The sequence below is a fragment of the Periplaneta americana genome, chromosome 15 (genome assembly GCF_040183065.1).
Source record: "Periplaneta americana isolate PAMFEO1 chromosome 15, P.americana_PAMFEO1_priV1, whole genome shotgun sequence".
In the NCBI taxonomy this organism is placed as follows: Eukaryota; Metazoa; Arthropoda; class Insecta; order Blattodea; family Blattidae; genus Periplaneta; species Periplaneta americana.
Window position 1 is genome coordinate 167,442,620 of NC_091131.1, and position 60,958 is coordinate 167,503,577.

Consider the following 60,958-nt stretch of genomic DNA (forward strand, 5'->3'; position numbering starts at 1 on the left):
GAAAAACTATTATATCTAGTTCTCCGCAATAAGGAGATACATATTGCGTTGCGCTTCACTTCTTTGTCGTGTCCCCTTTCAAGTGGAATGTGCAATGCACGCCTTCGTATCAACCAAGTTCTTTAAGTGATCATGTCTCTATCGATGAAGCCTGCGAAATAGGACACATTTTGTGCAGTGAATTGAAACTATCTTTTAAAGTTAGCCTGCACATTTTACTTCGTATAGATCAGGCCTGGGCGTTAACAGCTCAATTGAGGTAGGCTACTGCAGACCACCCCTTGACTCTCCATTCCAGACACAGATATATATCGGACTGTTACAAGCAGACCTGAAGGCAAGTATTGCTGAGTGACGGATTGTTTAAGGGACGCATCATAGCTTTCGACTCTCCCTGGTCGTCTAAAATCCACCACTGATGCAGTGTTTTACTATGTGTTTGTTTCTAAAGTAGTGAAGTGAAAAGAACATGGGCGTGGGTATCTGCTTTTCTTTTGCCTTCCCCTGGTATAGGCAGTCACGAGTTCTTGCCATGTGCTCATTTTTAATAGACGACCAGGGATGTAACACTAATTGATAACCTGAGAACACAAATTTTCAAATAATTTCTCATTCTGGACAAACTGGAACAAACAGTAGTTCAGTGATGATTGAATTTCAAATGGAAAGTTTTCTGTACGTAATTACACTATATTAGGACTGTAGCTCAACAAATTCGACAGATAACTGGAAGAATTGTCTGCGATAACATACAAGCGATTGCAATAAGTAAACCCCCCCCCCAAAAAAAAACAAAACAAAAATTCTCCATAATTATCAGGATAACGAGAGTCGTAGGCAGTTGGACAGGAAATAAGATAAGAGGTCACTATTGTAGAGGAATTTCACAGCGACATATGTACGGTTCAGAGCCATAGTGGGCCAAGCGCCATTTGTGAAAAACGGAGAAAACAAGAGATAAAATTAAGTGATTACCATAATTCAATGAAACATATAGCAAGTAAGATAAAGTATGCACATTAAATCTAAATTATATGTCAATCTTCATTAAATTATGCTATTCACTTAACGTTAACCCTTGGCTCCTCCGTTTTTAATAAATAGCGCTTGGCCCTCTAGAGCTCTGAACCCTCCATATATAATGGGAGGGGAACGTTGATAAACTTTAGAATAAATTGTCCATGAAGCTACATTAGCTACATTAGTTCGTGAACTAGCTGACAGCATTAAGCAAGTAAGTATACGTAGTATACAGTAAAGGTAATAATGTTATCCAACTGAGAGTATGTAATTTATTTTGACTTCAAACTAGATTGTATACAAGCGGTGCGCATATTCGAAAAGTGCGCCGCAAAGCTGTGCAACATGAAGTGTTGTTACCTAAAATAGCGGTAAGCCTCGGTTATTGGCCCCACAATGCGTCTAGAATAAACTTACATACATATGAAAATAACTGTTTCGGTATCGGTACTACATTCCGAATTTTAAAGCGATTACGGACCGCATATTAATTTATGGAGCGTATGGAAATTGGGTCCAAAATCAGGAATAGGTTGAGTTTCGTTGTCGGAAACTGAGAAGTGTGACAAGACTCGCTACACACATTGGGTAACTTTTTGGGGTTACGCATGTGAGATGAGAGGAGAATGCAGCACGCTTCATTCCCACAGTCGTAACTCAATAACCAATAAAAGCTGAAGAGTTACGCACGCGTTTGACAAACTCAAACGATTCGTTCCGGATTAATATACGAAATTAAAATGTAAAACTACTGCACGGAAAATCTTATTATTTAGTAAAATTGTTTAAAAAAAGAACAAAATTTTGGACTTCATTTCAAAATGTTGAATTGCAGCCAATACGAACCCAAGAATTCTCGAAATGAGACAGACTTTTACCAGGTCAAGGGAAAAGTCGAAGAGGTATTGGGGAATAGTCCGTGAACAAGACCATTTTTGGTTTCTATATAGGTAGTAATGCCATAGATTCCACGGTATTTGCAACAGAAATATGCTTTATACTTTCAAGAGCTCTATGTAGCCTAGTATGCAATCGATATTATTATTAGATATGTAGAATTCCATTCCGAGGTTCAGGTAAATAAGTATTTCCTATGAACCTCCTCACTTGTTTTATTATCTTGATACGCCCAAAGAAACTCGCGATTGTATATTTCGCATTACTTCGGGAAAAAGAGCAAATAAAAGTTTCTCCCTGCTATCAGCATAACAAAATGAGAGTTGACGTATTTGAAGATAGTTCGTGATCTCGGCCTAAATGCGTGTTTTAAACATTTAGTAATATTATGAACTGCAAGGTATGGAGAATTAATCATGTCTTTCTGTTATCGTGCTATATCATATCTCCTCGCTCACCATACCATCCTCATTTCAGGAGAAAACTCTGTAGTGAATACGAACCAGAAAATATTCAGAATTAGAAAGAGACTTGTATCAAGGCAATAGAAATAAAATATGCAAAATATTTCCCTTAATTACATTTTTAACCTACAGTTTTTCTATTAGGGGAGTTAGGCCTAAAATGACATACTTGGGTAAAATGACATACTATGTGTTTTGTGAAAACATTGTAAGCTGAGTTTGAATTTACAGCTCTACAGTGCACAGAAGCTGGAAACAGTGATTACATCCAAGTTTTAGCAAGCAAAGGCGCTTTTTGGTGAAGCAGGTGCAACTAAAGGAAAAAAGTGCAAGACGATATAATATTGTTGACGTATGTTATGTATTTTTTGTCCTTTTAAGCTTCAGATATTAGTGAAATAATGTTCATGACTGAAAACATGAATATTTCCCTCTATAAAAAGCATTACAATATCCAAATTCATAAAGAGGTTACGTCATACTAACATTACTTCTTATTCTTCTTCATTCCGGATAAAATGACATACCAACTACTTGGCTAAAATGACGTACTAGTGCATGTTTCTGACTGGAAATGAGAAGCCATATATTATGGGAGATAGCGATTTGGAAAATTGGTGTCAAATTTGTTTACAATGGCTGAATAGTGATTACTTCTGTGAAATTATGTAATATATAGTGGGATCTCTCTCATTGCTCGACTGAATTTTTTGTAAAGCTAACTGATTTTAAAATAGGTGAGGTGCGGATTTCTTTAAAATATATAAAACCGTAAAGTTTCTAAAATAAATATATTTTCAATATTTATATGCACTGAATTTTGTCACTCTCATTTATCCTCTTATGAATGAGCTAGGCTGGCGAGTCTGAAGTTTACTTGCACCTACTTCACCAAAAAGCGCTTTTGTGGAAAACATTGTAAGATGAGTTTGGATTTACAGCTCTATAGTGCACAGAGTTTGGCAACAATGATTACACGTCATGTTAGCCTTCCCTCGTCACTGTACCCACCGACTCCAGCCACTTGATGTCTCTTTCTTCGGGCCTTTGAAAACATATGATCAGGCCGTTACAAAGTGGCTGAGGAACCATCCTGGATTGGTGATTACACAGTTTCAAATTGCGGACTTATTTTCTGAAGTCTATGGAAATCTGCAACCATCACCAATGTATTGGATGGATTTTCTTGAACAAGAATTTGTCAACTCTATACGGACATATTTCCTGATCACTTAGTTAGTCCTGCAGCGCCCACAGACAGACCTCTAACGAATGCAGTCCCTGCAGACGGGCCAAAGGGTGCAACACAGAAGAGCAGTTCAACAACAAGGAATGCAAAAGAACATATGATAGAGCCATCACCAACAACTGCTCCAGCAGTGGAAACGTCACAAACGAGGCCTTCATCTCATGTGACACACCAATATATCTCCCCGATTCCTTCTGGCACTAGGTCTGTGGCGAGAGGAAAGAGAACACATGAAGTGTCCCAAATCGAGCATCTCTTTTAATGACCAATTAAAATTAAAGGAAGCTGAAAGAGGACCTGTAGAAGAAAGGTGTTCAGCAAGTAGAGGAAAAACACAGTTTCAGTTTGATCTAAGCAATGGGGACCAAGATGAAGAGAGTGACTTCGATGGTGATGTTGAGAACGATGCACCTTGTCTGTACTGCAATGAATTTTACAGGCAATATAAATCAGAAGAAACATGGCTACAGTGCAAGAAATGTTTCTCATGGGCACACAATGAATGTGCAGGTGTATCTAAGAGAACATTTTTTTAACTATGTAAAAATTAACTTAAGTGTGTCATTTTACCCTAGTAACTGGGGTAAAATGACATAGTTTGTCAATTTTCAAACATTCCTTTCAGTTAAAGATTGTCAGTATTTTCCACTTTCTGTTGATCTTAATATATGTGTTATGTTGTAGTATTAGTCATATATAATTGACCGAAACAAATTTGGTAAGAATACATATTTTTTTCAAGATTTCCTTAAGGTATGTCATTTTAGGCCTAATTCCCCTATTATAGAATGTAGATGCAGCCTTTAGGAAAAAAGTCACTTTTCCGCATGATTCCCGTCCGTTTCAATTGATTGATGCCACATAGACTATATCCATAATATACAACACATTTACATTTAATTTAATTTAATTTAAAGTTTACGGAATGAAGTTCAGTCTTTAACCACGTATTTAACGAATTTAAAATCCTTGAATCAAAATTTAAACCTGATTCCATTGTTTGAACTTCAAGTACTGAGGTTCTGTAAGAAGGAAGAGCTACTGCGTAACAATAGACACCATCATCCTCATATAGCAATTGCCAACCTGCTAAGAAACACAGGATGGAAAGTACATGAGGAGATTGATTGCGTGTCTGAAGATGATTCTCATAGAAGGGTGGATATAATTGCTATCAATAGAAGAACCCAGAAAGCGATGGTCTTAGACCCTACGATTTGCTTTGAACGAGACACAAATCAAGCACTGCAGATAAATGATGACAAGCGAGCTAAATATGTACCTTGTCTTCCATACCTCAGTGTAAAATATGGCATTCCGCTTTACAATTGGGATGTTGCAGGCTTACTATTTGGAGCGAGGAGTTGTTTACCAAAATTTACATGTAATATCCCTAAATCCTTTAAAATTCCCTTTTATGAGGTTCAGAAGATTGTGATGGAAATTCTGAAGACCTCTCTTCAAATTCTACACTATAATTTATATGTTATCACGTAAATTTTAGTTTTACTGTACAAATCGAGTAATTATTTTAGTCGTTTCATTTCACTTTATCTTTTTATGTTTGTTAATTCCGGATCCCAGTGATCAACATCACTTGAGAACAGATAATTTTATATAAAATTTAGTAGTAAATTCCATTCCACTCAACTAGAAAATATAGTTTTGTAAATTGAATATAATCTCCCATTATGAAATTTCTCTACATGTAGCCTATATAAAAGACCGAACAAAGCGATTGCAGAATCTGATGTAACTTATCTTGCAGTATCAATAATTGAATAACGAATAAAAACAGAATAAAATTTTCACGCGTTGAATTATCGTACAAAATTGTCCGGCCTATCCAATACATTGACATACAATGTACTTTTTCTTGTGGGACCATTTCAAAGCCCTCGTTTATAACACACCGATCGAATAAAAATATGACCTGGTAGCAATAATCATAAAAATCACCGTTAGGAACATGCCGGGAAGCTTCGAACGAGTTCGACAGTCGATGGCACGAAGTTGTAATAACTGCCTGTACTGAGGCGGGTGGAAGATTTGTGTGATGAATAAGGTTGCTGGCATCTGAGTAGTGATATGCTTCAAGTGAATATTCTTTGTACGTATCTATTAATTAAAAGTTCACAATGAAATAATGAATGTCTTGTGCTGTTATTCTGCAATGTTAGCACTCACATCAAGTTCTATATCTACCAGACGAAACGTTTCCGGATAGCCTACGGGTTCCTACATGAAAGTTGCTCACAATGATCTCCTCTATCTTCTGTAAAATCGTGTAACAAAGTCACAGTACCACTCTGTTTATATGTACGGTATAAGTATACAAATCATATTTAATAAATAACTGTTCACTACATAGGATAAACTGTCTGTAATATTGTGATATGAGTAATATTGTAATAGTTCTTTTTGATAATATATTACAATTTTACTGAACGAGAGGGAGATCGGTTGTTTTGTGTCAACGTATTAATGAAGTGTTCTAGGACAAGTTGCTGCACAAAACCGGTTCTTCTCTCGCTCAGTAAGTTGTAATAAATTCTCAAAAAGAAATATCACAATATTACTCGTATCACAGAATTACCAACCTTTACCCTATATTTTTCTCTTGGCCAGGTGTAATTTTGGTGCCCCATTCCTTTACTGTGTACCATGGCGTCGTTTCTACTTGTGTTTGCGCTTTGTCTCGTCGTTCAATCGGCCGTGGCCGAAGACTGCAAGACTGGAAAATCTCTAATCGAAGACGTCGATGTATACAAGGTAAGAAATTGGTTATCGTTTTAAAGTGAAAGCTCTCTCGGATAGCATTGTTGACACCCCATTGAACTGAAATTTCTGACTTCAATAAATATTGTTAATAATGAATATTCCAATTTTTTCTGAGTGCTTTTTATTACCAAGAAGTAAGTGTCCTTATTAACCAGTGTAACACAGAGGAAGATGCCTGGCTGTTTCATACAGCACTGACAAGAGTCCCAATAAAGTGTTGATTCGGCTCTGTGGAGATTCATGTTTCATCAGTTGTTTTAGCAAATCAAAAGAAGGAACCATTACGTTTTGATTACCATCACCGAAATTAATTAAGCGAATTTACGAGCATAGGATGCATGTAGAGGTGACGTAGATTGTCGGGAGAGAGTTCCTCTGTATAGGAAAATGTGTGGACCGCCCAACCCAAACTAAATCCAGACTTTCTTTTTAGGAAAAGTAGAAGCAAAGTAGCTATAGGAATGAACTCTGTAACGTCTAACCCACCTCGCAGCTGTGGATGTACTCTATAATGGCGCCTTCCAGCCAGCACTCTCAAGCGAATGTTTACCCCAGCCAATCAGAAGCGAAGTGAATCAGCTGATTCAAACGTATTACGGAAGTGACTATTTAGATGAAGGATCGATGGACCGGAGAGAAATTCTCTTCTGCACCGGGATTCGAACCCGGGTTTTCAGCTCTACGTGCTGAAGATCTACCCACTAAGCCACACCGGATTGCAATTCCGATGCCGGATTGAAGACTCTCAGTTTAAGCTCCACCTCTTAGTTTCCCTTTAGTGCGCAACCCTCTCCGCTCCACCGGTCCTTCATCATGATGAAACGCAGAATTCCGGCATGGAAATATCATATGTACTTCGATACATCAGTATAGTAGAATTATTTAGATTAAATCGATTTATAGATCTTTTATATGTATACAGGGTGGAAGTGAAACCCTTCAGATTTTCAGAGCGAATAGATCATGTTGTATGTAACAAAAATTGAAATACCATATTGGTGGAAAGTCCTTAGTTTTCTCTGAAAAAAAATGTTTTTCCCACCCCCCTCCAAATACTTAACACCCTGTTAAACGGTAACTACGGCAGAATCGTGACTTTAATCCATATCGATATAAAATCTAATAAAGAATAATTTACCACCTGGCATATTTCAAACGCGTGAAGGGTTTTCGTGTAAATTTAATTTAAAAACCACCAATTTCAAGCCACTGAACGTTGCGAACAGATTGCAACGTCGTAGCGAGACAGGAAGAGACAGACCTGAGTTCGTTCTCCTCTTACAACTTTACTACTAGAAGAAAGATTACTGTGTTAACGGCGTTGTTGCCGGGCTCCTGGAACTTCCTACTGAATTTTCTAATTAACCGTGCATTTAATTACAAAACGTAATATAGGTTTCCTATTTCTTTAAGTGTACCCTATCGTCCCTTTCAAGTTGCAAGGTTATTCCAATTCCATCCTGTATATATAGGCCTTTCTACGAGATGTATAGATTAATTCTTTCAATTAAAGCTTTATACGATTTTATTGTCATCCTTCAAACAGTTAAAATATGTTTCCTGTAGCTCACTCTTATTCAGATAAACGCTTTATTATTTTTTTAACTCTAGACACAAGACCAAGGCTTCAGCTTCCTTTACGAAAAGTCATGATAATAATCCTCACCCATGAACATAAACTGAGGACGGTTTTGTCTAATCGAGATCTGTAATCTTTATATAGGTACAGAATTCTTGGAAGGTTGTCTACGTCAACAATAAAGATCTGCTGGCAAAATTCTCCTGCTGGATAAGCGACTACAGCACCTCGCCCGACGGGGGGCTTAAACTTCAGGTCAGCATCATTGACAACAGGTAAGACAAAACAAAGCCTAACAGGGAATTTGAGGGCATCTATTATGTGATTCCTTATATTTAGTGTAAAGGGAATTAGGATTGATAAGTAACTTACAATTTGCTGTAAGATTTGATTGTATGTAATAAAGGAAAGAAATGAGCTATGTGATCAACAGTCAATCTTCCAATAATAATAATAATAATAATAATAATAATAATAATAATAATAATAATAATAATAATAATAATAATAATAATAATAATAATAATAATAATAATATTAAAATAGAAAACAATATTTACAACAACAATAATGCAAATATTAAATTAATTAAACTGATATTGTAACGTTAATTAACGGATACAAATAAATAAAACAATCTTAAACAAAGAATTCTTGTCTAGTCGATGATATAATATTATCGGTATTATAAGAATAATGAAAATGTTACTATGTAAATTGAATAAAATTTTTAGAAGAATAAATAAATCATAAGTCATTGCAAGAACAAACTGAATCTATACATTGAAAGGATCGAATTCGCCTTCATGTATCTTGGCGTTTTAATGCATCTGGAGACTGGTGAAAGAAATGTTGAATTTCAATTATAGAAAAGTTTGTGAGCTCTCGTATCATCGTCTGAATACGTAAGATAATATTCTTTAAGAAGAAGTCACAGGGTACACCTTTTAAACCTTGCAAAGAATGGATAATCGAACTCATGACGTCTTGTAGGCTTCGATAATTACAGTATTCGCATTTTCTCTCATAGCTATGTCCGGAATTAATGATAATGAGCAGAAATCTGAATGATCATAAGGATATAATTTTTCTTTGTATGTATTCTATTTTAGCCGAATCAGTAGTTGTAATAGAGTTCAAAACTACAGATGCATAATATTCGAGTTTCAATCGCACTGTTATAGGCTATAGTAGATTCTTAAAAGAGAATCAGCCGTGGAAAAAGAATAAGTTAGTGACCGCATTATTTCGACCGTTCAGATTGCATGATTGTAAATTAATGTAATGAACATGATTACGAAAATACAGTTTACTGTCAATGAATATTCCCAGATATTTTACACAATCAGTTCTGTTTATTACAACAATATTTAGATAATAATTAAATTTCAGTGAAGAAGTTTTCGTGGAAAAGTTTATCACATTAGATTTGGAGACGTTAATTTTCATATCATTAACTTCTGACCATTCTGCAACTGAGTTAATGTCACATAGAAGAGACTGACTTATTTGTAATAAATAGGGAACGGAATTTGGAGTAGTAAAAGCTAGTATTGGCATCTACACAGTCATTTGTTTACAACCCTTTATACCAAGTCCTCCCCTCCATGACATACTCGCAGATCTCTGCACGTCAACAACAGGTGAACGGGAAAGTTGTCGCATAAGAACTTCAACGTGCAGGTTTGCAGTTTAGAGTAGTGAAGTGCAGGTACAATGCCGAAAGTGAAACCAACTAACAATACAGAATTGAAAGACTATATTTGTAAAACCTCCAGATCAAGTATCAAAATTCAGGAAACAATTCCCTAAATTGTCGCTTCCCCCATGTCCAGTTCCTACGAGATGGGGGTCATGATTAGAAGCTTGCAATTATTACGCACATCACCTCCAATCTGTGAAGAAAGTGGTCCAGTCTTTCAATACCGATGACGCGGCTGCGATTCAAATACGCCAGGAACTGCTAAATGATGAAACAATCGAGAAAGAAGTCACGGATATTAAGTCAAATTTTGGATATTTACCGGATGCCATTATTCAATTAGGAAAGTCAGGAGTAGAACTAGTTGAGCAAATAAATATTATGAGGACTATTGTAAATAAACTGAGTGCAGTAGAAGGTAAAATAGGAAAACGTGTTGGTGAAAAAATGAACAAAGTTTTGATTAAAAATGATGGATACGATATTCTTAGTCGGATTTCAGATGTACTAACAAAGACGTGTCCCAATGACGTCATTCAACATGTGAATTTAATTGACGTATCTTGTTTCAAGTACTCTCTAATTGTCTCTGCAGATGGAGAGCGGAGTTTTTCCATGTTACAAAATTTCCTTCCTTGCAACGGAGCAAAGTTGTATTTTCAAAATTTGAAAATAATATTTACAATTTATTATAACAAGGCATAGCATTAATTGAAAATGCCATTTCGTTTGGATCTACATATTCAGAGGCGAGTTCCATACAGAAGACAACTGTCTATCAACAGCAATATGTCCACTGACACGCGAAGATGCAGAGGTTCATATTTAATTATGTATATTTGTAATGTTGTTTATTGGTGTCTTGTGCGTTGCGAAGAAAAGCACATGTAGTTCAAAAAGAAATGCAGATTATGTATGTAGGTCACTATATGTCATTAAACTATTCCATTTGTTTATTCTGAAATATATTTACAGGCGTTGCGTGTAAGTTTGTATGAAGTGGACTGTACGCTTCCATGCGCCGTGACGCAGCTCGCTTAACAGTCACTGAGCTACGAATATCTATACTATGTTTCACCATTCTTTATAATACTCCAAATCCCTTTCCCTGGTAATAAGTTTCCCATTTCATTCTAAGCGTGATAAGATATCTAAACAGACAATATAGTGAACGGTGGATAGGTAGAGGAGGACCTATACCTAGATTACCGGATTTAAATTCTTTGAATATTTGTGTATGGAGTTATGCAAAATGTCTAGTTTACACAACACACATCACCACAGCTGAAGAATTGCAGTAAGCCTATCGGATTGTGGATGCCTTCCAGCAAATGAAGACTGACCCAGGACTGCTCGAGTGCCATGGGTCTTTGCAGAGAAGTGAAGTTCATGGTCAGAATTTTGAACATCTTCTGTAAAATTCTTTAGTTAACATGTTCATACCGTACCGTACCTTGTTTATCCGCAATCTTTACTGTTGTTCAAACAAAAATGTTTCTTTTGTGTATGTTTAATCACATTTGAAGCCAAAATTATGAATTTTACTGTCCCGTGACTGATAAATGAAATAAAATTATCACTGATTCTGTTGGAATTAGTATTTAGTATATTCAGCGGGCCTCCACCAGCACAAAATGACATTATCTCGCGTATGGTTAATTTGCAGACTCATGTTAAATGGGACTATTTTGCTTCTCTTCATTTTTAATTTTCATCCCTATATCTTTTACCATCACTTTTGAAACACTCTGTACAAAATGAGACAAATTGACCGGAAAATCTAAATTTTCGTGTCAATAACAGCGATCGAGCGAAGTATAAAACTACATTTAAATTTATTTTCCAAATTAAGAGCTAAATAAAACAAAGTAAGTATTGTATGTGACCAAAGTTGTTAATGGTTTAATATAATTAATTTAGACACTTCTAGATTATACTGGGAAATGGTTTTTTTATAATAAAAATGATTTTTCTTTTTCAGTTTCACAGATGTTATCTTTCTTAAACCAACTAATTATTTCAATGCATATGTCAAATCCATAACGTAAATAAAGAAAAGAGCTACAGTATAAGGCAATATCCGACAACTGGTAACGTCTCATATCTTCGCACACACAATGTGGAGTGATTTGGGTATAGGAATGGACTCGTTAACATTGTTGTTTTGGGATATGACAAACATTTCCATGATAACGTCAGTGTAATTTCTGTTGCACAAAATCTTTCCGTTTTTTCTATTAGTGTAGGACGACCACATAATTAATTATACGTAAAAAGTTAGTAAACAAGAACAATGTGGAATCTTTTACATGTTGTTGTTCCTGTTGCAGTAACGGACAGAACAACACCTTCCAAGGAACCTACGAGAAGGTGAACGGCCACTACGTGGATTACATTCTTTCTGGCAATGGTGAGTGCTAATAAAGTTGCAGCCACGTCGTTCCGGCTGATACTCGTACACTGACGTCCAAAGAAATCTGACCTACGATTTTATGATCGTGTAAGCGAACTTTCCAACCACGGATAAGTCAGACCCAAAGGTATCAAATTTAACGAACTTTGAAAGAGTTCCGCTAGTTACTCAGTAGATGGGATGATTATTGGGGCGGTTAAAAGTGTCAGGGAAATTGATTATGCCGATTAATCATAAATTATTCACATAATTGACAATATCAGCGGTTTTCAGCTTACCCATTGTTGTTTTACAATAAGTAGAGTGGTATGAAAAATTGAATTCTATCATTCGGATATATTTATGTGCTATTGGAAATAGACTACTATTATCTTCGCCAACTATTCACAGAATAATAATAACTAAAGAAGTCACATTTACACCAACAAATTATCGACCACTATCGATTAGTAGGATAAGATATCTTCGAACGTCAGTGTAAATTCGTTAAGTGCTGTAGCAATGCACCTCAGCCTAGTTGGATATTGGCATATTGTCAAGATTCTCAGGTCGCCAAATCCATTGCACAGTTGGCAGCAGTTATTATTTTAGCTCTGTAAATTTAACAACTTACGCATTTAAATACTCGGACGTACATTATAAAAAAACGAGCACTTTCCCTTCATTCTTTCAGACGTAGACCTCAATAACAAAACAGTATGACATTAAAGTAACAAACTGGAAACGAATTTATTACAAAGGCCTTACTGCCACATATTACATAAATACTACGACTTGCATTAACTTGTTGCTTACCTCGAAGTGAAGGTCACTGATAACCAATACTGGTGTCTTTGAACCAACCTGTTAGTCAAGTCGAAATATCTCTCGTGCGCTTAGAGACAGTTATGGCTAGCTAAATGGTGTGATACGTCCAACAGTATTTATGATTTCAAATGGAAATCCTGAGGCAAGCACGCCACTGACAACTGTAACTAGTCTGACGGGTACAAAATTGTGGGAAAATGTACAATCGTGAAAATGTTAACTAGTTCGCATTATTTTTAATTGTTGAAATTGAAACTTATTACAAAATAATTTGCATCGCATCCTTTCAGATTAGGAAATAACAAGGAGAATATTAGTAGACCCTGTAGTTATTACTTATGACTGAATCAGTGGCGTCAGTTCAGCCTTCTAAATCTAATTCAAGTAAATACGCTGTTTTTTTCCAAAGATTTAATATGTTTTATGTATTATGAAACCAGGAAGCCTATAAAGAAGAACTGTGGTGCTGTGAAGAGTATTGCTGCCATAGTTCATGGGAGGAGTTCAACGGCAGTGACTTCACAGAGGATAGTCTTTCATATAAAAGGAACAACAATTTATTATGCCAATTTGCGTTATATCTTATATTTAGTGGAGAACTGCCTTGACTTGAAGAAAAATTGCAACATCGTAATAAATTCAGTATCACTTCCCAACGCATGCAAACTCCAGCTCTTCGCAGCTGTGAGGGCGGTTATGTAGTTCTTGTCAGCATCCAATCCTTTTTTTTTTTTTCATAGATTTTACGATGAGCTGTTGGTATGTCTAACAATATTAATATTATTAATAATAATAATAATAATAATATTAATAATAATAATAACTGTCCTAACACTTATCATTCTTGAAATTTAATTGTTTGTCTTTAGTTGGTGTCAGGACCAACGTTTTCGACTAACTGAAAATCATCTTCAGGTTCCAATTTACATAAATGTATAGGCCTACTTGTGGACAAAAAAGATTTTAACAGGCAAAACCTAATTTTTTTAAGATAGACAAAAACTAGTTTGACAACATTTTATTGGTACATATTTTCAATTTTTTTTCTTTGGATCCCATAGTGCTTCTGTAACAATGTAGATTATAGAGGAATGGAAAGACATTCAACATTGCTGAACTTTTAGAAGTTGAACAAAATATTAACTTTCCATGTAAAAGCTTGTAACACTTCGTTACATTGTTGGTTACAACCGTTTAACAATTTATTCAGTATCTTCTAGAAACTGCCTAAGCAGTACTCTTTCTCCTGACATCTAAAACTCCACACATTCAGCAGATGGGCAAAGACTTCGTTGATTATAAATCCATCTGGTACATGAGCTATATACTGTACGGATGTCCAGGATTCCTTTTGTTTCTTATGATTCCTCTTCCACTTCGACATAATATTTTCGCATTGAGAATACTTTGGCCTGATGGGATTCGAAATTCCAATGTATTGCTTTTTATAACAGATGCAGCACCCTACATGATGAAAGCAGCAGCTTCTTTAAGTGCACTGTACCCAAAAATGGTACATGTGACGTGTTTAGCGCATGCATTACACCGGGTCGCGAAAGAAGTACGTGCAAATTTTCCTGAAGTGGATAAATTAATAGGATGCGTGAAGAAAGTATTCTTGAAAGCCCACTCTCGAATTTCAGCATTCAAAACAGAAGCTCCAGGAATCTAATTGCCATTTTCACCTGTTTTGACTAGATGGGGAACATGGCTCCAAGCTTGCAGTTATTATTGCAAGAATTTCGATGTTGTGAAGAAAGTGGTTGATTCTTTTGATAATGGTGAGTCAGTGTCAATAAAAAAGGCGCAAGAAATGTTAGCTGATAAAGAAATTACTGGTAAACTTTCTTACATAAATACTAATTTTGGATTCCATCCTGATGTCATAACTGTACTGGCAAAATCCCAAGTGACATTAGTGGAACAGCCACAAATAGTGGATAAAGTGGTGAATGATTTGAGCCGTGCATGTGGTAAAGTGGGTGATGCAGTGTGAATGAAAATGAAAAACTGTCTAAGCAAGAACAGGGGGTACACAACATTGTGTTCAATTGGCAGAGCTTTGTCTGGTGAAAATTTTTCTCTTCCTGACTGTGAGTTAAATCCAGGAGACATTGCTTGCTTTCAGTTTGCTCCAATTCTTCCGTTGAAGTAGAGAGAAGCTTTTCCACTTATAAGTCGGTACCAGCAGAAAATATACAATCATTTTTGTTTGAAAATCTCCGTCAAGTTTTGATTGTTAACTGCAATTCAAAATTATTGTAAAAGGGCACTTGAAATGAATTTCCTGCAATACAAGGTACTGTAACATGTATTTTTTTTTAATTTTATGTAGTTCAGTAATCATGTGAGTACTTAACGTAATTAAAAGTATTTTCATTGGCAATGCATTACTTTTAATTGGCAATTTTTTGTTTTGTTTTAGGTCATTTTTTGTATATTTTAGGTCATAAATGCATTTTTTATTTAGCATTTTTTACCAATTTATAGGTCATTAAATGCCTTGCCCTACTAATATCAGTTACATTGATCATAGTTCTAAATAAAACTTTGAACGTAATTGAGGAGCAAACGATTTATAACTAAAAAAAAATGAATTATTTACTAACAATAACAAAGCTCTATTTGGAAATATAACAGATTTAAGACAATGATATTTATTTATAACAAGTGCAACGGGTACGGCTAGTCTTTATATAAAACTATGAGTAAAAGTCAGGATAGGAGAAGAAATGTCAGAGAGAAGTGGAGTAGGGAAAGGAGTGCGACAAGGATCTGTCATTTACCGCAATAGTCACATGAATACATTCGAGAAAGTGTGAACACATTATCACAGCCAATAAACGCCGTTCTCGGTAACAGACATGCGTATATGAGGACGTGGGGTTTTGCGCCGTTCCTCCTGCCGTTCTGCGATGCGTATCCGCATTGTAGCACAGCATCTTTGTGCGACGGCAGCAACGGAAAATTGACGTCATTGGTGAAATTGGTGTCTTGAACTGTTGAATAAAACACACGTGGACTGTAGAATAATGTGCTTTATTGTCCTTGATGTTCTAGCCGCAACAGCTCACCATCATCATGTTTGTAGACGCCCCCCTAATGGAGGATTACGAACCCTGAGGTACCAAACTTGGCGAAGTGCCAACCTTTGAAGTCCCAAACAGACTTCATACCTTTATATATAAGTTATGAAGTCAGTTATAGACACTCTCGAGAGGAAATTAAATGCAGAATACATATAATGCCTGTTATTATTCGGTTGAGACGCTTTTCTCATCCAGTCTGCTGTCGAAAAACTGGAAGTTAGAATTTATGAAATAATTATATTACCGGTTGTTCTGTATGGTTGCGAAACTTGGACTCTCACTTTGGAAAATATTTGGATGAAGTTTCAGGAGTATGAAGAAAGTTACACAACGCAGAACTACACGCTTGTATTCTTCAACTAACATAACGAGGAACATTAAATCCAGACGTTTGAGATGGGCAGGGCATGTAGCACATAATGGGCGAATCCAAAAATGCATATAGAGTGTTAGTTGGAAGATTTGAGGGAAAAGACCTTTGGGGAGGCCAAGGCGTACACGGGAGGATATTAAAATAGATTTGAGGGAGGTGGGATATGATGATAGAGACTGGATTAATCTTGTTAGGATAAGGACTGATGATGGGCTTATGTGAAGGCGGTAATGAACCACCACTTTCCTTAAAAGCCATTTGTAAGTACGTTTATATAGCTTATATAATATGGACAACAATTTGGGGCAGGAGAATGCAATTATAGCTACCACGCATTCACATCGTGTCTTTAAGTGTGCTCTTTCATCTCTTGGTTTTCTAGTGATTTTACAAAGTCTACGAATGTGTGCTTATAATTTATTTCTGTCTCATTTTTGTAGCAGGTTTATCATCTACTTACAACATTATGGCGGCGGACTACCAGCTGTTTAAAGTTGTTGGAGCATGCCTTAGCGACGCTAACTACCAGCGTGAGTATTAAATACAAATTCGTATCAAATTTTGTATCCATTGTCATTAAATCAATACATAAATAGTTACGGACTGACAGAAAATTGAGTTCTACCCCTTAGATGATCGTATGCTTACTGTTTGACCGTCAGCCTATTTGTATAGTTCTCTGCACGACTCAGTAACGACAAGAGAGTTCAGTCAGTGTCATGAAAAATAATACAATAAACCACCATTCTTCTGTTCCCTATGGAAAAACGCAATTTTAGAGCTGGAGCAGTTTATCTCAATATGTAGAAGATCACTTCTATCCTGTATTAGTACATGATGAAAGTTTGAAATGGCATTTTATAGTATTTTAGAAATTCTTGTTTTATTTTCCAGCAATATTACATACAAATGACGTTATTGCTTTTCCACTGCTTAATAATTTTCTTCACAAAGGAAAGTAGCAACAGTAGTAGTAGTAGTAGTAGTAGTAGTAGTAGTAGTAGTAGTAGTAGTAGTAGTAGTAGTAATAGTAGTAGTAGTACAATTTCCATTACCCAGATAGGCTATAATGCTTCGATATGGAATATAAATAAGAAACGTGAATACAATAATTCAGGGGTTCCCAACCTATTTGTCGCGGAATTTGGAACTGAAAAATAAGTTTTATGTCATCCAGAAAGTATCTTTACAACTCATTTTTTATTTACAACGCAGTCTTTGGTATGGTACATTTTATTTTGAAACAGACTTTAACAATGAAACCTGAACACCTGCAAAAATGCTCAGTTTAATTATTATGTCTGGCGATAATTGAAATGAAAGTGAACACCTACAACAATGCTTTGCAATTACTTTACTTTTCCCACTTAGTAAAAAACAGAGATTAGAATCGTCGGATCATTTTGGCCAGTTTCAGTATATACGTGTGAGCGAGTGATAGTGCTTCACAAAAACGTTCTGCGTTTCAAAAATATAATGATGAAAACTTATATATGGTCTTACGTGGCGTGGAGATGAATATAAAGAAAATCTCGAGTGTTTTATATGCGGAAATGTTTTGTCAAATCAGTCGATGGTGCCGAATAAACTAAAAATGTATTTAGAACTGCCATTTTCAAATTCATACTTGTGTCAATCAGCAATTTTCTACCATCAAAATAGTCAAGTCTAAAAAAAAGGGAACTGACTGCTGCATCTTGATGATTTACGTGTTGGCCTGTCAACCGTAAGGCAGCATAGAGAAACTCTGTGCAGCCCACCAAGCGCACACTTGATACTAATTTAAATACATGAGTTTTCAAAAACGATAATAAAAATCTTTTATCGGACATCCAGTATAGACAGGTAGGGATTTTTTACACACAGGTATTGTACCTTTGCTTTTTTCTAATGCCACTCAAGTTGCTGCTTTTTTTTTTTTTTTTTTTTTTCGATTGCGTGTTAACATCGACCTAACTACAGCACTGGATGTCCAACATTACACAGAAGTTATCAGTGCTTTCTTTTCTGGCGGAACGCACTGGAACAGCTTAGCCCTTGAAAGTCTTAGCTGAACGAAAAGGAGGTTAAAACGACAAAATTCTCGTGCAATGAGTAGTAATCATCTCCCCCGTTTGCTACAAAATATTCTACACAGAGTTCAACCACCTTTTGCTCTAGAAGGAAATACTGGTTGTTATTATTATTATTATTATTATTATATTATTATCATTATTATTATTATTAAAAACAAATGAGTGTGTCGCGATATCGTGGGCATTCTGTAAAGTTTGCCTTCAGTCACAAAAGCTTGGGAACCACTGCATTAATTGATGAATTGTAAATAAAAATAAAATAGAATAGGTAGCAAGTAAACATTAAAAAGTAGGAAATTACAAAGGAAGTAAAATTTATTAACAAGAGCAGTATATTTGGATGTTTAAAGTAGACAGCAAATCACAGGCTAACTAAAATTGAATCGTTTTTTTTTTTTTTTTTTTTTTTTTTTTTTTTTTTTTTTTTTTAGAAATACGATAAGTCAAATTTTAACAAAATTGAGTGTATTGCTAATTTATGTTGCAAACGGACAGATATACCATTTTTCAGAAAAATACCACAAGCCAAACGGCATTTCTGCTGTAACATGTGCGCTTGAAAACTAAGTTACGTGGATAAGGCCCGTAAGTCAGTGACAAGATTGACACAGAATGAACAAGCTGTTGTGTTTGATAAATTAATTTATTTTGAGTGTGAATTTTGGATCTGTTAGAATAATGTTTATAACGTATTATTGATTTATTGTACTGAATTATTTCGTGCAGGAGTTTGTTATTTATGTCTTTAGTGACATTATATACAGGTTAGAGTAAAGTTTGTCCACATGAAGCAAGAATTATGAACTCATCTTCTAAATATTGTTTTTGAGAATGAAATTCGTATTTATAAACAAATTTGCTATTATTTCATGAAATAAATATATTGTTGTGTTAAATCTTTACCAGATTTTGATAAACGCCATAAGTCAGACATTTTCAAACATGAATATTGAGTCATATTCTATTTAAAATTATTCTTTTGGACACAGAAATATTCGTTAAGTTTTTACTAACATTTCCCATTTCAAACATTCCAGTTGTCAAGACATGCATTTCTTTCGAACAGTTTTTTGTGTTTCCCCAAACGTTGTATTTCGTGACTTAGCCCTTTGAAGCGCAGTGGTTACAGTACGTAACCACCTTTTAAATTTGAGCTTTCCACGTATTTACAAGGTAGTTTTTATTTCAAAACTACTGTACTGCGTTCACTGATCCCTAATAACTGTAGAAGAAATTTATTTCCCTAGATTTGTGTTGCTCAGCCTGTTCACTAAGATGGCCGATGTTGTGTATAGTTGGATTGTGGAAGACTCGCTACGTGTTTTTATTTCTGTTGTGTGCTAAAATATCACAGTTATGTAAGTTTCTATTTAGTATTATTTGTCTTTCGGTCTTTTAGAACATATTTCAGTAACAAGATTGTAATTTCTTCGATACATGTGACAACAATATAGAAATAATGTGGTATCAAAACGTAACCACTATGCAAACAGGTTACTTATACTTACCATATCCAACAAAATGTTCCATTTTCGTGTCAGCTTATTCATCATGGCTACAAGGAAGAGATAGTTGGTGACAATCACAAAGTGTTTTTGTCAACTTTTTCACAAGTTTGAATCTGATGATCTCTAAGGCAGCAAAATATCTATGCATGTGGTACAGTTAGACATGGGCGTATTGGTTTACCACAAGACGAAAGAAGAGACCGCCACATGAAACGTGGTGAGAGTGATAGCCGTACGTCATATGCTGGAGTGTCCTGCCTCAAGTGGAAGGATAGAAAGTCCATTCGTTTCCTTTCTAATTACCACGATCCATCTATTGGCGCCACTGTTTCAAGGAAAGAGAAGAATAGAACAACCACTGAAATTGCTAGTCCACAACTCGTGAAGGACTACAACAAACATTGGATTATGTAGACAAAGCTGATATGCTGAAGTCCTTGTACGAGATTGATAGAAAATGCAGAAGATAGTGGCACTGTATTTTTGGCATTATGTTGAAGTCACTGTGACTAATGCCTTCTTGTATATTCGTTGAGAGGTAAAGGTAGAGAGCTGACTCTGAAGAATTTCAGGTTGGCTGTTGTTGATGGCTTGGTCGCAGCTAATACTCCAAAACCTAAAGGGAGAAAGACAGTACTTAAATCTGTGCACCACTTCAAGCCAACGGTTCCATATGAGAAAAGATTCAACAAGGTGGCACATACGGCCGCGTGTGAATCTTCAAGACGCTGTGCTTATTGTAGCACTGAAGTTCAACCACACGTGAGTAAATGGGCCTGCAACATTTTTGGAGTGGCACTTTACTTTACTGACACCAGAAACTGTTTCCATTCGTATCATTCACAGTAAGTCTGAAGGCATTGTATTCTGCAGTATTGCATAGTGGTCTTACCATGAAACCAGCCATTTTCTTTGTCAAAAACAGAAGTTTTTCAAATTTTAAAAAATTGAGGCAATTCTCATTGCAAACACAATTTTTTATTTCCCTCCCAAATGCGTGCATAAAAGGGTTAAGGGGTTTCTAAAAAACGATTCAATTAACGATAACAGTGCAAATACATTTTTTAAGTTAATATCAAATTGAAAGCTAACAAAATTTAACATTACAAATGCATCTGTGAAATAAATAGCAAATCACAGACCAAAATTTAATTACAGTGACAGCAGTGTAAATGATTTTATTTAAATAAATACCAAATTACAAGCTAACAAAATATAACATCTACAGTATGTACAAATGAATGTTTCAATACTCGTGAATGGAAAATTACAACTAACTAAAATTAACAATTATTCACAGAACTAATTGCTCAGCAGAGCCACACCGTGTTTAAACTTTAGAGGAAACATAAATGGAGGGATATATGGCAGAGTATGAAGTACAGAGTAAAGAGTATCACAGAAACCTATGTGAAGATTTTATGTTGAGTTTGGAGTACCTGCATTAGTTGTCCGTTTGTACATTCTTCTTGAAGCAGTACGATTGTTTACGAGGAAATGCTTTAGAGAGTTTCGAAAAGAATTTTCTGTTTTCTCAATGCATAAGTTCGCCGGAAGCGAATTAAAGATTTTGAAACATTGGTCAAAGGGAGGCAATTCAAAAAGTTTAGTAGCATGCTTAGAGAGGGTTAGGGCGTTTTTTTTTAGTATAACAAGATTGATAACCACAATATCGCTTGAATAAATTGTTATGTTTGAAAGCATAATGGACACATTAGAAGACAATTATGGACACAACTGTTAGAATCTTCTGTTTTTTGAATAGACGTTTGCAAGACTCGCGAGGTTTAATTCTGAAAATGGTTATAATTATTCGTTTTTGTAGGACAAGAATTCTGTCTGTTAAGTACTGTCTGCTGCACCCCAAGAGATTATAGGCTTTGGTATTTTATCCTGGCCTAGTTACAGCTGTAATAGCCAGGCGAGGTGCATTCATAAGAAATTAATATGTCCTAGAATGGAAATAGGCTAGTAACTTCCGGAATAGGCAATAGCTAAAATGAATATAATTTAAGAAAACCCTACAAAAATTCGCTACTTACTTTATTACATTTGAAAGTATTATAAACTCTTATTCAGTTTAATTACTCGGTTAAAATTGCCACACGAATTCACAGATCATTAAGAACAACAAAAAAATCTGGCTGTGAATGGAAAAGGAGCAGGTTATTTTACGACGCTTTATCAACAGCTAAGGTGATTTACGTCTGAGTGAGATGATGGTGATAATGCCGGAGAAATGAGTCCGGGGTCCAGCACTGAAAGTTACCCAGCATTTCTTCATATTGGGTTGAGGGAAAACCCCGGAAAAACCTCAGCCAGGTAACTTGCCCCGACCCGCCTCGTTTCGCGGCCAGACGCGCTAACCGTTACTCCACAGGTGTGGACAATTTACTGTATCTGAGCAGCTTTATTAAATTATTCAGAAATTAATTTTTTTTATTTATAAACATTTCATACATCATAATGTTAAAGAAGAGAAATTAAGTTACAAAAAACTGTTAAGATTTAAAATTATATTCTTTTTCGAAATAAACTCATTTTCTGAAAATGTAAGTTTTTTTAGTTTTGCTAAATTACGCCCTACTATAAGTTGCCATTAAAATCTTTTGGTCATAAAAAGATTTGTAATGCTATTATCACTATTATTATTATTATTATTATTATTATTATTATTATTGTTATTATTATTACCAAAGGTTTTTTGAATCAATAGAGAAACATATCTGCCTACACGAAATCTACATCCTAATCTTAGTCCAAAGATCTTAATTCTTATGTTAGTGTGGATATTTTCAATATTGCATAGATTTGAGCTGTTAAACAACTTTGAAGTAGTTTCTACCACCGCGCCGCACAGCGATCCTTTTACCTATCTGGCCGCGCAAAATTCGATTCAGTATTAAAATGATGCAGAAACGTTAAAATAACAATTTGTATATATGTTAAACATTTTCGTTTTTCATATGACATGATTCGAATTCAATTTGGACTTAATATTAACTCTGGATCACAGACATATATTTATTCTATAGGCAACAACACTGTAGAACACCAGGTCTTCATCACTGGATGTACGAAAATTATAAATAAAATTCATGGAAGAAATCAGTTACATTATAATTTTTATTTTAATTGCACTCTTAACTTCACACATGATATAATATTTCAATAAAAACACTACATTGTTTCCTTTATGTTATTCAAGTAAGACATTTCCCTATAATTAGTAAGTGTAAATTTATCTCCGTAAAGAAAGTAGTGGGTGCCTCAAATTTTAACAAGTTTATCAACAGTAATCTCACTAGAGGTTTTAATTTATCTAGAGAAAATCAAAACTCGAGTGGGATTTAATTGACTATTACACGATTAGAAGAAAGTATATAATAATAATAATAAGTAACAAAGTACTCCAATACAATAAAATATTAACTGACTTACGAAAGTAACCCTGTCTTCAAATGTATTATTGCACCATTACGCTAGATGGCAGTTGTGCCAACTATGGAATCTTCATTGAACTCTGTAGACGGTTACTAGTCAAGAAAGCTTTGTTGATTCAGTTTCATCTTTATTAAAATGCAACATTCCACTTCAATTATCCGAATCCCAGTAATCAACGTCACTTGGCAGATGATTTTCAATAAATCTTAATATTAAACAATCTCTGATACGTGACTGTCCATAATATCATATAGCAGAAGCTATAACATAACCTAACTAATATACACAAGTGTTAGAAAAGTTTTAATTAACGACGACGACATAAAAAATAAACATGAATAATTTTAAAAGGAATAATTATTGAATGTACAATTTTCAAATTTGAATGTGGTTGGTGGTTCAATTGATGTTATATTGGACGTGTGCGTAATAGAAGTGGAACTCGTTGATTTAGGCCCACATGGTGTATTCAACTTATTCAGGATTTCAGAATGAATAATTTTAAAAGGAATAATTATTAAATGTACAATTTTCAAATTTGAATGTGGTTGGTGGTTCAATTGATGTTATATTGGACGTGTGCGTAATAGAAGTGGAACTCGTTGATTTAGGCCTACATGGTGTATTCAACTTATTCAGGATTTCCGAATGGTGCTCTTCATTTATTTGTAAATCGGATTTCAGAAGATGCATAGGTATGATCAGTGATTTTTATTACTTCTTGTTCTTGAATGCCAATGCGAGTCATATTTGAAACTGCTGTGAATCGACTGGAGTGGTTTGTAATTATATATATATATATATATATATATATATATATATATATATATTTTTTTTTTTTTTGACGTCCAGACCAGCGCAGTTTCAAATGTTGACAAACAAAGAAACAAATGCTAGGGACGCGATAAAATTAAACAAATGCTAGGGACGCGATAAAATTAAACAAATGCTAGGGTCGCGATGAAATTATGCGATAAGCAGCCATGATTGGTTGAAATACGTACTTTCGTACCCTTTTATTGGTCAAAAGTAGTATGACGTAGTAAGAGTGTAATAGTCATAACAAAATACATAATACATTAACACCAGACACACGTGAGTGTATTCCTATATATTCTCTACATAATTTAACGTATATTCACAATAATGATTTCAGCGCTACAGCAGCAGCGAGGCTCGTGCCCTTCCTGCCGCTATGTGCCACTTATGTGGTCCATCTAAGAAGGGCGGTATTGCAACCAAACATCCATCTTGAGGGATGTGCCACACATGTAGCACTTCGGTGTTTTCTATTATGACATTGCTAGTTCTTTATTATAAATTGTGACGAAAATTTTACAAGTATAAAGTAATGGGGAAGATTACAAGACGTTGACTAATAATGAACGGTTATCACTACTAATGTTTTCCTTAATGTAATTCAGTGTTAGAAGTGTTTTCAATAATATTTAGTTCTCAGAGTTGTTGTAAGTTTCAGATTAAGTTCCTGAAGCGGGCGCGGGGTCTTGATAAACAAAGAACTTCGTTGAGTACAGGTCCGCTTCTCATTCGCGTTTTCTTTGTGAGACTGCTTATTACAGGATCTGACGACACCAAAAGCATATTCAGCATTAGATGACAAGCCAATTATGGAAACTTTTTCTATATTTTGTTCATATAAAACAAATTTCTGTCTAGCCACTTCTTTTTGTGACTGGAATTTACTCAGGATTCGGTGACAAGCAAGCTAAATTAACAATCTTTAAGAATATCTTCAAAACGGATTATCTGTAAGTTTTCAAATCATTATTTTACAGTAAACAGTTAAATACTTCATCACTTCTTTCTGCTTTGTCATCTGTATGCCGCCAAACACGAAAAAGATCGTTCCGCGATACCTCATCTGAGAAAAAGGCAAAGTTGCAAAAAGTAGCAGCTAGTTTCTATATAGGAGAAAGAATAAGGTATTGTCTTTAGTCTTCTGAAAAAATTTTGACCAATTGTTGACAATTCTAAATTTCCGGGTGTAAAAATACTCAAAACTAGAAGTTAAAATAGCAATTTTCAAGCAAATTTCACTTTAAAATAATGAGTTATGTCGGATTTTTAAAATATCACAAACATAGCACATATCTTGGTCTCCCATATGCACCAGTAAAAAGGTAAAGGTATCCCCGTAACATGCCATGAAGACACTTGGGGGGCATGGAGGTAGAGCCCCATGCTTTCCATGACCTCGGCACTAGAATGAGGTGGTGTGGTCGGCACCACGCTCTGACCGCCTTTTACCCCCGGGAATGACCCGGTACTCAATTTTATAGGAGGCTGAGTGAACCTCGGGGCCGTTCTGAAAGTTTGGCAACGAGAAAAAATCCTGTCACCACCTGGAATCGAACCCCGGACCTTCCAGTCCGTAGCCAGTAAACCGATTAAAATCGTCGGAAGAAACACGTCCTTTCAAGCACAGTTATCGAACATAAATTATGAGCTCGGCTTCAGGCCAGGGATGCGATAATAAACGCCATACTTCTGACTTCTTTTGCAACACAAGGGCTGCACAAATAAGCGTAAAGGAAAGTTTTTACGACCCAAGATCAATATGTTTCAAATATTAATATTGAACTTGCTATGGTTCATCATATTATTATATTAGCTGCTATGAAAAATATCTGTAACAGGTAACTTCCAATAACAGAAAAATGCTGTATCGAGTTTATTAAACGCTAAATTAGTCTTTTATGAAATGATTGTTAAATTTCCTATTATACAGTGTCCGAAATGTACCTGAACAACAGGTCATTTTTGTAATGCTTGGTATTAATATTTCTATTCTTGCTGCAAGAATCATGATGATAATGGACTATCCCGTTGAGGCCAATAAGTACATGCGGACGTGATGGTTGATCACGTTGTAACGTTCAAGATGATTCCGAACGACGGATGGAGATGTGAGTGATTCCTTCGTCAAACAGAAACAGAATAATATATTTTCATCAGGAATGTCCTATTCTGCAATTAGGAAAAAGTTATGTTAAAGCATTCATTCTTTATATTGGTGCGCTCAGTTGGAAACTAGTGCCCCACTGATTGGCCTGTGCTTCCAGTGAGTCCTTGGAAGTCTGAACACCACAAATCTGCTACCAAGGTCGTTGAGTTTTCTTAACAATTGAGCGAACAGTTCTGCTGTACCTGCCAACTGGGATGAAGTTCATTCAGCTCATCAGGCAACGCTCTCGTGACCATCCCTCATGTTAGCAGAGGAAATGCAATGATGTTCAGGTAAAGGGAGTTAAGCCATTTTTGTGCAAATAGAGTTTTGTTCCCCCGGGTGAATACAGAAATTAAATTCTGTAAGTGGGTGTACAAAACAACAGATAGCAATATTAGTACAGTATGTGATGTATTTTATTAGTGCAGAAAATTATTTTCAATGCGGTCCGAACTTTAATTTTCATTTATCTCAAAACTCATTTTTATGACTTATCTCGCTTTACCCTAACACCATCGAGTAATCATCCCAACACAATGCTCAACATGATTCATCGGCAACGAAAAAAAAATAATACTAAACATTACAACATCTTTCACCTATGATGTGGGGTCTTCGGATATTCTGTATATAAAAATGAGAAATTTGTTGCAGCTGCGGTTGGCATCTCTTTTCTGACTTGGACACCAAGTGAGGAAGCTCTTAAAGCCGCCAAAGAGGCTCTCGCCAAGATTGGTCTCGATTTCAAGGACTTCGAGCCATTCTGTCCACTGAGTGTAACAAAGGAATAATAATTTCGTCAGAACTACCAACGATGGGGAATTAAATTAGTAGAAGTACTAATTTCATTATACTGTGTGTGGTTTAAAATGTATCGTTGTTCTGACATAATAAATATTGTAAACGCAACTATTAAATACTCTCTCACTCAAAATGAATACCAAATGAATACATTAGACCAGTGGTCGTCAGCACTCGTTGAAATGTGCAATGCGTAATCGGTGCCGTCCCGTATGCACCGTCGTGCAACAGGGAGAGATAGAGAGCATACCCGCTAGCAGCTACGAGAGCACTATAGTGCACTGCGTTTTCCGCGGGTAAGAAAGGCTAGCCCCAGCGTGCTCTGTGCTGACAACCTCTGCATTAGACCGTACAATTAGAAAATCTGTATTTTTTTTTCCGTGCCTTTTTACTTTTCAACATGAAACGTTTATGCTTTAGGACAAAATGGAGAGAATGTTAAGAAAGTGTCAACACCTGAAGTAAATTAATTTTTTTAAATGAAGTTCCTAAAGTTGATTACAGAGGCAACACCATCGCTTTTGTTATTCCGTCGGACGACAGATGACAGTTTCGAAACCAAATATGTATGAAAGGAGGTCGTTGCGCGTCATATTAAAATATAGCCGTATGAAAACCTAGTTGCTTAAAAATATTGTTTAATTTAGTTAATACTTACTATTATCTTTAAAATAATAGTTCTTGTGAGTTTATAGTTTTGTGTGTTCTTAACTCTATAATTTGTGACTAGTTCCAGGAAATGGGACCTAAATTCGGATTTTTCATTTTTTTCTTTTTTGTGGGTTCAAAAAGAGAATGAAATAGTGAGCATTTAAAAAAAAATCATGGTTCTAGGTGCTATAGCTTTTAATAAATTACTTATTGAATATTGATATTATATTTTCTAAAAAAAATGCAATTAAAGTTTTCATTTGTTTTATTAGCACCTATAAGAAAGATTTAGATATTTAAGAAGCACTGTGTAAAATTACGTCCTAGTTTAGTATGTAAAAAAGCCTGCAGGTAGCGCAAGGTGTCAAAATATAGAAATGCAGTTTTTACACCGCAAATTCGTTATTTTGCTCTCTGTAAAATTTCCTTTCACGACTTTAGGTACCTTTTCGCGCAACGGGTCACATTTATAAATAGGCATTGTGGCTGAAAATCAGTCAAATTTATGAATACGATGAGATTTATATCCTAATGGGACTAACAACAACATGGAAATTGAAACTACAAATGAAAGCATGGAACTTCGTACTTCCAGCAGAGTCATCAATCCCGCAGAGTTGTATTGCTGACAGTTTGCACAGCACTGTTTTAACCAAGACATATGAAAATAATAAGACTTCACCCAGCGCTACAGATTCTGTAAGTAGATGATGAAATAATCCCACTATACGGAGGTAAATACCAAGGAGGAAAGACAACTTGAATTAGATAATTAATCTACAATTGAAGTGTGTGATCCCAAAACTCGCTCATTCCATTTGGTCATTTTTATGATTTCATTCATTCTGTGTTCTGCCCAAGGGCAAACCCAATTTCCTCCAATCTTTCCTATTTTCTGCCTTCCTCTTTATCTCTGCATACGATCCATATATCTTCATGTCGTCTATCATCTGATGTATTTTTCTGCCCAGAACTCTTCTCCCGTTCATCATTCCTTCCAGTGCACCCTTCAGTACGCTGTTTCTTCTCAGCCTGTGACCCAACCAATTCCTTTTCCTCTTTCTGATCAGTTTCAGCATCATTATTTCTTCACTCATTCTTTCCAACACAGCTTCATTTCTTATTTTGTCCGTCCACTTCACATGTTCCATTCTTCTCCAAAGCCACATTTCAAATGCTTCTATTAGCTTCTCTTCACTTCGCTGCAATGTCCATGTTTCTGCCCCATACAATGCCACAATCCACACAAAGCACTTTACTAGTCTCTTCTATTTCTATTTCCTCAGGTTCACAGAAAATGCTTCTTTTTCTGTTAAAAGCTTTCTTGGCCATTGCTATCTTCCTTTTGACTTCCTGGCTGCAGCTCATGTTACTGCTTATAGTACACCACAAATATTTCAAGCTGTCCACTCCCTCTACTGCCTCATTTAGAATTCGCAAGTTTACCTTCTTTCTTTTTCTTTCCATGACCATCCTCTTCGTCTTATTTGTATTTATCTTCATCTTATTTGTATTTATCGTCATTCCATTCGATTTATATATTTGAGATCTATATCAATTATTAACAATGTTCTCTTCTAAAACAATGCTAATCCTTGTCTGAATGGTTGTGTTATTGTGTATGTAACTAGAAAACTTGCTCAGTCCGTAGATCGGTGGATACAAAAACTAGCCTAGTCCTTTAAGAAAAATGGACTGATCACACTCTTCAATTAAACAACAACGAGCAATGCCAATGATGATTCTAAACGATTTATGATACCAACATCAAATAAATGTATTCTCTATTACGAGATCTTAAGAACTATACTCAAGTATCATCTACATCGACCAAACAACAATATATTATTCCTATTCAGTCAAAACGAAAATCTAATGTTGCATATGTACAATTCTAACAACCAAGCTATCAAATTTTTTCTCGAAAAACAAAACAGTTCAAGCATACATGAAAGACAATTTAAAAATCACTTATTCTAAGGAAGATATAAAATAAATTTGAGAAATAGAAACTGACTTCATTAAGCTGATAGAAATATTTAAAAATCATTAATATGGATACTACACTTATAAACATACAAATGAATGTCCATTCAAGGTAGGCCTACTCATTCGAAAATTGTCTTGTAGGATCACTGAACAAGAAGTTTACGATATAATTTAAGCATTAAATTTTAAAATACTACAAGTTCAACAATGACTTAAAAAAAGGTGTTGAAAACAGCAAATGTAAACTTCCAATATATCAGGTTACATAAAAAAATTATGCAAAATCAAAAGAAATACATCCATTAAAAATGTTACAGAATATTGTTATTCAAGGTGAAACATATAATCCTCCAAAGCGAGTAAGACAATGTCACAGCTTTCGGTCACATTTCTTCTGGATGTCAGAGAGGACCTTACTATCTAAAATGCGGAGAAAATCACCTAATTCCTCATTGCAAAGAAAGGGTACAAAATGTGCTACAGTAACTTCTCTGGCGATCATGTATCTAATTATAGGCATTTTTCAGAATTTCTACGTCATTTACACCAGTTTAATAACAAGGGCCTGTTTCTCTAAACTACTAGTTTAGTAATTCACCAGTTACTAGTTACCAGAGTACATTTCACCAGCTCTAGTAGATTCTGTTTCTCCAACTATTTCACCAGTTTAGTAACTTGTGACAATTTTTCACTAGTCACATGATTTTTTATACTAATGAGCTCATTGTGTTCATTTGTTTATAGTCATTTGTAGGTATTGTTATTTGAGGTTAGAAGGCTAAGTTGCTTGTGTTTTGGTTTTGATTTCTCTTTTCGGCTAAAATGCCAACAATTCAAAGCAAATTAACTATACTCAATATGATTAATGAATCAAAGGATATATTATTCAGTGTTTTTTCAAGCATATTAAAAAAAGTGATAACATAAAAGAATGGACAAAAGTTTGTAATGTGTAAGTCTATGGAACTGATACCGGTACCTCAGAACAAAGACTATGCATACGTTAGGAACACTTACTGGCCCAACATTAAAAAAGCAATTTGGGTAAGTAGCAATTCAAGTTTACAGTTAGTATCATAATATGAATATATGCTGTACAGTAGCCAGTGGGTCTACTGCCGATATGAATGCCACTTATGACTTGATAAAAAATTTCATTTGTAAGCAAAAGTTGACAATTCCAGAGAAACTGGCAGTGGAGGAAAGCCAGCAAAATTCATTGTAATTGATGAATTGGTATTAGATGATTATGAAAACATTCTGCAAGTGTTGCTGGTCTAGGACAGAAAGGCCTGGTGGCATTGGAAAGTAATCAACATCCGAACTTGTAGACCAATTTGTACTTGAAGCATGGCTTCTATTTATTTCTTTTGTTTTGTCAGGTCCCACTATATTTAACAACTCTTCAAGTTTTTCATCACTTTACCTAAACCGTTCATTATATTTATACAAGGCTCCCAAAGAGGAATAATTGTTTTTTCTCGATATACTTTAGCTTTTCTCACAACAAATTTTTCATCACTTGAACCGGAATCACTAAACCACATATTAAAAATAAATAACCACAATATTTTGTTTTTATTATCTGAGAAAGGGCGTCACTGGTCACTGATATTATAGAAATCATCAGTCTTTAGATCTTGTTTCCTGTTGAAAACCAGTATAATCAACTAGATTAGCAATTTGAGAAACAGAATCACTTATGGATTGGTGAAATCGACCAATATTACTAGTCTGTGAACTGGCTACTACCACTTTATTCTTGTAGTTTCTACAGACATAGACTTGTAAAGTAAACTAATATTACTGCTGTGCAGACTAGTGTTACTAGTCCATGAGTTTTGAGAAACAGGCCCATATCAAACAGCTTCACAACAAGCAACACCAGCTATCCACATTAGCAGCGTCAAGGATTTCCCTTCACTGCCGACAACAGCTATTCCAGGATCTTGTCCCAATTGCAACAACAACATCAATAACAACAAACGTGTTGTGTGTCTACAAGTTCATTTGAAGACATTTAGTCAATTATTCAACTTTTTAAAGAAAAAAATTTCCAAGAAATAATAAAAACAATAAAATCTACTCAACACAAACTATTTACGTGAGTTCTAAAAAATTCTTCCCTTAATTGAAGGAGTCACATAATTATTTTCTGGGGACGGTAACTCACCGTGAATCTAAACTTATGTAATATATACATCTAGAAAATAATGTGGAAATAACAATACTATCGGTTTACAACCTGCCCAGTAAACCTTTCTTACTGTCAGATTTAGATGAACTTATTCACATAATAAACATTTTATTATTGCTGACGATCTTAATGCCAAAGATCCAAACTGACATTCAAAGATACAAAATAAATTACGTATAATATTGCAAGCTATTCTTCAAAGGGACTGCGCTATTCCGAACGAATAATTTGGCTTCCGAGCTCAACTCAGTACTACACAACAAGTACAGAGGATGCCAAAAATGTATACACACTACAAGCAAAGAAAAAACTATGTTAACATAACAAAGCTGAATTCACACAAATAGAAAATGATGAGTACTAATCATCTTAGACTTTTACATTTACAACAGTTCCGCAAAATGCCCACCGTGGACGTCGACACATTTCTGAGTATGTTGAACTACTGTTCAAGCAACGTTTTGCGTAAGTGTCCTCACCGATTGCAGCAAATGCCGTTTCAATTTTTTCCTAAAGTGCTGCGAGTGTAGCTGGTTTTCTACGTACACAACAATCTTAAGAGTCCTCCGTAGGTAAAAGTCCAACGGAGTTAGATCCGGAGTACGCGGTGGAAACTCAATCGGACCTCTTCGTCCTATTTAGTGCCCTGGAAGATTGTCATCAACGTATATCTCGTTGGTAATGTAGTGGTGCACCATGCTGTTGGAAGTAAAATTCCTCATTCCGATAGAGTATACGAATGCTGGGTAAGACGGATGTGCGTAACATGTTCAGGTACACTTGGCCAGTTACTGTTCCATCGTAAAAGAATGGTTAAATTAGATGACAACCCACTCCAAACATTAAATCCAGGTAAATTAACAGCCTTTTCCACAAAAACATGTGGATTGTTTGCACACAGTTCCGAAACCACTGACACACTCTCTTTTCCATCTCTCTCCCTTTCTGTTTCCCACTACTCACAAGTTTGGCCTTCTTGCGGGACAGTGTTGTCAACTCAACATGAGTACTGTAGCACGGAGTGGCGAAAGAAATATTATTAAATAAGTACGTAATAGCATTTTGCGATGAAGAGAAACAAAGAGGCCAATATCTGTTACCTACAAATCAGGCAACGAAAAGAGCAGCTGCTATCTCAGGTGATGCTTATTTTATTTCAAATGATTACATATTAAAATTACTCACGCAACTAATAATAATAATAATAATAATAATAATAATAATAATAATAATAATAATAATAATAATAATAATAATACATTTCTGTAATTTATATAGACAGGTCACAGCTCCTAATAAAGAAAATCAGGAGAGAGGGAGTCTGTGCAGGGGATGAAAAGCTAGAAACACCAGAGAAGAACAGACCAAGGGAACTTTTAATTCTTGTAGATGATATGAAGCAATGTATTTTAAGAAGAAAGATTTAAGAATTTTATACCGTGTAGAAAGAAGTTCCAACATTGAGGAAATTACTGAAGGGTGCGAGAGAAGCAATAATTTCCAAGGTTGGCGAGGAACGCTACGGAAATTGATTCGAGACATAGTTTTAAAAAATGTAGAAATACAAGATGTATTTTTATTAAAAGAAATGATATTGTAGCATGGAGTACAAATTATTTATATCACCGTATCACGGAAGTTTGGCAACATCCTGATTCGGCAAGGTTCGTGGCCTGCTGTTTAACGTGGTGGGAGGAAAGCGGGTGGAATGGAGTGAGTACAGGCGTTAACTTTTCCAAGAACGACGACAGCGCTGAAGGGGCACAGATCCGATGGTGCGACAATACTTTGAAGGCAGTTGTTAATGTCCCTGGCTACGGCCAGAACGTGAGAAATCGTTTAAGTGCCGCTAACATGAGATCTCGACGTGCCATTCCTAGAGCAGTTCAGAAGAAGGAGCATATAGAAGAGCGTTTAGTCTTTGTAGTGGGAAATGGTGAACGGGATTGGAAAAGGGTAATCTTTTCTGATGAAGTCACCTTTTCTACTAGAAAGGAAGGGCTCACTCTTGTACATCGTCCTCCTGCTACCCGATTCGACCACAGATACGCTGCCATTCGTGCCCGCAGTGGTAGAGTGCTTGTGTCCTGTTGGGGTGGATTTGTCGTTGTGGAGTGGGCACAATCCACTTTTGTGGCGGGGGAAGCGGTACATACACAGCCGAAAGACACATGCAGGTCCTGCATGGGGATTTGATCCCCGAACTGCTTTGCGTCACTTGCAGTTTATTCAAAACAAGACATTACGAATTGTCGGTGGATATGATTTTTATGCAACTCGAGTTCAAATGCACGATGACTTTGAAATACCAACTATAAGTTACCTGGATATGTCACAATAGTTTCAAAAAATGTTATCATACTACTAAGGAAAACGAAAACAAATATATTTCACATCTTGAAAATCATAATACAGCAATATATCATGAACACAGGACTCCGAAACATATTTTAATGTAAAATAGTACAACAGTAAATTACATGTGACCTGCTGTTCATCATGTATGACACCATTATGTTCTGAAAAAGAAGAATTGTCAAGACTTATGTGAACCCGGGAAGTCTGACTAGTGTAATATGTAGCTAGTCGACGATGTATGCAATGGAGGGGGAAAGGAACTGGCCACCATATCCCATTATGTCCTGGTCCAGTTGCCTCATAAGTGGAGCCTTCTTGGTATCACTTGTGAGGTTCAGACCTGTCTTCGGACAGTTAACTAAACAACATCAACATATGAAGCCAGAACAATAACAATACTACAAATGAAAAAGGTCGTTGTCAATGGATACGTTCGCACTACAGCCTTACACACACAATGATCCATTTTGCCGTTAATTGAATTCCATTGCAAAATCTGGAACGTGGGAAAATTTCACAATCCAGATTATCACTGCATGTGTGTTATGTGGCAAAGTGTGGACGGTATCTTGTGATGGACGAAATTTTACTAAGACTGATGTGCAACCAGACAGTACACTATCAGTGTGAACTAAATTATGAACATTGAGCGCTTTTTTACATATTATTATTATTATTATTATTATTATTATTATTATTATTATTATTATTATTATTAAATTTGTTAGTACATTAGAGTGATATTTTAGTGAAATAAATTTGAATAATGTAGTTTTGGAATCCACCGCTATGGAGTAACGATTAACACGTCTGACCGTGAAACGAGGGGGCCTGGGTTCAAATCTTGGTTCAGACAAATTATCTTTTCTGGGTTTATTTTCCGGGGTTTCCCTCAACAAATTGAAGCAGAATTGGTCGGTAACTTTCTGCGTTAGGCCTCGAACTCATTTCTCCTCATTAATTAACATATCATCATCATTCAAACCACAGCCCGGGTTAAGTTCACGGTGCAGAGTGCTGTACTTGTACAAGAGAGCGGTCGTTTGCCTACAAGTATCGTTCAGGTGAACACATAAGGCTGCAACGTACGCCTTCGGTCCCTTCTCCGTAAAAAAGAATGGTTTTACAGTTGTACAACGGATGGATGTGTCTGTGCAAGATATTAATAATGGCTCGAGAACATTTTCATAGCTTGTTACTGATTAGGTACTGGATCATTAATTGAAGACTTCTCAGGTGAATAATGATAACCCACATATACAAATTGCATACATTTTAAATTTTACTGCAAAAACATGAGGATTGCCATTTTTTTAAGCAGCATAATCCAATCATTTGTTAACATATTTTCATGATTATTTAACAAAATCGAAGATAATGTGGCTTATAAGCCGTTAACAACCAGAAAACTGTCAATATCAATTTTAAGGGTTACCACTAAAGGTCTTAAATCCTTCGCTCTTAAAAGAGAGATAATTATTTTAAAAGTTGTACTGATGTTATATCAAATTCTAATGGATAAATTTTAAGACGCCTGTGACTAAAACAAAATGTATGGCATTTAAAGGAAAATATGTACTAAAATAAAATATTTTACAGGCAATATTTTAGAATAATTACTTTGGTTGTGACATTAGCTATGAAAAATTTGAATACATATGACTAGGAAACTAGGATTGATGTCTAGGAGACAGCTCATGTAAAGGCTTTGGTCTTGTTGGGATACTGGTTTTCCTTATTGTTCTTTATCTTAATTCCATATCATTTCTTCTATATTTTGCAAGCGTCTTATGTAATATTTTCAACATTACCATACGTAATACTCAATGATTAAACTCGATATATTGTTGAAAATAGATAATTAATATATAGTTGTGAAATTTCCATTTAGCCGTTGAATCTCGCTTGTAGGCTATTTCCAGAAGCTGTTGTGATACTGGAACTTCCATTTGCATTAGGTCACAATGTCTGCGTTTTGCGTACGTCACTAACAGGAGCGTTTTCAAGGACGACTTCAATTTCTGCTTTTGTTATAATTTCCTCTTTCTATAATCTCTCGTGTGCTGCACATTTTTAGCTCTCTTGGCTTGAAGACTGTTAATTTCTTTATCTGTTCATGACATGATGGCAACACCCATATAGGGGAAACCCGGGCAAAACGGATAAGCTAAGAATAAACAATGACATATGCTACATTTTGGTGCTCCCGAAATAAAAACTTCATGACTTTGGTTGTGACACATGTTGTCCACATATCTAAAAAAACAGCAATTCGTTTCTCGTACCTACGGAGAGTGATATGATTTGAGAAAGAAAATATAGTTAATTATTCGCTTTGCCCGGGTACCCGGGCAAAGTCAATATCGCTATAACATTTTCACCTTTCTATTTAATTTTTATTCACTCATAATAAAATTAAATCAACACATAAACACGATGTTAATGAGTCATATTAGACGATAAGAAATGTTATTACAGCTCTTTACAGCGCGTTAGATTAGTACAAAATACAAATTTGAACAAGTCGACGTTTCACTAGCACTGAAGACTTGGATTTCTTCTGCTTTTGCTCCTGCCCATAAGTTACTTCTCTTTCAACGTTTTTAATCGGTACAGATGTAAGAGCTTCAGAGCGATGACATTTTCTTCGTTTAACTAGCATCTTTCGAGCATCCACTTTTGGCACTGGTCTAAATCAAAAGAACTTACTTGGGTTCTCCTGCTGACGATGTTGAGGGTTTTAGTGTAACCGGAACTGAAAATCTGAGTGTGATAGATGTATTGAATATTTTGTCAATCTCTGAAGATGCCGACATCACAGATGTGGTTGATTCTGAGTGAGCATTAACTGTTTCTTCAGCCGCTGAAGAAGTTGGCACCGCAGAATTTGTTAAATCTGAGCCAGCTGATTTCTGTCTCAAGTGGGCGATCTGTAAGTTGATCTGGAGCAAACTCTTCATCAACAAACACATTATGGTTGTATGGCCAGATAGCAGAACCACTGATTGGAAGATTTTATTTCTTCAAGTGCTTTCTTCATGGCTTCTTCAGACCATTTGGCTTGTTCCGTCTTCCTCTTGAAAAATTAAACCATCTGAAAACACATTACGACCTTTTTAAGTAAAAATTAAGATCAGTGTTGCTGATTTATAATTAAATTAATGTGACTTAATTCTTCCACTATGTAAAATGATCTAACACGCTTTATCACAATAGACAAATACATACAAAAATACAGCTGACATTTATATAGTCAATTAAAGGTGGCAGGACAAAGCGGATAAGTTAGCCACTTTGCCCTATTCACTTTGCCCGCAGACGCCAATTCGCTTTTCATTTAACGTTATACAAACATAAACGTCAATAATCTTCTTCGTAAGTACGGCACTTTAGAACTAATTCTATCACCTATGTATTACTATCACATAACAAAGAGTTTCTGCAGTACTGTAAGTTGTACATATGTTTCTCTTACCTTGAAATATTTTAAGAAAACAGTAAATCTTCTTCAAACACATGCTGACTTCTTCTCTCACTAGCTAGAATGACGATAAGTCAGTTCCAGCAGAAAATCTGATAGGGATTCTTCCGCAACATAGCAGAAAGCGCTACCTGTTGGCGTTTCTAAGAAATAGGCATTATTCTCTTTGCCCGGGTTATTCGTTTTTCTCTGGTCTCCCCTACTCAGTAAGTGACATTTGCGACTTTACTTCATAATAAAATATAAGTTTATTATTTTCACACTATTTGGAAATCTGATAACAGACTCGAAAGGCTTGAAATGGAATACTTATTTTCTATTTAGTATAATCCGTTCCATACCAGAATTAGAACACACTTACGTCACCGTAAGATTTTTTACATATTAAGCGGAAGTTTTCGTTACATTTTTTAAGTCACTCTTCCGCATAGACATGCAATACTGTGCAGATTTGTTGGGACAAGATCGATTTTTCGATATGTTACGTCAAAGGTGATGTTTTGGGGATGTTTCACAGCATCCAGACCAGAGACCTTTCACGCCATTGAAGGAATGATGAATAGCATGAAGTACATCAAAAATTATCTAAAAATACTATATACGATGGTGTATCACTACATAAAGTAATGGTTGAAGACGTGAAGTCATTACATTATGTCCACTTATTGCTTACTTACAAATGGCTTTCAAGGAACCCGAAGGTTCATTGCCGCCCTCACATAAGCCCGCCATCGGTCCCTATCCTATGCAAGATTAATCCAGTCTCTATCATCACACCCCACCTCCCTCAAATCAATTTTAATATTATCCCCCCATCTACGTCTCGGCCTCCCTAAAGCTCTTTTTCCCTCCGGTCTCCCAACTAACACTCTATATGCATTTCTGCATTCGCCCATACGTGCTACATGCCCTGCCCATCTCAAACGTCTTGATTTAATGTTCCTAATTATGTCAGGTGAAGAATACAATGCGTGCAGTTCTGTGTTGTGTAACTTTCTCCATTCTCCTGTAACTTCATCCCGCTTAGCCCCAAATATTTTCCTAAGAACCTTATTCTCAAACACCCTTAACCTATGTTCCTCTCTCAGAGTGAGAGTCCAAGTTTCACAACCATACAGAACAACCGGTAATATAACTGTTTTATAAATTCTAACTTTCAGATTTTTGGACAGCAGACTGGATGATAAGAGCTTCTCAACCGAATAATAACACGCATTTCCCATATTTATTCTGCGTTTAATTTCCTCCTGAGTGTCATTTATATTTGTTACTGTTGCTCCAAGATATTTGAAATTTTCCACCTCTTCGAAGAATAAATCTCCAATTTTTATATTTCCATTTCGTACAATATTCTGATCACGAGACATAATCATATACTTTGTCTTTTCGGGATTTACTTCCATGGCTTGTCAGTATGCCCATGGCTTGTCAGTATATCTTTTCATTAATAGTCTTCCTCGTATGAAATCGTGAAAACTTTGTAACTAATTCAACAGTTCATAGCATAAATACACGTCAAAAAAATGACTTTCATACTCCATCGGCAAGTCTATGGTGCTATCAAAAAGGAGTGCGTTATATGGCAGTAAAATTCTTAATAGCGTCCCTATCGATATAAAAAATTAAACTCAAAACATACAATTATTTAGGGCCAAATTAAAGAAGTACCTAATTTCTCACGCCTTCTATTCTGTAGGTGAATTCATGACATTCAATAACACTTCATGAAATTGATACTAAAACTATGTGTTGTACTAGTAGACTATATTGTAAATCTCGTCTGTATATATTTCATCTAGACTGTGACTATAAATTAAGATTTTATAATAGTATTAAGTTTTTTGACTTGTTCCATATTCTAGCTGTAAATATGTATGAATACCATGGAATGTTAATAAATACAATACAATACAATACAATACAATACAAAAACCGATCGCTTTACTTGCTTCAAGTAAAATTTCCGTGTTTTCCCTAATCGTTTGTGTATTTTCTCCTAACATATTCACGTCATCTGCATAGACAAGAAGCTGATGTAACCCGTTCAATTCCAAACCCTGCCTGTTATCCTGAACTTTCCTAATGGCATATTCTACCCCGAAGTTAAAAAGTAAAGGTGATAGTGCATCTCCCTGCTTCAGCCCGCAGTGATATTAATTCAATTCATATTAACAAGCAAGTTGCTCGATCATTTCAGATTCGTGAGAGTCTGAAAAAGTAATACAATAGGCCTAAATGAATTTAAAACTTAAACTTTGACAATTTCTTTTACTATTAATGGACGAACTTTATACTTACTAAAACCAGGTTAAGTTGTGTTGTGGAACGCCTCTGTCCAGTGACTGGCGCGATCGAGTGTCACAAATGATAGCGAAGATATTGAAATATTCACCTGACTGACATGACTACTCGCTAAGATGAATTTAATCGATGCAAAGGGTTCTGTGGATTTGAAAGCTGTTCATTAAGTCTTTATTACAGAATTTGGCTATGTAGTACTTCTCGGCTGTGTTAATTACTTTATCACTGACTATTTTTAGAACTTACAGTGTATCATTAATGTTAGTGAGATCATAACCGTTTTCCATTAAATGAGCGGAAAATTTTGGTTTGTGGTTATTTCAGAAATCTGCAATGTGTTCCTTGTATATCTGGTACTGGAATTTCGCTTTGTTTGCCCGTCTGACCATTATCTTATATTGGCATAATTTGGACATAATCGTCTTACTGATGTTAAAATATTGTGAATTTTTATATTGAACAACAATGTAAATTTTATTATCTCAACAATAACTCTTCACTCTCTACAATTTAATTTCACTCCCGTCAACAATGGGATTTGCTCTCCGCACAGCAACACAGCGTTCGTTATTGCACTCCACAGACGACAATGACAATTTACTTGGACGATTACGAACAACAATGAACTGTTAATCTTAACTAATATTCACAAAACACTATTTACAACACAGAACTTCTCAGTTCACAGCTAGTTTGTCTTGGCTAGTTCTTCTAGCTCAGTCACTCGCGTTGACAGAATCTCGAACCCCAGACCTTCAGAGACGATCCGCTGAACTTCGAACTCAGGTCCCCCAACAGCGGTCCGCTGCACTCGAACTCCGGGCTTCAGGCTCCACAGTTACGGACACAACTCAAGTCGCGCTCTGGTCTCGAAGCTGGCTTCACTGCTACACAAGACTGGCTTGCTGTCCACTGACTTACTCTCTGACTGACTAACTACTCAAGTTCACTCGAGTCTCTTCTTTTATAACCCAAACCATAGTTTCTGGAGAGTTCGCGATCTCGCGAACAATCCACAGACGCCCAGACTTCACTGGATTTCTCCGCTCAGTCACCAGCTGCTACTTCCCCTCTCTCCCGCGGCCCAGAATGCCGCCGTTTCTCCTCTCCTCTCCATGCCGCGCGCCGCCCCCTCCCCCAGTGCTCCGTGGAGCCCGCGTCGACTCCCGCGCGACTCTTGCGGGATGCGTGTTCGAGTCTCGAGGTGGCTGTCACAATATGTTCAAGTGTGTTAATGTTCTTAATTGCTTCGCAATGATCTAATAATTATTACGCAGACAGTGATTTTCACTGGAAACAGTTTATGTAAGAAGGGCAATTTAAATGCAATCTGACACGAATGTGTGCCATATACTAAATCTAATGTATTCACATTGTAATTATTTTCAAAAGCTGAAGATGACCAACTGTAGTCGACAACGTTAATTGGATTGTATTAAGAATGACGTCGTAATTAATTTGATAGCATTAATAAAGGATAAGTTCAATGACTGATTACTAGACATCGGATTTTTAGGCACTAAAAATTGCAGTTTTAGGCGCCTAAAATAAGCTCAAAATTTGTAAAATTAGGCTCTATTTTAATGAAAATAGGCATTTTAGGCACATAAAGGTATCATACTTATTTCTTTCACTGAAAGTTTTAGTTATACACTAAAATACGCACAAAAAAGTATGTTCAAACATTAAAAAAGAATACTATATTATATTTATAAACAGAGCTGCACAAATTTAATATATTGAAACTAATGAAATAATGATTATTGATATCAAGATTACTCATTTTAAGTTATTGAAATTCAGTTCCATGCTCAGACTTTATTATAATTATCTGCACAGTACACCACCAGAATTTTTTCTAAATTCTCCACAGTTAACCTTTGCCTTTTGTCACTGAGAATCATTTTGAAAGCAGAAAAACTTCTTTCAACCGAAACTGATGTGAGAGGCGCAAATTTTAAATTAGGTACAATAGAAACATCAATACTTACTGGAACATTTACACTTTCCCCCGATATCACTCTTGATACTTTTTCCAACAATGAAAATCCTACATTCTTATTTAATACGTTGTCCCACTTATTTTTAACTTTTTTCCCAGTTTCGCCCAAAGCAGAATGTATGTTCACTTGAGCTTCCTTTACTATTGCTATTTGGCTACAAAGAGATTTTTTTCACGTTCTAATTGTTCAATGCTTGCAGGTCTGAAAGAAAAGTTTGATGTTATATAGGCAATATCGTTTTTCACTCGTGAGTCATTCAGACAATCTTTCACTGCTTTCACACACGCTGCACTATCAGTTTCAGGTAATTTATCAATAACTGTGACCACTTCTTTAAAATACTTAGAATAATACACCACTGACTAAATCCAGGTTCCCCATCGTGTAACAACCGGCTGAGGTGGGAGTGGGATATCTGGAAAGTTCTCTCCGAATATTGAAATCCTGGATGGGGCTTTACAATAACATTTTTTTGTGTTAGAAATAAACGAATTGACAAGAGGAAATTCATTCCGGATTGTTTCAGAAACCCTGTGAAGGCCATGTGCTAGACAGGTTACATGCGTGAGGTTAGGATAAAATGTTTTAAGAAGTGGAGCTGCAGCAACCATGTATGAGGCAGCATCAGTACAAAACAACAGAACTTAAGAATCGTCTATATTACCTGAGTATAAAGACTGTAGGCCTTTATTTACAAAATAAGCAATGGCTTGGCTATTCACTTTCGAAAGTTCCTTAACACATACGAGGTGTGGAATCGAAGGTCCATCAGGACTAAGTTTTCCTACTACCATATTTGCTATATACCTATTCATATGATCTGAGGTTTCATCTACAGAGACCCATATGTAAGAATCACCTATATCCTCCCGAATGGAAGCTAAAGTTTCATTGTATATTCTGTCTAAGTAATTTTTTCTTAGGGTCGACTCAGATGGGATATTTTGTTTGCAGTATTTTTGTAAAAACTGTCTTAAAACCGGATTTTCAATTGCATTCCAGAGAATGTTAGCAGCAACAAACGCTCTGGTTAAATCAGCATAGAAATTGCTGCTGAGATTGGATGAAGTAGGCTGTGTTAGTAAAGTTTGTTGCAGTTGATTTTTCTGCTGAGCTTTAGCCTTATGAGCCGCTCCTTGCACATGCTGCTTTAGGTGGCACTTCTTTTCTTGCGAAATCTAAAAATGTAAAGTAAACTGAATTAAAATAAAATCCTAATTGTTGTATTGCCGTATTTCTATCACAAAGTTAGTGGGTTCGAACAATCAAAATTTTAATGACCTGCAAATACTTTAACTAAAGAATTATACCTCAGGATAGCTCAGTCAATGTATACATATTATAGGCCTACTCATTAAAATTAATAGAATTTACATATTTCAACTATTGTTACATACCTGTTTGCTACAAATCTTGCAGAATATTATTTTTCCATCATAAGTGAATTCTGAATATTCTGTTAGCCATTGCCGGATCAATGTAGATTATGCACTTATATTTTTCGGCATTATCGCGTTAAACTTCACAGGAAAACGTCCTACCGCTCAAAACTTCTCAACACAAATAAGGTGAGGGAAAGAGCAACTGTTAACGAGCATTCAAATGAACCGTTGTTACTGAGATTCAATTGGACAAAAATACAAAGTTCCACTTATTGTTGCATTTCCTGGTAGTGTTAACACTAGGAGGGCCATTCTTTTAAATATTTTGTAACTGTTTACCCTACTAATTCGCAGTTTTACGACTTTTCATAAATATTTCAAAAACACTCTTTCTCCAAAAATTGTGATTTTATGACACTCTGAAGGGCAGTACAGCTAATCGGTTTCAGACCGAAAACAGTCATTTTTATAGGATAGTATATCTCTGAATCGGTAGCAGCACATGTTGTGATTGTTGCCTGCTTCAAAACTAAGGTTGGTTCTTTGTCGGCATTTATGCCTCCAAACATGTTAAATTCGGTGAAATCTATTGCGAGTGTCGTGAGATTCAAAACATTTTGTTTCCTTTATCAATGGTTTCATGGCCGGTGTGAAGCAAACTTTCCACTTTTTAAATGCCTTAAATTTCGCATGTATAAATTATAAAAAGTAAGAGTAAAATGCGAAACTTTACAGTGAGTTAGGCATTTTTAGGCGAATATTAACAAATTAGGCTCTAATAACCGTTTTAGGGCATTTTAGGGCACTATAAAACTCTTTGAATACCTTTCAATTTCCATGAAACACAAATATTAATAATAATTTTTACTTTTCTCCTAAAGAAACAAAATAGGCATTTGCCCTAGAATCCGATGTCTGCTGATTACCATTTGTTAGATATGTTTTCCGGTAAGTCAAGTATATGTCTTTAAAATTAGACTCTTAGGAGCCGACTTCCGTGTGGGGGGGGGGGCAGGGTAATTCTGTCCCCATAACTTATAGAGACGGGGCGTCGCCCTCTATTAAAAGTATTAAGTGGGGCTCGGCCCCCCAAATATGAGAAGAGAGACTCCTTGTGTTAAAAAGTATTTTTTTTACAGATTTACTAGGACGAATAGAAAAACAGTTACCGTATTTCAAATCCATATAGGCGGCCAGCTGCCACAATGAACATGTCAGTGATGCAACTCACAGAACCACGTTCTATTCTTTCTCCTTGCATTTCAGACAGGTGAAACACATGATGGAACGATGACTCCACTTCTTTGTCTATGATCCACATTTTTCAATTCAGTTCAATTTTTTCAACTATTGCGATCGAACAGATGTGGTCATAAGTATTAGCTAAGTACAGTCATTATGCCTTAGACCTACCGAGCAGAAATAATAATACGGAATTAACAGTTCAAAATGAACATTGTGCTCGACTGTATTTCTAACACCAGTTAGCAAACTATCATTAATGTCAAACATGTTTTCATAAACAATTAACTTTGTTTAGAAATTTGAAAGTAACCGCCATCAACATGCAGTTTCACTGACAGTTTTTTTTCTGATGATCTTCGTCACGGTTGTGGTCTTCTGAAGTGACCAGCGGCTGCGTTGTAACTGTTATTCATAACGGATAAATTCTTAATAAAGAAAACTGCAACGAACGGAAACAGAATGATAAACTGGGTTGTAGTAGTGGCAGTAAAACTAGTAACTCATGCCATCATATTATTATTATTATTATTATTATTATTAGTATTATTCTTATTATTACAGTATTACTATTACTACTAGTATTGTTATTATTATTATTATTATTATTATTATTATTATTATTATTATTATTATCACCCTGCTATTACTTATCAGCGGATAGCCATTAATCCTGATTTTCACCAAAACTGTGGGCTCAACTCCCGATATACAGTCGAGACCATAAGTGAGCTAATTTCCTTCTTACATCTGTCTATCTTCGGCTTGCAGGTCGTATAATAATAATCCGTGGCCCTACAGCCCGTGAAGGGCCTAGGCCGACCAGCCGGCTGCTGGCCTCACGTCCACATGCCGAAGCAGAGGTGGACGATCATCCAACCAGAATGGAGGTATCGTGTGGTTAGCACGATCATCCCCCCCAACCGTTATATCTGGCATTCGCAACCGGATTTCGCTACCTATCGTAGCTCCCCAAGTGGGCATCGGTCCCATACACTGGCCGAAATTTCATGAGAAAATTTCTTCTCCCACGAGGACTCGAACCAGCGCGCATTTCGTAACGTGAGTCCTAAGCAGGATGCCTTAGTGTAAAAACATGTTGGTGTTGTTCATTTCGCCTCTCCGAGTAGCGCACCTCGCCATTCACTCGCCGTGCATCTCGCATCTCGCCTCAGCAGAACATAGGGAAGCAATTCACCTCGCCATGATTCTCGCCGATACGCGGACAATGAGTACAGATGTGAGATTCTCCATGAACACAACGTGGTAAATACTAATACATTTATTGGTCGTATATATTAGTACTTAAAAATGTTTACAAATTCTGACAGTGATGGCGATTTATCTACGAGTACTGCAATGAAGTGGTGGTTACTTTCCAACAGAAGAAGAAAATACAGCGTGCATCCATTCAATAAGGAACGCACTAAACTTGGTGAATTATATCAGCAGCTTAAGGCATTTCCAGATAGATTTTACGAATATTTAAGAATGTCTCAGTCAACGTTCAATTACATCTTGATGCTAATAGAACCTAAAATCCAAAAATTGTACACTAACATACATAAACAACCAATCAGTGCTGAAGAGAGGTTGGTAGTGACTCTCAGGTAATTAATAATTATACAGTATATAATAATGTACTATTATCAGAATTTATTACTTATTATTAGCAAAAATCTTTCACTGTCAATCACAATAAGAAACACATATTCTTTCAAAATATTGTACAAAAGTTTGACGTCGGCATAAACACTATTTGTTCTGAAAACGAAATGAATAATAATAATAATAATAATAATAATAATAATAATAATAATAATAATGGTAATGGCTTTAAAAATGAACATACTTTAATATAATAAGCAATTAAGAACTGCAAGATTAAAAAAAAAATAAGAATTTCCTTCCAATCTTATGCCTTGAGAGGACGGATGGAGAGAATCATGACGTTCCGTTGCGACACCCGACCAATCAGAACGCTAGTTTCAGGCAGCTGCATCTTGAAAATCAAACCAGTTTGATTCCCGCTGAACGGCGAGATGCGTAGCGAGATGAACTACTCCAGCATGATTTTACCCTTAGATCACGACGCCACGGCGCGGGACTTGCAGGTCGTGTGCGATACTCCAAATTTATTCCTGTAACCTTCCGAGTGTCATCCGCAATCCGTGGCGGAACGCACACAAAGGACTATGGCCAACCAGCCGACTGCTGGCTTCAGGTCCGCAGGCTTGAACAGAGCTGAACGATCACACGATCATCCATTGCGTGGTCAGCACGATGAATTCCCTGGCCGTCGAGTCACGATGCCTCAGACCGCCGCTAAGGCGTGAAGTAACACTAAGCATTGCAAGCCACATCATTAGAAGCGTTGCCACGATGTTGTGCAAGTCCGTCACGTGGCTCAGGTTACGTACGCACTGCTCACCCAAGCGGTCCGAGGTTCGATTCCTCACCCACGCCAGTGATGTCTCTGCGGTGGCCCTGCCAGTCGGAGGCGAGTAGTATAAGTGTCTGGTGTGGATTCGGAGACAGAACCTCTCTACCCTAGACAGGAGTCGATAATAGAGGGGAGTTAATATGATAAAGATGGAAAGTTGTTCATTATCTAGTTAAAAATAATATTATTTCAACCACTTTCAAATACTTTCTCAAATCACATGGATTGAAAATACTGTTCACAAGAAATGATCACGACCTCATCAGATTGGGATGATATCAACATGGCCATAAATGCGTACAATTTAGTCAGCCTCTATATTATAATTCAGCACTGGTATGTTAATCTTGGGAAGATTGCACGCTCAAATAGCGCAGGCCTTCTGTACTAGAGGTTCGATCCTGGCACAGGTAGATGTCATTTAAGTATGTTTAAATGCGACAGGCTCATGTCAGTAGATTTACTGGCATGTAAAAGAAATGCGGGACAAAATTCCGGCACACCGGCGACGCTGATATAACCTCTGCAGTTGCGAGCGTCGTTAAATAAATCATTTTTTTTTTGTACGCTGAAAACGAATATAGCCTAGTGGTCAAGAATTAGACATTGTCGTTACGGTATGTAATGTACAGGTTCCTACAACCGTCCACAAACAGTAGAAAAGTTAAGTAACATCTAAAAAATAAGCACAACCAAACGAAATGTATACAACCGTGTACACAGTTGAGTCGCGTAACAGCAAACAACCGCGTGAATCCTGTCGGACCCTTAAGGCCGGAGAGATGGGTGAGGAAATCATGTCTCGAAAACTGTGTTCCTGAGGCCATTTTATACGTGAATCTCCATGACTAGAATGGACCCAGACGTTTGAGATATCTATTGATTGGGCGCGACGAGCTGGATTAAATAATCGCGAAAGAAGAAAAGTGATTCGGCGTAAATAGGACACTCAACTTTCAGAATATAGTAGTGAACATTTGTGAAATTAAAAACAAAGTGCAACTGAATATTTGAGATGGTGCAGAAATGGAGCGCGGCACTAGAAAAGGACGTCAGGAAGAATAAACAAGCCCAAGACCAGCTACGGAGTGCAAGAGACGGCGTCGCACGCGACCTCCGTGGAGTAAGCGACGTTCCAAACGAACGCTGTGCAAGTGACATCAGTTATTCTCCCACCGCAATCTTGTCTTTGCCAAAACAGGGCAACACAGAACTACTACGTCATTACAACTACCCTTGATAATCCAGAACTGTCCATTGCTGAAACAGTGTTATTGGCTTGGCTTGCCTTTTGGAGGGCTGGACACTTTGGCATGCTTTTGTTCACTTTGTATAATATACACACTATGATTATCTAATCCGACAGGTATCCTGAGTCGTATTGCTCAATCTGACGCTGACAGGTGGGCATTAGACCTGAGAGAGTCAGTCCCATCCACAGATGAGAAGCCTAATACGCTCCAAGCCCTTCCTATATCAGCATCGGAAACCCGCAGGCCTACTACCCCCAAACCTATTTATACTGTAGCAGATGATAGATGAAATGGAGAGCATTTGTGGAATGATAGAAAAAACGAGAGTATTCCGAGCCGCCACTGTTCAAATGGCTAGTTAAACACGTCATATGTGTGTAGTGACTTATGCTTTGGGCATTGGTAAATATGTCGTCTCATTAGACTGCTATTACACTATCAAAGTTCTTTGACTAAGAATATGATAAAGCATTGTGTCACCCGACTGGAGCGTTCTGGTCGCATCTGGTTGCCTCGGGAGGTGCGCGCGCATCCAGCGAGAAGAAAGGCGCGCGCGGGGAAACTGAACTCGAGCTTCGGTAGGCGCTGTAGCGCGGCGCGGAGCGAGGGGGAAGAACTGCGGTCCGGCGCGGAGCGGAAGTGAGGAAGCACCCGGAAGCGGATTGTTGTGGAGGCCAGAGCCTTCGCGACGCAGAACATTCTAGATAATAACATAATAATAAATAAATAACACCGTGAGTTGCCGACGAAAGTCAGTCAGTTGCGACAGATTCAGTCAGTTAGCCTTCAGTCAGCCATCAAGTCTTGGGCAGCAGCGAGCCAGGTGGATCTGAGTTCGACGTGCAAGGAATCGCATCTGGAGGGCTGGGTTCGAAGTGCAGTGAACTTGAAGAGTGACCTAGAAGAACTAGCTCAGGCGAACCAACTGAGAACTGACAGTTTTGTTCTGCACATGGTGCTTGTGAACATTAGTTGGAATTAGAAGTGCATTGTTGTTCTCAATAATACCCGTGTATTGTCACTGTCGCTGTGTGGAGTGCAATAACGGCTATTGTGTTGCTGTGTTGAGTGAAATACCCATTTTTGTAGAGCGAATCATTAAGAATAAAATTCACATTGTTGACAGGTGTGGTGGTAAAAAGTATATATAAAAGTTACAATATTTTATCAAAGATCTTAGATAAAAGATAGAATTTGGAATATATTACACTACATAAAATCTTTTATGAAAGGTTTTACCAAAGATAACCTAAAATTAGGAACAAAAACTCTCCTAACACTTGATCCACAATAGTTAGCCCATGTTAAAGGGGATTTGTTCATACTAATGTTCACGCGGTAAGTTTATGATTTGTTGATACTAATATTTACGTGTTAAGTTTATAACAATGAATGAAGACCAATATTATGTTTGTTTAGCTACAATTATTACATTACACATCTTACTGATTAAAGAAACAGAACCAGAAACGCGTTGTGAGTTAAATCCTAGATTTCAGGACGTGATAAGAGAGGTGTCCATCAGAACTTACTGAATTTTTGTGGTAGCAACAGTCTAGTTTTATTTGCGTTTCGCCATATTTGTTTCAAGGTATAGAAATCTTTTATGAAAGATAACGAGATATGATTTCTCTTCATCCCCTTTCTTCCCCACCGAACACCGCTCAGCGTTGATTCAGTGACGGATGAATATTGAGCGTCCCTGTTCAGACACTGGTACCGCTCTCGATGCCCAGTCCTTCATTAGCTAAAACTCTACCTGCGCTCCCCACCCCCCTAGCCAAGACATCAGTGCATGCACAGTACAGCCGATAGGAACTGAATATACGTCGTCACTACTGTGGGCTGGGGACACTCGACAGTTAATGTTTGTAAACAGAACGCACGGACCAAGGATGCCTGTCATGATATAGCTACTTTATCTGAACCTTAGTAATAATTTTCTGCCAACTACGATCGACGTACAGTTTTAAGTATTAGAAATAGCAAAAAATCTCAACAAAATGAAAAGTAGTAAAATTTTTAAGACGTTAAAACTTGATGGATGACATATCATTTTCTGAACCTCATTGGTAGAGATACTAAAGTAATCAGAAAATTATATGCCACAATATGACAGTGAGCCGTGCCCGACATCGTAGCTATTCACCTAGTACGTCATTTCGTCCGTCAGAGCGCTCTCAGACGTCATATTATATATAGATAGCGCTATGAATCCTTTCATTTTCTTATCCAAATTATCCTATGGGCCGGTTGATTAAGTCTCACGAGGAGAGGGGGAAAGCGAGTTTACTTGGTTACGTGCCGTCATATGTTACATCACTCAGGCCTCGGACGCCGTACAGATAACATCACTCAGGACTCGAACGCCGTAGACATAACTTCACTCACGACTTGCACGCCGTAGAGATAACATCACTCAGGACTCGGACGCCGTAGAGATAATACCACTCAGGACTCGGACGCCGTAGAGATAACATCACTTAGGAGTTGGAAGCCGTATGGGTAACATTACTTGGGAGTTGCAGCCCGCATCCATAGTTTCATTCAGGCAATTGACGTGCACTCGCGAAATGGAGCTCGAACTGTTTTCTACTCTCGTAACTTAAGTTTATCGTGATAGATTGTTCGAGAATAGGGTGTCATTATATTTCTTTTGAGTATTTACGAATTATATGGAACCTTGTTTCAGATATATATCTTGTGAATTAGCGTACTTACAACTTATGTCAGATTTGTAATCAGTGGAGTAGGTAAATTTGGGTTGTGCTATTTTTTATTTTTGGTTGTATGTGTTGGAGAGATTATGCTGGATCGTATTTTGAAAAATCGCTCGCTGGTGATACGTCTTGGGTTAAGTTATTGCGATTACGTGAAATGATGTATTGTGATATTGCAGGTTAGATTGTATTAGTTGATTACGTGATGAAGTATAAGTTGATATGTGAGGTTTGATGTTAGGGCATTACGTGAGGAAATATGATTTGACATGTGAGGTTTTGATGTTCCAAGACGGTTTGTGTGATAGCGTAGCGATTACGATCTTTGGGTTACGTCCTATTTGACGCTGTAATGAACTAGAATAGTATGGACCTCATTTTATTGTTCTAGTATTTTCCCTACTCCATTTTGATTATTGGTTCCCACTCCGCTATTCAGGAATCGAGTGCATTGACTTTCCGTTGCTATTCAAACGATCATTGGGATTTGAAATTATCGTTGGTTACTTATCATATACCGTATCTCTCTCTCTTGGGCATTGTTTGTTGTAAAGTACAGAGATTGTTGTTTGTCCAATCTGCAAGTGATCAGTCATGTGACGCTTCGTACTGGGTAAAGTCTTTGTGTTATATTGAGTTTATGTGTACGTTGAGTTTGGTTAGTCAGACTGTATGGTATCTGTAATTGAATGGGCCATGTATTGACTTAGTGTACTGACTGGGCGTTTGTGTTGAGCTTTACATCTAGTTGGATATATATATATATATATATATATATATATATATATATATATATATTCAGAGAGTGTTTTAATGATTAGATGATTAATAGGTCAGTTATTGATTATTGAGAGGTGGGCATATTAGATTGTATTATGACCTATAAGTAAGTTTGCCCAGTCTAGTTAAAGTTTCACGATTCAGATATCGTTTTGGTACTTGTTCAGGTTAACTTGTGATATTTTCATCCTCTTATTTCATACTTATTTGTTATTTCATTTATCATTCATGTATATTGTTATCCATTATTGTTAATTATATGTTATACAAATTCACACTGTTTATTTCTAAAAGTCTTCCACTGCGCACATCTAATCTTCCAATATACCATCCACTTGGCGAACAACAGCCACTAAAAGAAATGTAGAGGAGGAGTGGATGATCGTACACCTCCTCAACAGGTGAAGTATTTGTTTTTGCCGTCAGATATTGTCAGAAGTAATCATATTTTTTTAGAAGAGTTATATCTCTCGAAGAAATATGAGTTAAGGCGTCAAATTTCACCTTCACAAGACTAAAGGCTGGTTCACAATAAACAGGAAACTGAGACAACAGAACGAGAACGGAAATATTGTTAAAATAAATGTACAGTATTTAGCATTATTTCCCTTCTCGATCTCGTTGTCGGTTTAGGGGAGACCTGGGCAAAACGAATAACCTAGGCAAAGGGATTAATGCCTATTTCTTAGAATCACCAACAGGTGGCGCTTTCTGCTATGTTGGGGAAGAATCCCTACCAGATTACGCTGCTGGAACTTACTTTTCGTCATTATAGCTAGTGAGAGAAAAAGTAAGCGTGTGTTTGAAGAAAATTGACTGCTTTTCTTAAAATATTTCAAGGTAAGAGAAACATATGTACAACACATAATACTGCAGAAACTTTTTGTTATGTGATAGTAATATATAGGCGATACGATTACTTCTAAGGTGCCGTACTTACGAAGAAGATTATTGATGCTTATGTTTTTGTATAACTTTAAATGAAAAGCGAAATGGCGTCTGCGGGCAAAGTGAATAGGGCAAAGTGGATAACATCCGCTTTGCCCTGCCACCTTTATTTGATTATATAAATGTTAGCTGTATTTTTGTATGTATTTGTCTATTGTAATAAAGCGTGTTAGAATATTTTACATAGTGGAGGCATTAAGTCACACTAATTAAATTATAAATCAGTAACACTGTTCTTAATTTTTACTTAAAAAGGTCGTAATGTGTTTTCAGATGGTTTAATTTTTCAAGAGGAAGAAGGTAGGAGGAAGCCAAATGGTCTCAAGAAGCCATGAAGAAAGTACTTGAAGAAATAAAATCTTCCAATCAGTGGTTCTGCTATCTGGCCATACAAACATAATGTGTTTGTTGATGAAGATTTTGCTCCAGATCAATTTACAGATCGCCCACTTGAGATAGAAATCAGCGAAACGACAGCTGGCTCAGATTTAACAAATTCTGCGGTGCCAGCTTATTCAGCGGCTGAAGATACAGTTAATCCTCACTCAGAATCAACCACCTCTGTGATGTCGTTATCTTCAGAGATTGAAGGAATATTCAATACATAAATTACACTCATATTTTCAGTTCCGGTTGCACTAAAACGCTCAACATCGTCAGCAGGAGAATCCAAGTCAGTTCTTTTGATTTAGACCAGTGCCAAAAGTGGATGCTCGATAGATACGAGGTAAACGAAGAAAATGTCAGCGCTCTGAAGCTCTTACATCTGTACCAATTAAAAACGTTGAAAGAGAAGTAACTTATGGGCAAGAGCAAAAGCAGAAGAAATCCAAGCCTTCAGTGCCAGTGAAACGTCGGCTTGTTCAAATTTGTATTTTGTTCTAATCTAACGCACTGTAAAGGGCTGTAATAACATTTCTTATCGTCTAATATGACTCATTAACATCGTGTTTATGTGTTGATTTAATTTTATTGTCAGAGAATAAAAATTGAACAGAAACGTGAAAATGTTATAGGTATATTCACTTTGCACGAGTTAATTATTCGCTTTATCCGTGTACCCGGGCAAAGAGAATAATTAACTATATTTTCTTTCTCAAATCGTATCACTGTCCGTAGGTACGAGAAACGAACTGCTGTTTTTTAGATATGTGGACAACATGTGTCACAACCAAAGTCATGAAGTTCTTATTTCGGGAGCACCAAAATATAGCCTGTGGCATTGTTTGTTCCTAGCTCATCCGCTTTGCCCGGGTTTCCCCTATTGTGAACCAACCTTTACACTTTTCCCGATAACATATGAAAATATCTCAAAAGTGAAAGAAAGTACAAAACCTTATGGCTTGTATTCTATTACCCTCTCTTCAGGGAAGGGCAAGGACAGGGAAGTTCCCTCGCACGAGGCTGATCACCTGCTAACGGATGAGGAAATACATCGCAAACAACACTCGTATTTTGAAATTCTAACTTATTATTTTTCCAGTGTTTTCCTCATTAAGACAGATATTCTCTGAAACTATTAGCATTTGACATTGTCTGATGATTATCATTTTTCTGGCACCTTCTCAAGAAATCCCGGTCTTCGATTCCATTTCTCAGGATCAGGATATTTATTGAATTCCAAAGATTCTCCTCCGTTACAGGAACAGTTGCTTTTCTTTCGATGACTTTTGAGTTAGCTCTTGATTCCCATTATACTACCTGATTTTTACACGAGGTATTATTCCTTTTTCTATCAAACGTGAATATATTATGTAAAAAAACTACACGCACAGTTTCACTTTCACAAATAATGTGAGACTTATATTATATTCTTTACAATTGAAGGGTTTTTTTTTTTTTGGAAGAACAACAATAGTTCAAAAACAGGAGAAACAAAAAAAAACTATCTAACATGGGTGTTGTTGACACATAAAATATAAGATTCACCATGCTATTTCTTAAGATGTTGTAGAAACTTGGGAAAACTGAAGTACATTTACAACTTAAATTCCCTCATAGAAATACATGTGAACAATGGCTGTTTTAAGAAAAAAATACTGTTATGACTGAAGTATGCCTCTCCTTTAATCTGCTTTTCCTTTATTATATCCTCTTTCATTTTCTTTTGTTGCTTACGTTTCTTCCATGGGGTTATTTCTGCACCTAAAGATGACTCTATAACTAATACAACAATTCACGTGCTAAAGTATTAGGCTTACTCTCTGAGCTGGATTTTTCCGCATACATATGAAGCAGTATTGCCAATCTACTACAGTTTAAAATTGTATGGATAATTGTTTCGAGATTATATAAATAGGTTATTTGTAAATACTACTATCATCCTCGACAATGACTGTTTTCACAAAAAAACAAAAAAGTCTTTGGACTATGGTTCCTTATGAAAATTTCGACTCCTATGACATAGCACTATGGTGTTTTTTCCACTAAGAACTAATTCAGTAAATGGCAGCTACAATACGCTGACCACATATTTAATATCTCAAATTTGCAATTTTTGAACTATGATTCTTTTTTTTTAACTTCAATTATGTCTCTTTGTTTTCTTGTAACACTGCACATGCCCAATTACAAAATGTTACTCTTCTCAATTCAGTCTTGCATTATATCGTATCCCAGCAGTTAGGTACATAAATAACGGCATTCAATCATCCGACAAATGAAGTTCCTTCGTGAAGTCTGCGGCAATTCGTTCTCGCGCACTCACTGGTTTTCAGTGACAATGCTAAATTTGTTAATGCATCGGAGTGGTACTTCAGTGAAATAAGTTGAAGTAAACTGGTATCGGTGTTGTGAAGAAGATGGCTGTATCAGTGGCAGAAGTAAATAATTGTTCAAGAAAATTTTAGTAACATTTTATTGATTTGGCTCTGTAGTATAAACATTTCGCTTTACAAGTGAACATAATTACAAAGCTATAAGTTATTCCTGCTAGATGAGGTCTGTAAAGAGTATGCTATAGTTTTAAGAGTCCTGTGACTAAAAGTATTTTAAAAAATTTAAACAAAAATATTGGGTAAGATAATATAACTTATAATTATTATAAACAACATTTTAGAAACAAGTGTCCCACTTGCAGTACTCCTACTTAGTTACGATAAGGATGATGATAGGGATTAAAAAATCAGGTAAATTTCAAATGATTTTATATAAAAATTAAAAGAACGTTATAAAATAAGATAAGGAATCATAGCAAGTTAAAATTTTATAAGTCCGTAGCAATACGAATATTAATTCATACAGGGTTATAAAAAGAAGATCGGATAAGTAAATAAAAAGTAATTAAGAAATTAAATATAATACTCCTGACATGATACAACATATGAATATCGCAGGGATTGGGTTCAGCATGATTAAAGAATAATAGAGTAAGTATTACATTTTGCACCAAATAGAAAAATAAATTGAGCAAGACTTATGAAGAGATGGATTCAAAAAATAAGAAGACTGAAGAACGATAGGCCTACTAATTAAAGCAGACAGATGAGAATTCTGTGTGGCATGGGAAGCCAGTTTTTTACATTGTTTAATTAGCCGATTTCTTTCAGTGAGTTTTATTAAAAAACTATAACGCTGAACGTTATGTATTCTGACAATGTTTATCGAAGGTTAACAACAGTCCTACAGTTGATTCGTGTTATGTTTGGAGTTATTGAGCTAAAGCATTATGACTTTGAGTTGTAACTGAAAGTTGAAGATGAGATGAAGCTGACTCCTCAACAGCGAATGGAACTAGCCTAGCATTACTCTGCGGGGACAACCATAGAGCAAGAAGGATTTCAGACGAGTTTCATCGCCATCTAGATGGTCCCAAACCATCACACCAATGTACTCTATTGTGTAATTTAAAATTACATTTATTGTGATCGATATGACAAATCAGTCAACCCTTAAGCGCTCAGTGCACTATGTGGCTCCAAAGAGTAGTTTGCGGTATATTAAAATCTGCACGTTTCCGGCCCTACAATTTCCAGTATATTCACAAAATGCAAAGATCCACGGCAACTGTACAATATGGTGTTTGCATGTTGACCAATCCATTCTTCAGCACACAACAAAGGCTTATTTTCTAAAGCCGATTACGCAAATAAGTCACTTTCCAATTCCGTAAAGTGACACTTTGAAATGACAAATGTAGACACAAGAAATTATTGCTTTGAAACAAAATTTGTCTATTCTAAATTATTTCCAGTCACTGACTCTGTGTCTGATAACAGAATTAGTAAAACCGAGGAGGAAAACGACATATTTATGAAGTGTGTTTCATCCGAACATAGATCAGGAAATGGGAGCTTAGACTGACAACGCTCTTATGTAGCGTCACGGATAATCACATTATGAAATAACCCGTACAGATATTTACCGAAAATGGAAGTCTTAAGTTAGGCGCTCGCTTACCAGAAAGGAATCGTTCGGCGTTTTCGGACTTTGATTATACTACACTTTTGTTCACGTGTCTGAATTTACTAATTGATCATCTAAAAGTGTTGTTATTATCGATAGAGTAAGAACACTATTATTTTGTAGTGTTCTGGATTAAATGTGATAACAAATCGAGAAATCAGAAAAGGATGTAGTTTTAATTGCGTTAGCTCTGGAAGAAGAGGTAACAGAGTAAGGTTCGCGTCATACATTTCATTTATGCCTTCAATATATGGTACATCACGGTTGGAGGCTTTGCAATCGATATATAGTCATAAGTTTCTTGATTTGTATCTTGGCCCGTACGGAAATCCGTCTAGATTTCTCTGGTCAGAATTCTCGACAGAATCCAGTCATGCGGACAGAGGCGATATGGCCAAGTAGGCGATGATCAATTTAAAATAGTGCAAAGAATAATAATCAGGCAAAACTGCCGTAACTTATTAAAGTAACATGATTTATACTTTCTGCTATTGGTTGAAATATTACTTTTAATACGTTTATTTCCTTTATTAAGTTTATTACAAAGTGTTAATAAATTCTAATCTTGTAATATTTTAATAAAATATTTAATTTTAATAAATCAGTAATAATTAGAAAGAAAATAACCTACATTTTATTTTAACTATGTAACATGTGTAATAGTCTTCTATTCTTAATGGTGAACTAATGTGTCACATTTAATAGTAACTAATGAGAAACATTTGGACATACCTGGGAAAAACAGTAACAAATATAAATGATACTCGGGAGGAAATTAAACACAGAATAATTATGGGAAATGCCTGTTATTATTCGGTTGAGAAGCTTTTATCATCGAGTCTGCTGTCAAAAAATCTGAAAGTTAGAATTTATAAAACAGTTATATTACCGGTTGTTCTTTATGGTTGTGAAACGTGGACTCTTACTTTGAGAGAGGAACATAGGTTAAGGGTGTTTGAGAATAAGGTGCTTAGGAAAATATTTGGGGCTAAAAGGGATGAAGTTACAGTAGAATGGAGCAAGTTACACAACACAGAACTGCACGCATTGTATTCTTCACCTGACATAATTAGGAACATTAAATCCAGACGTTTGAGATGGGCAGGGCATGTAGCACATATGGGCCAATCCAGAAATGCATATAGAGTGTTATTTGGGAGGCCGGAGGGAAAGAAACCTTTGGGGAGGCCGAGACGTAGATGTGAAGATAATATTAAAATGGATTTCCGTTAGCTTAGCATTCCATTATGGTCCAAATATTGACTATGCTCATTTGAATATTGTCAAAATAGATAAACTATGCAATAAATACAATGTAAAAAAGGGGTAATTGGCCAAGCGCATTATGTTTCCCTGTTGTAAAAGTTGTTCCTCCAGAGATTCAATAGCCCCACAACCAATTAAAAACTTACTTGTAGGACTACATCCGTTATCAACACACTTTTAAGTAATATAAGACAGAATACCTCACTTTATTCCAAGAGGCATCGCTTGGTATAAAAGAAATACGTAAAATTAATTTTATGGCAACATTTAAAGTTCAAGCATAGAGTTATTCTTTAATTGGAAGTCTTCTTCCCCTGACAGTAAGAGCCCTCAGTGTAGCGAAACGCACGGATGACTAGTCATTAATAACATTATATAATCAATCAGGAAACTCAATTTATATCAGCATCTTACAATTTACAAATATTTCAAAAGGACCTTTACGAAATACATTGACGACGTCACCAGAAGGTGGCTATTACATAGAAGAATCCACTGCAAGAATGATGGATGTCACTTTCTTGTCGAAAATGAACCAAGACTGTCAATGCATAGCTTAAGACATATAGAATGTACATAGAGAGTTATATGGCATTAACACTGATAGTCACTGTCCAGTAATGGTCGGAAAATCACAGTTAAGCTTTGAGCGCTAAGCATTTCAAACTTTCAATTGCTTCTCCTGCAAAATCTATTCCAAATGACATCCATCATTCTTGCAGTGGACTCTTCATATGGAAACAATTTTTAACCGAACCAGTACACCCCTAAATACAATATTGCTTGCCGATGATCAGGCTATATTTACAACCACAGAAGATGACCTCCAAAGAGCTTTGTTTAAACTGAACTGCATCGCCAAAGAATATGATCTTCAGATATCTACTAAAAAGACTAAAGTGATGGGTTTCAAGGGAACAACGCCATTAAGAACAAAACTAATTATTAATAATGAAATCATAGCGCAAGTGAACTGTTTTAATTACCTAGGCTGCATGATATGATATGAACAAATTAACGACATAGATAGGAAGCTCTCTAAATTCCAGCAGTTAATTGGCACGATAAAAAGAACACTAAAGAAGAAAGTTAGGACCGACATAATTTCAAAATTTTACAAAACAATGGCAATTCCAACACTAACCTATGGATCGGAAACCTGGTGCATGACAACTCAACAAATGAAGAGAGTAGAGGCAGCTGAAATGAGACTGCTAGGGCCAATAGCAGGATATAGCTTATTGGACCACAAGCGAAATGAAGACATACGACAGGAACTAATACACCAAATATTACAGAAACGATCACAGAATATAAATGGCATGAACATATATGTAGGATGGAACCAACCCGCATCCCATACCGACTACACCATTTTAAACCGCAAGGGAGAAGACGAATCGGACGTCCTAGAAAACGCTGGAAAGACCAATTTTAATACTGTTATGGAGACGAAACAGGCCAATGGGCCTAAATCGTATTGTTGATGATGATGATGATGATGATGATGATGATGATGACCTTTACGAAAAATAAATTAATTAACAGAGTCTTGTGGATGTTGTTAACGGCGCAATTACAGCAACTTTACTGTGTGGCTGAAGAAGAAAAACGTTTCTATGCATGGCTATACAAAAATTAGTTCAAAATAAAATTTACTAATAAGATGGAGAAACTGTAAACGTTGGAACAGTTAGAGATAAAATATTTTGAACATAAATATCAAATTTTTTTCTGGAATAATACATTTATGTATTGTTACAATTCTGTATTCTGTAAGACAGTGTGTCTTCAAGATGTACCTTTTAGTAAAGTCTTTGGTTTGGACATTCAAAAATATATACCAACAATAAAGTTATTCGCAGTTCTCAACTCACTGGACAAAATTACTCTGAAAAGCCCTCCTGTCGTAAAATGAAGTAATGAAACTCCCTCTACAAAAATAATAATCATAATAATAATAAAGTCCACACCTGTGGAGTAACGGTCAGCGCGTCTGGCCGCGAAACCAGGTGGCCCGGGTTCGAATCCCGGTCGGGGCAAATGCTGGGTAACTTTCGGTGCTGGACCCCGGACTCATTACACCGGCATTATCACCTTCATATCATTCAGACGCTAAATAACCTAGATGTTGATACAGCGTCGTAAAATAACCCAATAAACTAAAAATAATACTAAATTAAATAAAAGTAAGAACAGACACACCAGATAGCACTGCAATTAATGATATTGTCACAACACAACTTATATATAGATACACTCTCCTTAATCGACGCCATTACACACCAAAAATAACACGCAGTATCGGCTGAGAGGTCACTGTGAAATAAATTGCTAATGCAAGCCGACAGTGTCTATAATATATTGAGA

The 60,958-nt window shown here is 36.2% G+C and overlaps 1 protein-coding gene across 2 annotated transcripts; it reads left to right on the top strand.

The window, feature by feature from the left end:
* Positions 1–1,110: 1,110 nt before the first annotated feature.
* LOC138715516 (uncharacterized) lies at positions 1,111–27,278 on the top strand. Of its 2 annotated transcripts, none has more exons than XM_069848527.1 (6): positions 1,111–1,234; positions 6,259–6,402; positions 8,135–8,265; positions 12,023–12,102; positions 16,815–16,904; positions 27,024–27,278. In XM_069848527.1, the coding sequence occupies exons 2-6, from the start codon at positions 6,295–6,297 to the stop codon at positions 27,158–27,160; spliced, it is 546 nt and encodes a 181-aa protein (XP_069704628.1). In that variant the 5' UTR covers positions 1,111–1,234; positions 6,259–6,294; the 3' UTR covers positions 27,161–27,278. The 2 variants fall into 2 exon arrangements, with proteins under 2 accessions (XP_069704628.1, XP_069704629.1); XM_069848528.1 differs by having other exon boundaries at positions 16,818–16,904.
* Positions 27,279–60,958: the final 33,680 nt, after the last annotated feature.

What these genes read in the sequence shown, in the direction of transcription:
- LOC138715516 (XM_069848527.1), top strand. Translation starts at nt 6,295, where the DNA reads ATGGCGTCGTTTCTACTTGTGTTTGCGCTTTGTCTCGTCGTTCAATCG. An exon ending in GTCAGCATCATTGACAACAG is followed by an intron (nt 8,266 to 12,022) that starts GTAAGACAAAAC and finishes TTCCTGTTGCAG; the next exon opens with TAACGGACAGAACAACACCT. An exon ending in TAGCGACGCTAACTACCAGC is followed by an intron (nt 16,905 to 27,023) that starts GTGAGTATTAAA and finishes AATTTGTTGCAG; the next exon opens with CTGCGGTTGGCATCTCTTTT.